Source organism: Neoarius graeffei, chromosome 26, assembly GCF_027579695.1.
Source record: "Neoarius graeffei isolate fNeoGra1 chromosome 26, fNeoGra1.pri, whole genome shotgun sequence".
Classification (NCBI taxonomy): domain Eukaryota; kingdom Metazoa; phylum Chordata; class Actinopteri; order Siluriformes; family Ariidae; genus Neoarius; species Neoarius graeffei.
Genome location: NC_083594.1, coordinates 39,157,220 through 39,229,308, shown reverse-complemented (window position 1 = coordinate 39,229,308; position 72,089 = coordinate 39,157,220). Strand labels below are relative to the sequence as shown.

The window sequence follows — 72,089 nt, the reverse complement described above, 5'->3', positions numbered from 1 at the left end:
CCATGTACAGTATGTCGCCTAATGTTTTTTTGTTTCTGAGTTACATGTTCGTTTGAAGGACTTAATGTACAAAATAACATAGTTGCACCCCGTAGTGTTGAAATTGGTAAACACAGTGCATTCAGTGAGGTTTGCACCGCCCTCCTTTTATTTCTGACTCTTCCTGTCACCGTTGCAACGTCTGAGCGCTCATTCGTATGCCCTTCAAATAATGTGCGCAGTATAGGCTATTGATGTTTTATTATGAGCCATGTACAGTATCCTAATGTTTTTTGTTTCTGAGTTACATGTTCGTTTGAAGGACTTGATGTACTAAATAACATAGTTGCACCCGGTAGTGTTGAAATTGGTAAACACCGCAGTTGCGGACATTTTGTAGCCTAAAATGATGTTATGATAAGCTTTAATAAAGGGCCCGGTCATTTGCCCCGCCCCCGGCCCGGCTCTGACTTGTTCCGCCACTGTCACTGATGTCACTGTTTGCGCTGCTTAACGACATCACGTGACGTCCACCCACTTTCGCTAACTCCACCCAATGTGTCCACCCACTTCCAGCCAGCTCGGTTCAGCGCGGTTGTAGTCGAAATGCAACTCCAACAGCCCCGCTCAGCCCGACTCAGCTCGATTCAGCACGGCACGGCTCAGCCGCGTTTGTAGTGGAAAAGCGGCAATAGACACAGACAACCATTCACACTCACATTCACACCTACAGTCAATTTAGAGTCACCAGTTAACCTAACCTGCATGTCTTTGGACTGTGGGGGAAACCGGAGCACCCGGAGGAAACCCACACGGACACGGGGAGAACATGCAGGAAAGTGCACTTACTGTAACAAAACATTGTAAATAGTTGGCTAACATAACAATAGCAGTTGAATAAATAGATGAGTGGATCTTTAGATCTTGCAATTACTGGTATCTCATCTCATCTCATTATCTCTAGCCGCTTTATCCTTCTACAGGGTCGCAGGCAAGCTGGAGCCTATCCCAGCTGACTACGGGCGAAAGGCGGGGTACACCCTGGACAAGTCGCCAGGTCATCACAGGGCTGACACATAGACACAGACAACCATTCACACTCACATTGACACCTACGGTCAATTTAGAGTCACCAGTTAACCTAACCTGCATGTCTTTGGACTGTGGGGGAAACCGGAGCACCCGGAGGAAACCCACGCGGACACGGGGAGAACATGCAAACTCCACACAGAAGGGCCCTCGCCGGCCCCGGGGCTCGAACCCAGGACCTTCTTGCTGTGAGGCGACAGCGCTAACCACTACACCACCGTGCCGCCCCGCAATTACTGGTATTTACCAAGGATATTACCAAAGTGCTAACTCTCAGAGCAAAGTGTGGCAAATATAAAAATACACATTGAAAACATCAAAAGTGAACGGATTCTGTGACTGTGTGTGAGTCACGAAGTCAACCAAACCCAGAAAAACACCACGGTGACTGGAGCCCTCAGGTTCGTCTTTGCCTTGTAGAGCTAACTCGAACACTCCACAAAATTTCACGCATTGGATGAGCCAGTTTAATATGCGCCTGTTCTTGCTCACCTCATCGTTGTGGAGGTGAACTGCTAGCCTGTAGCCCTTATCCAGCTGTGTAGCGATGTTCACGCTCCCAAAAGCCGAAAATTTCAGGCAGCTGCCCATGTGAATCTTTGATGACTCATGTTTTTTTTATTTTCTCCGACAAATGATGCATGTCCGAAACTCCAGTGACCATCCAAGCAGTGTTGTCCGTGGAGCCACCTCCAGGGTGGAAAAGTAAGCAGGGGTAGCAGAAAACCGCTGAGGCGTCCTTGCAGCCAGCTCGCCAGGATTTGCGCTGGGACCATGTTGAAGTAAAACCTCGAGTATATGATTCCCCCCCCTTTGTCGAAATTTGTTTTATGTTTAGATTTGGTTGAGGGGGTCCAGCTTGTTTTGTTGCCAATTTAGCTCGATTTGATCACTGACTAAATGGAAATTCTTTTAAGGACTGCACGGAATTGCTTTCCGCATCCATCTCACCTCAGAAACTGAGCGGATCAAACACAACTTTGCCGCGCTTCGCAGTGACGTAAGCACGTTAGGGCAAGCCCCCCCGGAACCCATAGAGATTGCATTGAAGTGTTAGGAGAAAAAAAATACATTAACATGGGACTCTATCAGTGAACTCTTGGGCGATTCTCAACGTGACTGAAATCGCCTCAAAAGGGGCGGTACTCTAGAAGCAAGACCACCCTGATTGGACAATGATACCCAGCAACAGATTAAAACGGCCTAGAGCAGCGCTGGTGAAAGTTTGTTTTAAAAAAAGAAAAAAACTTCTTTTTTTTTCGTTTTGGCAGTGCGTCGCCCAATCGCCCTTATGCACCACCCGCCCTTGTTCAATTCAAACATCAGAATGGGAAAAACTGTCATCTCTGTGACTTTCAGTCACTACGTTTACATGCACATAGAGAGAATCGAATTTCTGCCGTTGCTCGACTGAAATCGAAGTTCAAAATGCCATGTATACACCTTAATTCGGCTGAAATTGAACCGAACTTGATTTCTCGGAATCGAGCTGCACGACCTAGTTTATGCGATTTCTGCCGAGCTACTTTGTGCATGTATACCCTATCGAGCTAGTTGTCGAGCTACTTCCGGAAGTGACGAGTGACGAGACCACAAGCGGGAAACACAACAGCCTCGGTCGGCATGACAACGAATCATGACAACGGCATGAATCTTTTCTTTTTGTGGCATTGTTTGCACTGTTAAAATTTAGCTCACTTACTGTATCACCAAATACATCTGTACAGCTGTTGCATAGCTGTGAATTGTGTACATAAACAAGTCATTGTATTTGTGTGTGTATATATATATATATATATATATATATATATATATATAGTGTCCAACATCTGAAGAATGTCAATAAAAACAAAACAATTGAACTTTTTGTGTGTTTATTAAGACATGTTAAATTGTAAGCAAAAAAAAAAAAAATTTTGTAAGCAAAAAATGGACTTTAGAAAAATATTATTGTGCAAAATAAGTTGTCTTACAAAACAGTGGTCTGCGCCGGACAGTTTGTTTAGAGCAAGCCTAACAGCTTGAACACGGAACTAGTGTTGCCAGATTGGGGGGTTTTAAGTGCATTTTAGCGGATTTGAACATGTTTTGGGCTGGAAAACGTCAGCAGTATCTGGCAACACTATAGCTCTTTTTCATGACGACAACCGGAAGTGTACCAACACGATGGGGCGTGTAGCGCCCCGTGTGGTTCGGGTGCACAATGCACCTTGCACAATAGCCCGATTTCACTTGTGCATGTAGGATTGGATTTCTCTGGCACCCCTGCTGGGACCCTTTGCTCGATTACCAACAGCAGCTCGATTTGGACGTGCATGTAAACGTACTGAGTGTGGCATGAGTGTTGGTGCCAGATGGACTGGTTTGAGTATTTCAGAAACTGCTGATCTCCTGGGGTTTTCACACACAACCGTCTCGAGAGTTTACACAGATTGGTACAAAAAAACAAAAAACATTGAGTGAGCGACAGTTCTGTGGGTGGAAAAGCCTTGTTGATAAGAGAGGTCAGAGGAAAATGGCCAGATTGGTTCGAGCTGTCAGGAAGGATATAGCAACTCATAGCAACTCTTTACAACTGTGGTGAGCAGAAAAGCATCTTAGTATGCAACAGCAGAAAACCACATTGGGTTCCACTCCTGCCAGCCAAGAACAGGAATCTTAGAATCAAGAACAAGTTCTTATTAAAGTGGCTGGTGAGTGTATAGTGTAGTGCATGTGTGTTTATTTTTCACATGCAATTTTTACATGATTCATTTATTTTCCCATGTGAACATTTTCACGTGACATGATTAGTATATTTTTTTATGTTTAGTTTTAATGTGGTTTTATTTAGCACATTTGCATGATGTCATATGTTTACTTGAGGTCATGTGCAATTTCAATTTTGGATATTACTCACATAATCACATGTGAAAAACATATCACTGTGTAAAAGGAATGTAATTTTTGGGGGAAGGATCCCCAAGTTTGGGTCTCAGCAGGTTTACACAACAGTAAATGATTTTATATGTGAAATGATGGGAACAATACAATAGACATCACTAATTAATGGTTTCTTGCATACATAAAAAATGGTAATGATATACTCAAAATCCAGAAGTGATTGCCATAACTGCACTTGTAAAAGGATTATAGTGGAAATTAGTGGTGAAATGTTGCAAAAAATACATGCCACAAAAACCAATAATATGGTGTCTATTTAGAACTTGCAATGCACATACAGTACTTTGGTAATTGTACTTTGTTACTGTACTTAAAATAAGATTTATACCATCCATCCATCCATCCATACATACATACATACATACATAACTATATGGCCAAAAGTTTGTGGACACTTGACCATCACACCTACATGTGGTTCTTCCCCAAACTGTTTCCAAAAAGTTGGAAGCAAACAATAGTCTAGAATGGCTTTATATTCCATAGCATTACAATTTCACATCACTTAAATTAACAGGCCCACCCCAGCATGACAATGCTCTGTGCACAAAGCAAGGTCCATGAAGACATGCTTTGGCAAAGTTGGAGTGGAAGAACTTGCATGGTCTGCACAGAGCCCCGACCTCAACACCACTGAACAGCTTTGGCATGAACTGGGACACTGACTACACCCAAAGCCACCTTGCCAAACATCAGTGCCTGACCTCAATAATGCTCTTGTAGCTGAATGTACAAGTTCTGACAGCCAAGTTCCAAAATCTCATGGAAAGCTTTCCCAGATAAATAGTCAGACTGAAAGACAGACAATTTTATGTTTAACTTTATGAATGATATTGTATGTGTACCACAACCACTAGCTTTGTACGTTTTAACTCATTTGTTCTTCATATATTAAAGTTACTCTACTGAAAAATAGACAATTAAGATACACAAACGAAGTAATAAGAGAAGGTACAGACACTAATTCCACCTCAAACCCTAAATTTTATAAACATTCTTCTTCCAGCTGATCCCATTAAGAGTCACCACAGTAGATCATCATGATCTGCATATTTGATTTGGCATAGTTTCCCCCCCCCCCTTTCCTTTTTTACACTGGAGGCCCTTCCTGATGCAATCCTTCCCAGTCTCTTTGGGCTTGGGACTGGCACTAAGTATGCACTGGCTTGTGCAACCCCAGTCGCTGGGTATTTTACCTAATCTACATGTCTTTGAACTGTGGGAAGAAACCCACACAAACACAGGGAGAACATGCAAACTCCACGCAGAAAAGACCCATCAGCCATGAGGTTTGAACCCAGAACCTTCTTGCTGTGAGGCGACAGTGCTAACCACTGCACCACCATACCGCTCCAAAAATAATGTAATAGTTACAATTTTGTTAGTATGAGATCATGCTGCAAAAAAGTCCTCACTTCTAAATCATATACTTTTATTACTTTTACATAATTAAATACATTTGCAGGTGGGTGTCTTCACTTAAGTATGATTTTGACAAAATAATCATACATATATTACATTTTCCTACCTTTTCTACATCAGATTTTCAATTTCAACAATGATGACATTAATTGAAATCCCACAACACAGACACAGTAAAAGTAAGTTGGGTTTTTTGTTTGTTTGTTTTGTTTTTAATAGATTATGTGATTTATCTTAGCATTCTGGGTTTCCACACAACAAAGGGCTACTGACATACTGGGGGGGAGGGAGACAGCTTGCGGCGTCTTAAGTGTTGAATTGAATTAAGAGCTTTGTAAAGATGACCGGATAGAGAACTGTTCCACCTAGATCTCATTATATAAAACTGTACCCAATGACCTTTCCGTTGATTGCTATTGCAATGCCTCAGTGCACAAGCTGTATTACTGGCCAGAGGGTAAAAAACAAATTTACAAATAAATTTAGTTTCTGTAAAAGTGTATAACCTATAATGATAGTTTTCACATTCCAGTGGTTCTTTTATTTATTTTATATTTATTTATTTATTATCCGTATACATACTCTCAAACTTTCAAAGTGACATCATGACTGAGAGTACCAGACAAAAGTCTGGACACACCTTCTAAATCAATGTTTTTTCTTTATTTTTATGAATTAAAAACACTTCATGTCTTAAAGTAATGATGGACTGTCATTTCTCTTTCCTTAGTTGAGCAGTTCTTGACATAAGATGGATTACTACAGTTGTGGAATAGGGTTATTTACTGTATTATTATTATTTTCTATTTACTGTTTGATCTCAAATGCATTAAGAAGGCAATAAATTACACTAACTTTTGACAAGACACACCTGTTAATTGAAAAGCATTTCAATTACTGGCATTATCTTAACCAATAGTGTGCATTCCCTTTGCACACTATTGGTTAAGATAATGCCAATAATGTGCAAAGCGTCATCAAGGTAAACAGAGGCTACTTTAAGAGTCTAAAATACGAAACATATTTTGTTTTTTAATACATAATTCCATACATGTTTCATATGTTAATTGACCATATCCTCATCTCAAGCCACTGGAAGTCGTTCATCACTAACTGCCGAGTCTACAGAGGCGCCCAACTTGGTAGCATAGACCACAGGCTGTTGATGGCCTACATGAGGCTCAAGCTTAAGGTTGACCCATCCATCAAAAGGCAAGTACATCTTGACTCCTCTCAACTCAAGGACCCAGTGATCCAAGAAGCCTACAAATGTGCTATCACCAACCGATACAGCGCCCTAGCTTCGGATGCAACGCTGGACTGGCAGCACTTCAAATCTGAAGCCTACAAAGTGGCTGAGGAAATAATAGGCAGGAGCAGACCCTCCTCCAAACAACCATGGATCTCACAAGAGACCCTTGACATCATCGACCACTGCCGAGCTGCGCGCCTCCGTGGGGACAAGACTGAGTATCACCATCTCAACGGAGTTCACAACACAGCTATCCATCAGGACCGCGAGAAGTACTGGATCGAACAAGTGGCTAAGCTAGAAGCCACAGCAGAGTGGAACAACCAAAAGCAAATCTACAGTCTTCTTCACCAAACCAAGGCTGGCCCTCGACAACGCAGCTTCCTTATCAAAGACAATGTCAGTAACATCATCTCCACAGAAGTTGACTGTATTAACCACTGGAAGGAACACTTTAGCCAGCTGTTAAACCATCCTCCAGTTCCTGAGGATCCCACACTGGCCAAGGCTGCCAATGTGACTGATGCCACAAACCCTGATTGCCCCACTACTCCCGTTACCCCAGATGAGGTGAAGCCCGCTCTGAGGAAATTGAAGAACAGGAAGGCCCCTGGCATCTGCAACATCACAGCTGAGATGCTGAAGGCTGGAGGCAATCATATGACCTAGTGGCTCACTCAGATAATAAACCATGTGTGGATCCTACAAAAGCTCCCTGACAACTGGAGACGGAGTATCATCTTACCGTTCTGGAAAAGGAAGGGAAACCAGCTGGTATGCAGCAATCACAGGGGCATTACTTTACTCTCCATCCCAGGCAAGCTGTTCACCTGTATCCTACTCACAAAAGCCATCCCAGCCATCAGGAGCAGACAGTGCCCACAACAAGCAGGCTTTATGCTGAACCGCTCCACCATCGATCACATTTCTGCACTTCGCCTAGCTATTGAGAAGGCATGCGAGTTCAGAAAGAACCGGCATCTCTATATTGCTTTTATAGATCTCCGAGCTGCATTCGATACAGTGGACCACGTTTCCCTCTGGAAGATCCTGAGACTGCTTGGAGTACCACAGAAGATAATCACCCTCTTTCAGCAGATGTACAACTCTGCGGAGAGCTGCGTCAGAGTGAATGGCAAGGAGTCGGAGTGGTTCACAATCAACAGTGAAGTTCGCCAGGGCTGCGTGGCTGCACCGGATTTTTTTTAATTTTGTCATTGACTACTTAATGACTAAGGTCTGTGAACGCATTCCTGGGGTGTTCTTTGGACAGTACAACCTAGTGGATCTTGAGTATGCCGACGACACCACCTTGCTTGCTGACGATTTGGATCGACTCCGAGAAGCCCTCACAGTGTATGACAAGGAGGCCAAGAAACTCAGCCTCAGCATCAACTGGAGTAAAACTGAACTTATGCACATTGGCGAAGGCCCTGACCCTGAACCTCTTGTCTTCAACCTTTGCACAGTTAACTTCGTTTTTTCATTCAAGTATCTCGGATCAATAATCTCCAAGACTGGTGACCTAAAATCCGAAATCAATCAAAGACGCGCTCAAGCTTCAGCTGTTCTGCAGTTCCTGTGGAAACCACTCTGGTGTCACCGCCACATTACACAACGGACTAAACGACGCATTTACAACTTTTCTATCATATCGGTCCTCCTGTACGGCTCTGAAACCTGGCCGTTAAACAACACTTTAGCAGCCCGACTCGACGGCTTTAATAGTAGAGACCTAAGGAGGATCACTGGTATTCGATGGCACAAACATGTGAGCAACAAGGAACTTCGTGAGTTGACTAAACAACCTCCTGCTTCATGCCTAGCAGCAATGCGATGGGTACGTCGGTATGGACATATCCTATGCCTCCCACCCGAGCACCCCACCCGAGCCATGTTGGATTTTAATCCCAAACAGGCAGGATGGCAGTGGCCAAGGGGGGCCCCTCGCACCTGTTGGATGGATGTTGTGGCACGCGATCTGAGGAACCTTAACATCTCGCTTCCCCAGGCACTGCAGATGGCAGAAGACAGAAGCAGATGGCGAAGCCTAGTGAACTTAGTCGGCTCTACGCACCACATGCAAGAGGATGAGTGAGTGAGTGTTCATATGTTAATTAATAGTTTTGATGTCTTCAGTATTGTTCTACAATATAGAAAATAATCCAAATACAGAAAAATGAATGAGTAGGTGTGTCCAAACTTTTGACAGGTACTGTGTCTCAAGTGTGTAATAGCAACATCAGATGCAAATCCTATATGTAGAGACCTTTTGTTGATTTTTTTTTTTTTACATTGATAATGATTCAGTGACACAAAGCTGACCAATTCTCACCTTCCTATGGTTCCTTGAAGTTGAGGGACTATGTACAGTTGTAAACAAGTTGGATGTATGAGCAGTTCTGTGTGAATGCCTCCTGGCCTTTATCTATTTTTATATTGTGTTTTTGTTAGATCGGTATTGTACTTTGTAGTATCTGTTAAGATATATGCACAAATCTGTATCTCTATGGCAAGCCACTGAGATGGGAAAATATGTAATAACTCTTGAAATATTAGGCTTAGGAGTGTTTATTAAATGATCTGCTAGCTACTACTATAAGGCCTGTCTGGCTGTCACCTACTCTTGCAATTGTCTGAAGAAAGTAAAAGTCATACAGCTTTCACAGAAACTAAATTTAAGCCACATACTTTCTTGAATATTTACAGATTTTTGTAATCACTAAATATTTGACAATGACACATATCCCAGTGAACTGACTTAACAACACAGATGGCAAAGTAAATTGAGGACTTGATCACAGTAAGTCAACAAAAACTTACCCAAAATTGAATTAGGTCCTAATCAATTAACAGTCTGCTGATTAACAGAAGCCTGTTTCTTGTTAATTGATTTAACCCATTACATAAATGTAGTCAAACTGCCTGCTGTCTTGCAGGACCAATTTTCTTTTAATAAAGCTTTAAACTGACTCTATTTCCTGACTCATGGAAATGCAAAAGAGGAGAAAGATTTATAAATCACCGTCAGGACAGATTTTGACACATATTTACAACCTTTCCCTTTTCAAATGCTGGTAATCTGTCCAGCAGAGTGCCTCATACAATGATGTGTTGATAATCAGTAACCTAGAGCATTTCTAGCTCATCTCACATACAACTTAGACAGGGTCTATTTGACACTTAGTTCATATAATGTAAATAACAGAGGGACACAGCAGAATAAAGAACAAGTAAAGTAGGGAAAAATCATATTTGCCTTCTTCAAAATGTGCAATGAATTATTGTAGAGCTATGAGAGACATTCGACTGGAAACAGCATCTGACAGAATCTCTTTTAGGATATGAGTTTGAGAATAAGGATTCATCAACATCAATACAAAATTGAAAAAGTCCAGCATTTGGTGACTAAATACTGTTTGTGGATATTGAGTTACTAGTTGTTTCGGTGTTACTGTAGATGTTGGGTATCGAAGCATCCACACTGGTCCCACATCCTTCACATGTAACCTCTCTCACAACAGTCCAGTATTCTCAGCTCTTGTCCATGAGTGTCTTGCTCTTGTTCCAGTAGCCCATTTCTCATCAGGTTGCCCTAGTTCCTCAACACCTTACACAGACCTTGTTAGACTGGGCAACGTCCGAGCCGGCATGACTCTTGTTTTTCTGTCTTTCATTGATGAGATAGGCAATAATCAAGGCTGTGGCTGTGTTCAGACTCAACCAGTCACATTCAGTCTCATCTTAGATAGTTGTAATTATACATCTGACATCAATTAAAGTGTCTCTGATTGACCTCAGATAAAGTTTGGCTGTTCCTGTAGAATTATTCAGATATCTTCTTGGTTGCATTATACTCCAAAAGCCATGGTCCACAAAGAGCTTTCAAAACATGAATGGGATCGCATCACTGAAAGGTATCAATCAGGGCAGGGGTACAAAAAAAATTCTCCAAAGCATTAAACATCCCATGGCACACAGTGAAGACCATCATCAACAAATGGAGAAAATATGATTCAACAGTGATCTCTACCTAGATCAGGACATCCCTCCAAGATTGATGAGAAGACAAGGAGAAAACTGTTCAGGGAAGCCACCAAGAGGCATAAAGCAACATTAATGGAGTTGCAGGATTTATTGAAAAGCACTGGTTGTTCCTTACATGTAACAACAATAAGTCATATTCTTCATATGTCTGGGTTGTGGGGTAGGGTAGCAAGATGAAAGCCTTTACTTGCAAAGAAAAACATCCAAGTCTGGCTAAACTTTGCAAAAAGTTATAGCCAGTCTCCCACAACCATGTGGAAAAATGTATTATGGTCTGATGAGAACAAGATCGCGGATATAAGCGGCCGAAATGAGTTTCCTTCGCAGGGTGGCTGGGCACTCCCTTAGAGATAGGGTGAGAAGCACAGTCACTTGGGAGGAGCTCGGAGTAGAGCCGCTGCTCCTCCACATCGAGAGGAATCAGCTGAGGTGGCTCGGGTATCTTTTTCGGATGCCTCCTGGATGCCTCCCTGGGGAGGTGTTCCAGGCATGTCTCCTCGGGAGGAGGCCCCGGGGAAGACCCAGGACACGCTGGAGGGACTATGTATCTCGGCTGGCCTGGGAACACCTCAGTGTTCTTCCCGAGGAGCTGGCCGAGGTGTCTGGGGAAAGGGAAGTTTGGGCTTCCATGCTCAGACTGCTGCCTCCGCGACCCGGCCCCGGATAAAGCAGAAGAAGACAAGACGAGACGAGACCAAGGTTGAACTATTTGGCCATATTTCCAAAAGGTATGTTTGGTGCAAAAATAACACAGCACAGCCCTGTGATGACCTGGCGACTTGTCCAGGGTGTACCCCGCCTTTCGCCCATAGTCAGCTGGGATAGGCTCCAGCTTGCCTGCGACCCTGTAGAACAGGATAAAGCAGCTAGAGATAATGAGATGAGAGATGAGAGATAACACAGCACATCATCAAAAGAACACCATACCCACACTGAACCATGGTGGATGCAGCATCATGCTTTGGGGCTGCTTTTATTCAGCTGGAACTGGGGCTTTAGTCAAGGTGAATGGAATCATGAATAGGTCCAAATATCAGTCTATGTTGGCACAAAACCTTCAAGCATCTGTAAGGAATTTTACCTTTCAGCATGACAACAACCCAAAACATACATCTAAATCAACAAAACATTGGCATCACCAAAAGAGGATCAATGTTTTGGAATGGCCCAGCCAGAGCTCTTAATCTAACTGAAACTCTGTGGGGTGACCTGAAGAGAGCTGTGCACAGGAGATGTCCCCGCAATTTGATAGATCTGTTATGTTTTTGCAAGGATGAGTGGGCAAAAATCGCCAAGTCCAGATGTGCCAAACTGATAGACTCTTACCCAAAAAGACTGAGTGCTGTAATAAAATCAAAAGGTGCTTCAACTAATTATTACTTTAGGGGTGTGCACACTGATGCAACCAGGTTTTTGTATGATTTTCTTTGTTTCTTTTTTTCACTAAACAGTTTCTGATTTGTTTTCACCTTCTTTGTATAGGTTGCAATTTTGCAATAAAGGTGGAATAAGTTCTGACACGATTTATCTTGGTTTCATTTTTTTTATTACAAAAAAAACTGACCACAACCTATGGTCATGAGCTTTGGGTAATGACCGAAAGAACAAGATACAAGCGGCCGAAATGAGTTTCCTTCGCAGGGTGGCTGGGCACTCCCTTAGAGATAGGGTGAGAAGCACAGTCACTCGGGAGGAGCTCGGAGTAGAGCCACTGCTCCTCCACATCGAGAGGAATCAGCTGAGGTGGCTCGGGCATCTCTTTCGGATGCCTCCTGGACACCTCCCTGGGGAGGTGTTCCAGGCATGTCCCCCCGGGAGGAGGACCCGGGGTAGACCCAGGACACGGTGGAGGGACCATGTCTCTCGGCTGGCCTGGGAACACCTCAGTGTTCTTCCCGAGGAGCTGGCCGAGGTGTCTGGGGAGAGGGAAGTTTGGGCTTCCATGCTCAGACTGCTGCCTCCGTGACCCGGCCCTGGATAAGCCGAAGAAAATGAGATGAGATGAGATGAAAAAAACCTGACATTTTAGCAGGGGTGTGGAGACTTTTTATATCCACTGTAAAATAACACATTTATTTCCCTAATGTACACTGACTGAGACAAATGTAAATAATTTTGAAAAAATCCTAACCAATGGCAGATGAGACACAATAATAAGTTCTCATAGCTATTACACATTAAAGCTAGTGGCATAGCATCTGCTAGTCTGGAATGTTTTATTTAGGTTCTCTGAGGAAACTGTTAACATGTGTGTTTCACATGGACCTCTGAAAAATGTTCATTTAACTGAAAGATATTAGAGCTTTGGTTGATTTTTAATTGTCTATTATTCAACACTGGCTTCTTTGTCTGAAGGGTTAGCAGCATGTATTTACAGTCTAACCTCTGACCTTGCACATGCTAAAATTGATGTGTGTATGTTTACCACAGCTGGAACTAATCCATACACAGAGTGCAGAGCAAGGATTATTTGGAAGTATGCAATAGGTCTGCTGGAAAAATAGCAGAGTTGTTGTGGTTTAAAAAAAAAAAATCCCAATTGTATCTGTCCATTAGGAACCCATTACAGAGACTGAAAAAGGAGTTTGGTCAATACCGTTTTACAGGCCATCAGCCCTGGCTCATTGCTCCCTGTGTAAAATCATTGTAAGTGCATAACCACTTTGAGCACAGGTAGGTCAGACAGGATTCCAGGAACAGGCAAAGGGAAGAAAAGGAAGACAGAGACACAGCACTGTTAGATGCTGCTGCAGAGGTCATTGTAAAATCAATCAGGGTCATGAGTAATTGAGAGCAAAGGGGAGCTTTACATCTGGAGAAACAAATCAGAATCTATGCATTTTAAAAGACAATCATGCAGCAGCAGTGCAATGCAAAAAAACCTCTGCAAATATAGGTCAAGAAGTTCAGTTAAGCCTTAGAAAACATATTATGATATGGAGTAAAAAGAACAGATAACACATTTTCATTCTCACTCAGTCTTCAGTAATGGTAAAGTAGCAGGTGAAATGTACAACCCCAATTCCAAAAAAGTTGGGATGCTGTGTAAACTTTAAATGAAAATAGAATGTGATAATTTTCAAATCGGGCGGCACGGTGGTGTAGTGGTTAGTGCTGTCGCCTCACAGCAAGAAGGTCCGGGTTCGAGCCCCGTGGCCGGCGAGGGCCTTTCTGTGCGGAGTTTGCATGTTCCCCCCGTGTCCGCGTGGGTTTCCTCCGGGTGCTCTGGTTTCCCCCACAGTCCAAAGACATGCAGGTTAGGTTAACTGGTGACTCTAAATTGACCGTAGGTGTGAATGTGAGCGTGAATGGTTGTCTGTGTCTATGTGTCAGCCCTGTGATGACCTGGCGACTTGTCCAGGGTGTACCCCGCCTTTCGCCCGTAGTCAGCTGGGATAGGCTCCAGCTTGCCTGCGACCCTGTAGAACAGGAAAAAGCGGCTACAGATAATGAGATGAGATGAATTTTCAAATCATGGAAACCCTATATTTCATTGAAAATAGTACAAAGACAAAATATCAAATGTTGAAACTGACAAATTTTCTTGTTGTTGTTTTTAATATATGCTCGTTTTGATGTCAGCAACATGTTTCGAAAAAGTTGGGAGGGGGCATGTTTACCACTGTGTTGCATCACCTCTACTTTTAACAACGCTCTGTAAACATTTGGGAACTGAGGAGGATCAATTGCTGTAGTTTTGAAAGAGAAATGTTGTCCCATTCTTGCCTGATATACAGTTTTAAATGTTTTAAATGGGAAACAGGTATGGAGTGCAGGCAGGCCAGTTTAGCACCCAGACTCTTTTACTGCAGAGCCTTGCAGTTTTAATATGTGCAGAAAGTGGTTTGGCATTGTCTTGCTGAAAGAAGGAAGGCCTTCCCTGAAAAAGATTTTGTCTGGATGGGAGCATATTGCTCTGAAACACGTATGTATCATTCAGCATTAATGATGCTTTCCCAGATGTACAAGCTAGCCATGTCATGTGCACTAATGCGCCCTCATACTATCACAGATGCTGGCTTTTGAACCGTGCACCGATAACAACCCAGATGATCCCTCTCATCTTTAGCCTGGAGGACGTGGTGTCCATGATTTCTAAAAAGATGTTCTAATTTCGATTCGTCAGACCTCGGGACAATTTTCCACTTTGACTCAGTCCATCGTAAAAGAGCTCGGGCCCAGAGAAGGTGGCAGTGTTTCTAGATATTGTTTATATATGGTTTTAACTTACATTTGTGGATGAAGTAATTAACTGTTTTCACAGATGGTTTTCTGAAGTGTTTCTGAACCCATACAGTGATTTCCACTACAGACACATGTCTGCTTGTAATGTAGTGTCACCTGAGGGCCTGAAGATCACAGGCATCCAATGTCAGTTTTCAGCCTTGCCTCTTGCATACAGAGATTTCTCCAGATTCTCTGAATCTTTTAATTATATTATATACCATAGATGATATGATCCCCAAATTCTTTGCAATTTTACATTGAGTAATGTTATTCTAAAATTGCTGCACTGTTTGCCCATGCAGTCTTTCACAGAGTGGTGAACCTCTCCCCATCTTTACTTCTGAGAGACTCCGCCTCTCTGCGGTGCTCTTTTTATACAACCCCGATTCCAAAAAGTTGGGACAAAGTACAAATTGTAAATAAAAACGGAATGCAATAATTTCCAAATCTCAAAATCTGATATTGTATTCACAATAGAACATAGACAACATATCAAATGTCGAAAGTGAGACATTTTGAAATTTCATGCCAAATATTGGCTCATTTGAAATTTCATAACAGCAACACATCTCAAAAAAGTTAGGACAGGGGCAGTAAGAGGCTGGAAAAGTTAAAGGTACAAAAAAGGAACAGCTGGAGGACCAAATTGCAACTCATTAGGTCAATTGGCAATAGGTCATTAACATGACTGGGTATAAAAAGAGCATCTTGGAGTGGCAGCAGCTCTCAGAAGGAAAGATGGGAAGAGGATCACCAATCCCCCTAATTCTGCGCCGACAAATAGTGGAGCAATATCAGAAAGGAGTTCGACAGTGTAAAATCGCAAAGAGTTTGAACATATCATCATCTACAGTGCATAATATCATCAAAAGATTCAGAGAATCTGGAAGAATCTCTGTGCGTAAGGGTCAAGGCCGGAAAACCATACTGGGTGCCCGTGATCTTCGGGCCTTTAGACGGCACTGCATCACATACAGACGTGCTTCTGTATTGGAAATCACAAAATGGGCTCAGGAATATTTCCAGAGAACATTATCTGTGAACACAATTCACCGTGCCATCTGCCGTTGCCAGCTAAAACTCTATAGTTCAAAGAAGAAGCCGTATCTAAACATGATCCAGAAGCGCAGATGTCTTCTCTGGGCCAAGGCTCATTTAAAATGGACTGTGGCAAAATGGAAAACTGTTCTGTGGTCAGACGAATCAAAATTTGAAGTTCTTTATGGAAATCAGGGACGCTGTGTCATTCGGACTAAAGAGGAGAAGGACGACCCAAGTTGTTATCAGCGCTCAGTTCAGAAGCCTGCATCTCTGATGGTATGGGGTTGCATTAGTGCGTGTGGCATGGGCAGCTTACACATCTGGAAAGACACCATCAATGCTGAAAGGTATATCCAGGTTCTAGAGCAACATATGCTCCCATCCAGACGACGTCTCTTTCAGGGAAGACCTTGCATTTTCCAACATGACAATGCCAGACTACATACTGCATCAATTACAGCATCATGGCTGCGTAGAAGAAGGGTCCAGGTACTGAACTGGCCAGCCTGCAGTCCAGATCTTTCACCCATAGAAAACATTTGGCGCATCATAAAATGGAAGATACGACAAAAAAGACCTAAGGCAGTTGAGCAACTAGAATCCTACATTAGACAAGAATGGGTTAACATTCCTATCCCTAAACTTGAGCAACTTGTCTCCTCAGTCCCCAGACGTTTACAGACTGTTGTGAAGAGAAAAGGGGATGTCTCACAGTGGTAAACATGGCCTTGTCCCAACTTTTTTGAGATATGTTGTTGTCATGAAATTTAAAATCACCAAATTTTTCTCTTTAAATGATACATTTTCTCAGTTTAAACATTTGATATGTCATCTATGTTCTATTCTGAATAAAATATGGAATTTTCAAACTTCCACATCATTGCATTCCGTTTTTATTTACAATTTGTACTTTGTCCCAAGTTTTTTGGAATAGGGGTTGTACCCAATCATGTTACTGACCTGTTGCCAATTAACCAAATTAGTTTTTTGTAGTATTATACAACTTTTTCAGTCTTTTGTTGCCCCATCCCAACTTTTCTAAAATGTGTTGCTGACATCAAATTCAAAACGAGCATATATTTTTCAAAAAAACAATAAAAATTTCTGTTTCAACATTTGATATGTTGTTTTTGTACTATATTCAACGGAATGTATGGTTTCCATTATTTGAAAATCTTCACAATCTGTTTTTATTCATGTTTTGCACAGTGTCCCAACTTTTTTCGAATTGGGGTTGTATTCCCCCCGACAGTATTTACTGTTATGGATGCTACAGACCGCGAATGTCCACGAGATATGTAAAACATACAAAACCAGATATGACATATAATTTACAAGGCAGCAAGTCCATATTGTTGTGAAAGGCCCAAGCTGAGTATTAACTATGGTGTTAGCAACATGGCACGAGCAGCCAACAGTTCTTTTATTTCTGTGTCATTCCAATTTGCAGTCATATCTTCCAGTTTTCTTTTATTGTTTTTGTTTTGTTTTGAATTTGCTGCTGGATGCTTTACAGTGAGGCAGTAGGAGTATTCAGATTATGTAGGTGTCAGTAGTCACAATACCAGTGCATCATTATTTGTATCACCACCATCATCATCATAACCAGTTACAACACGTAAATCCAATGGTCCTAATTCCCACTGGAGCTATGACAAAAGGTTATCGTTAATATTACTAGCTCACTAGGAGATAGATTAATGTTTTGACTTCACCGTTTTGCTCCCATTCCAATACAACACCATTACAACATAATAGCAATAAATAAACGGTTTTCAGCGTGAGTGTGAATGGGGTTTTCATATTCATGTCAAACATATGAAAAAAATATCTCGGTGACTTTGACTGTGGCATGGTTGCTGGTAACAGATGGGCTCATTGGATTATTTCAGACTATGGATCTCCTTACAATAGTCTCTATAGTTTACACAGAATGTTCTGAAAAATGCTACAACAACAAAAAAATCCAGTCAGCAGCAAAATAAATGCCTTGATGACAATTGACAGAAGTCAGAGGAGAATGGCCAGACTGGTTTGAGCTGATAAGAAGGCTCAAAGAAGTACTCTTTGCAGCCATGGTGAGCAGAAAAGCATCTCAGAATGCACAACATATTGAACTTTGAGGTGGATTGGCTTCAACTGCTCACCATAGTTATAAACAGTGGTTAGAGGTCATTTCCATTTTTCTTAAATAATCATAATATATTTTATATTTTCCATCTTACAGATGCCTCATTAAAAAGTGAACCTGAGTCAATGGAATAACCACTCAGGCTGAATATGAATTAAATCTATATTTAACATATAGCTGGATTATTATTTAAACATTTGCAGGGGGCTTCTGTGATAAATTGTAAAAATGTTCCTCACTTGGAAAAGAAGACTATGAATTTCATCTATTCACATGTTTTAAAAATGAGCTCTTTGAACTTTTTGTCATTAATTAAACCATTTGAGCTTCTTCGCACCAAAACACATTCTTTATTTAAAGCACCAGAGGGGAAATACTACTAACAACCTTTCATTCCAAAACCATAACAATTTATGGATTCCACGTTGACTGAAGTATTCCCTTTTATTTAATAACCTCAAGCCACATTTCATGAAATATGAATGCTAGTCAATTCCCCAATAAACCATGTATCACTGTACACTTTGTTTCACTGAAAATGACTTGTTGAAGGACATCCATATCAGAATGTATCTAAAATGAGCTTGAAAATTAGAAATTTTGCCTTTTTTTAATGATATGGCTTGGATTACCCAATACGAACAATGAAATGATAATTAAATGGGAGATAATAAAGTTGAGAGAAATACTCCAAATAGAAATAAAGGGTAATGATATTGTAATGTATGATAGGTTTATAACTTTACTGACTGATGTGTGTACATAAGCATAATTTCATCCAGTGATATTAATAGAGTACACATATTTCTCAGAGCTTAATAAAATCAGATAAAAATACAGTGCACAAGATCATCATCATACCATTCTGTATGAGAAGAAGTTTCAACAGGCAAGGACATAAGGCAATGCTCCATTGAAACTTTAAAATATGACTTGAAATCTAGTTAGTATATAGCATATGGCCTATAATAATGTCTCTCTATGGCACTCTTTGTCTGCAAAAAGGGAAAATATAACTAACTACATGAGCCATTGTGCACAAAAAACACTTATGCACCAATGGCATTCTTGATCATTATTCTGCTCCAGAACTAAAGTGGTTGTCAGTAATAATCTCAAATGAGAATCTCTTTTTCATTCTCTCATCTCTCACTTTTGCCTTACAGCTCTGGAGAATCTGGCCTGATCTATATTCAGTTCATAACTTCTAATACATTTCATATAGCTCCAGTCTTTTGCTTCTCTTTTTACACGTTTCAAAACAAAAATTTTCATATTCTACATAATCTCCCCTTGCACAGATGTATTCATACATGCATCAGTGTGGGAAATAAGGAATTTTAAGCAGACTGTCACAGGACAGCCAAGTCTGAAATGTCCATCCAAATTTCAGCCTGTCCGAATGATGGGCCAAAGGCCCGGAACAATGTAGCTGAGGGTCCGGGGCCCACCTTAGGGCCCTGGAAACTAAAGGGCTTTAGATGCCTGGAGATGGCTTCTCAGCTATTTCCAGGCAAATTTTTGTGATCTTCAAATTACACAAGACATTAGTTGCTAACTACTCTATAAATTCAATATAATTTACCAGAAAATGTCAGAAGATTCAAGGACAGCATGCTTAAAGTTCTACCCAAGAAAACAGTAGTACACACAGGTCAGTTCTATGTCTAGAAAAAAAATATGGGGGGGCAAGGATGTTCCAGTTGGTTACAACTTACTGGTACTCATACCGTATAGGTACTATAATAACACTCATGAAACATTATGTCAGCAATGACTATTTTTATACTATGTTTATAATAAGTCAATAAGAAATGTAATAATTAACAATACAACTCTTCTTACATAATAGAGTTAAAATTTTGAGTATGAGATTCCAAGTAGGCGGCACGGTGGTGTAGTGGTTAGCGCTGTCACCTCACAGCAAGAAGGTCCGGGTTCGAGCCCCGTGGCCGGCGAGGGCCTTTCTGTGCGGAGTTTGCATGTTCTCCCCGTGTCCGCGTGGGTTTCCTCCGGGTGCTCCGGTTTCCCCCACAGTCCAAAGACATGCAGGTTAGGTTAACTGGTGACTCTAAATTGACCGTAGGTGTGAATGTGAGTGTGAATGGTTGTCGGTGTCTATGTGTCAGCCCTGTGATGACCTGGCGACTTGTCCAGGGTGTACCCCGCCTTTCGCCCGTAGTCAGCTGGGATAGGCTCCAGCTTGCCTGCGACCCTGTAGAACAGGATAAAGCGGCTAGAGATAATGAGATGAGATGAGAGATTCCAAGTAACTTTGTAACAGAATGACTTTTAAAATTACTGAAAACTAGACGTGGTAATATCATTTGGCATTCAGACTAAAAGCTGCTGGACTAGAACTTAGAAAATAGAAGAAAACACCACGAAAGAGAAACCAATCGAAACTGAAAGAGTGAAACTGATTATCATGCCATTACCATGTGAATAGTCTTTTATGAATGTGTAAGTGGGTGCTCAGCGCTCTGACTCAGGTGTGACTGAGTAAAGTGACAAGTTTTATGTTTCATCTAATTTAGGTAATTTAAAAAATATAACATTATTTGGCAATGGGCACATAGGAAAGTGTAAAGTGCAGCAGAGCCTAATCTAGGAATTTGAAAATAGGGGACAGATCCCTCACTAGTTGTAGAAACAGGGGACAGAAAATATTAACATGGGTAAAAATATCCCTCATTTGTTGCAGTTAGTGGGGACAGAAAAATAAATAATACATTGGTAGATATTTTCAAGAGTACATCTATAAACAGAACAGTTTTATTAATAAAACTAAATACATGTAACAAACATTCATATCAGATGTTAATCTATATAATATCATAATTATGGCACTATACATATCCTTTAATACAGTGATATGAAAACCATATCAGCAAACACTTATCCACAGTTTATAGTATTGCACAAACATTATGATCAGATCTGAACTTTAAAAATGTAAAGATTTAAGATCAAAAACTATATGAAGAATTATATACTGCAAAACCTTACAAATATGACTAGTTTTCTGTTATATGACTAGGTTACTGTTTTACTATAAATCATGTGACTAGCCTATTTTTACCAATCTGACCACCAGTAGTATAATGTTGCATTTCAAATATGACTAGGTTAATATTACATAATTTGATATAGTTAAGTCTAAAATCCATGTAGTCTTGCCACTATTAATTAATAATAAGATGAGAAATCTGACCTTCTGAATAAAATAAAATCACTATCAAATATTTAAAAATGCTATCATATTTGCTTTGTTCAGACCACCTTTCATGAAAGTGAAAAACATTAAACAATGTACCTATGCTTAAATTAGATTTTGACGTAAATGACTGGAGATAATCTCAAAATTCAGACTTCCTAAAAAGTATATAATCTCTATCATTTACAATCTTACAGTACCTACAATTACACAAGAACAGATTAAATATATTTCATAACATTTTTAAATAAAACTTACATAATACCAAACAGGCGGCACAGTGGTGTAGTGGTTAGCGCTGTCGCCTCACAGCAAGAAGGTCCGGGTTCGAGCCCCGGGTCCAGTGAGGGCCTTTCTGTGTGGAGTTTGCATGTTCTCCCCGTGTCCGCGTGGGTTTCCTCCGGGTGCTCCGGTTTCCCCCACAGTCCAAAGACATGCAGGTTAGGTTAACTGGTGACTCTAAATTGACCGTAGGTGTGAATGTGAGTGTGAATGGTTGTCTGTGTCTATGTGTCAGCCCTGTGATGACCTGGCGACTTGTCCAGGGTGTACCCCACCTTTCGCCCATAGTCAGCTGGGATAGGCTCCAGCTTGCCTGCGACCCTGTAGAAGGATAAAGCGGCTAGAGATAATGAGATGAGATGAGATAATACCAAACATTATCTAACTAATTGTATATTGGCATTAGGAAAATAATATCAAATTCAAACTACAAAAACCATTATCAATTAGAATCAAATGACTTAGTATGTCTTCACACTGTCATATAATTACTCTAAGATCATATTTGTACACAAACTTATTGTTATGTTTGGATGAGACAGAACGATATGCCATGTGCTTTTGGGTATTTTTAAAACACTTCACATGATTGGTTGAGATACACTGTCTTCCGGTTCAGCAACCAATGATATAATAGTTCACAAAACTGTTTTACCCGCTAAATAAACCATTCGGAATACTTCGGTCCTTTCCGATATTTTCCGATTGGTGTGTAAACAACGCTATATTTACCGCAGTGCTTGCTAGCTGGTGCTGACAAATTGATACGCACAAGATTCAGTAAAACGCGACTACACGCTCTCTACTTATAAATGTGCGACAAAATGAATAGATACGCGATATCACTCTCGTGCCCAAAAAGTGGATGTGCGACAGACAGATAAAAAAACGCATATTATCGCGTATTACGCGCCCTAGATTAGGCTCTGTGCAGTATAAAGTTTCTGTCAATATGTTTATCATGCTTGTATGAAGATATTTATCTAAATACATGATCTATTCATTCTAAATCTGCTGAGTTTTGCCGGCGAAGCTCTCGACCCCAGAGGGTTAAAATACAATGGAAAAAACACTTTGTCAGGGTCCAAAACCTGTAGCAGTCTGTTTTCTTTTAACATTAGTGGTATACCTACCCAGCTGATAACAGCGTCATGTGGTGTCATGCCAGAATGCACTCCTACTCGCTGATGAGAGGCGACTTGTCATTCATCGAGAGCATCTGCAATCGGCCAATCACAGGCCGTGTTACAACATAATGTATTCGCCCAGTGTAACACTTGGAAGAAAATTAGAAGTAGATTAGACCCATATCTTTACAATTTTTCATGGGCCATCCGGTTTGATGCTTTTGAAATACAGATGGACAAATGCGAAAATTACCAGTCAATGTCCGCTGGTCTGGCCTTATTTCCCACATTGTACATCAAATTTCAAATATAATCCCTAAATTAGTCTTGGCCAGTCAGGTCTCCCCTATTATACAACAGTTACCAACCAAGGAAGGTGCAGAGCTTCCTCTGAGGTGTGTGAAGTCAGCCAACCGCATCTTTTGAAACTGCTATTCATGCTGTGTCACAGGGCAGTATAACATCCTCAGAGGAAAGCTCTGTTCACCCCCTTCTTCATGCATGAGCTCATAGACACCCATGTACAGTACCAGTCAAAAGTGTGTACACCCCTACTCATTCATAAGTTTGTTTGTATTCTGACTATTTTCTACATTGTAGAACAATACTGAAGACATCAAAACTATGAAATAACATCTCATCTCATTATCTCTAGCCGCTTTATCCTTCTACAGGGTCGCAGGCAAGCTGGAGCCTATCCCAGCTGACTACGGGCGAAAGGCGGGGTACACCCTGGACAAGTCGCCAGGTCATCACAGGGCTGACACATAGACACAGACAACCATTCACACTCACATTCACACCTACGGTCAATTTAGAGTCACCAGTTAACCTAACCTGCATGTCTTTGGACTGTGGGGGAAACCGGAGCACCCGGAGGAAACCCACGCGGACACGGGGAGAACATGCAAACTCCGCACAGAAAGGCCCTCGCCGGCCCCGGGGCTCGAACCCAGGACCTTCTTGCTGTGAGGCGACAGCGCTAACCACTACACCACCGTGCCACCCATGAAATAACATATGGAACATATATGGAATTATGTGGGAAACAAAAGTGTTTAAAAAACAAAATATGTTTCATATTTTAGATTATTCAAAGTAGCTATTGTTTACCTTGATGATGCTTTGCACACTACTGGCATTATCTTAACCATATTATGTCAAGAACCACTCAACTAAGTAAAGAGAAACGACATCCATCATTACTTTAAGACATGAAGTGTCTTTTAATGAATAAAAATAAAGAAAAAACATTGTGAAGGTGTGTCCAAACTTTTGACTGGTACTGTAACTAACGTTACTATGATTGACAGAGAATATTCCATCCCAAACCAGAGTATTTGAGTCTGAAGACAGACTTGAGTATTCATCCCAAAACCTCCTACTTCCCAAGAAAGCACAGTCAATTTTGCTATCCTCCAGATTTGGAGCTGTTAACTGGTCTTTTCTCTAGTGCAGAAAGAGTGATTTCAATAGTACAAATACATACTCACTTTGAGGCTGCTTTGTATAGCCATCACCAAAAATCAGGCAAATATATAAAGAAGAAAATTTGTAAATCTAGATATAAACATCAACAAAAATGTTTTTTTGTTGTTGTTGTTGTTGTTATTAGGAACCAATTTATCAACAAACAAAACACACAGTCACATCATCAGGGAACATTTTAAATCCATTTCTTTCTGGTCTAATTAAAATTGTAAATTTACTGGCGATGGTAGCAAGATATATAAGGTGGTGTGGGCTACTTCATACCCACACAAGACACAACATCTGCATTCATCAAAAGTGCTCAATGCACCCTCATGCCTTATTAGCACACAGGTGTGTGCTCATTGGTACACAGCCCAGCCAGTGAGGATGGATTGACAGAGTGCATCATGGAGGCCAAGCTTCTGCCTGTAAAGCTGACACTTTGTAAATGAGCTTTGTGGCACAGCGTGCATTCTGCTGGCTGGAAGGCGTGACGTGTTGATAGCTCAAGATCATACTGTTGCTTCCTCTGTGTGTGTGTGTGTGTGTGTAAAGAAGAACAAATGGTCTCAGAGCCATCAGGTAGCTCTCTGGTGAACTGGAGAAGGGAGACAGGGAGTACATTAGGAGTAATTGGGCATTCAGAAGAAGGATGGATCAGCAAGTCAGGAGGAAGCAAAAAGAGGGAGAGGGTGGTGGATGCAATAATCAGGGCAAGTAAAGAGCCTTTGCCAATCTGCCACTTAGCTGCAGTGCAGTGATGCCTGGGCACCTAAGAGTATGGTCCAATTTAAGGAAGAAAACTCATTTTCATCTACAAATAAACAGATATGTAGAAAGAAAGACAAGGGGAAAAAGATAGATAAAGCTATATCCTGGTCTTTTACCCCAGAGCGTATGTGATGGTTTTTGGTGCCCCTTCAGCATACATTACAATTACTTTGCTAGTTATTGAGCTACAATAGATGTGTGACAATGTGCATCTTGGGTAGCTTTATCGTAAGACCACACAATCGCTATGGCAGTTTAAGGCCCAGATAGTATACTGCAATAATTAACAGAAGCTTTTATTCCTCTTACATTTCCACAACGGTAATTTTGCAGTTGGGATTAGGAATTCAGTCAGACTACACTGTGATATCCCTGAACTAATTTAGAGATAATCTTTCAGGGATGTACAAGCTGAAGATTTGGTAAGGTGTTATGATACTGAAAAAGACATCGAATTTTAGACAGGAGAGAATTGCTTCTGAAACTGCAAATTACATGAAAATTACAATTAATCACCTCTCATTTCATGCACTAAATGTGGACTAGAAAGCTAACAATAACAAAAGAGCACTGCTCATATATACAGTATGATATTACGGATGAATTATGACATGAGTGATCTTTATTTGTATTTATTTTCTCTCTGTCAGGAATACCTCTGAAGAAATCCTGAAAGCTCCAGTGGACAATGATGTAAGAACAAGGGAATGAGAAGAGACCTAAACTCATCTTAGTGTGTCCCAATTGAGAACATCAAAGGAAGTCATTCTTTTATCAATCTAGAAGAGTGGAAAAGATGAAACACAAGAAATTTAATTTTGGAGACAATTTACTTGCAAAAACCAAGTGAAATTTATGCAGTGATAACAGCCAACTAACCAACCTTCCTAATAAAAATGATTGAGATTACAATGGTTTTTGTGCATATTCACCTCCTTTTGGGGGTTGCTAGCTCCTTGGTTATTCACGCAATCCCCTGGAAGGTACCCTGTCCTCATCAGTGTGTATGCCAGATCAAACCCTGGTACTCACCCCAGTCTGCGTATAGAGAGGCTCCAACTGTTGACTGTAATGACCTGCTCCTCACTCATTTGCCCACTTCCCTCCCTCCAGAGACACAAACACTAAGGCTACAGAGTAACCTTATCAGTTCAGTGGACCAAAGTGAACTCCAGGGTCTCTCCAATCTAACTGAGCTGGATCTCTCCCACAACAGTTTCATCAGCACCCGTAACTTGAGAATCACTGACCTGCCAGTTCTTCTAAGCCTCCACATGGAAGAGAATCAGCTGAGGCACCTACCTGAAGCAGCTTTCTCTGGACTGCCTAACCTTCAGGAATTGTATCTCAATCATAATAGGCTCAGAAGTATTTCCCCAGGAGCTTTCAAAGGTTTAGGTAACCTTTTAAGGCTTCATCTCAACTCTAACCACCTAATGATAATTGATAGGCGTTGGTTCCATGCTTTGCCTCAACTAGAAGTACTCATGACAGGAGGAAATCCAGTGGACACTATCCAAGATCTCAACTTCAAACCTCTTGGATCCTTACGCAGCCTGGTCCTGGCAGGTATGGGCTTACGTGAGATATCAACGCGTGCTCTAGAAGGACTTCTGAACCTGGAAAGTATTAGCTTCTATGACAACAACCTGACCAAAGTCCCAAAAGAGGCACTGCAGAAGCTACCAGGCTTGAAATTTCTGGACCTTAACAAAAACCCAATTCAGCTGGTGCAGAAAGGGGACTTCAGAGACATGCTTCACCTGAAGGAGCTTGGCTTGAACAACATGGAGGATCTGGTGTCGATTGAGCACTCAGCAATGGAAAACCTCCCTGAACTGACAAAGCTGGAAATCACAAACAATCCAAGACTGTCATACATTCACCCTCAGGCTTTCCAGAAGCTACCACATATGGAGAGCTTGATGCTCAACAGTAATGCCTTGAGTGCTCTGCATCGTCAGACTGTTCAGTCTCTGCCAAGCTTACAGGAGATCAGTCTGCACACCAATCCCATTCGCTGTGACTGTCTTATTCGCTGGGTGGGAGCAGAGGATGACAAGCCAGTTCGTTTCATTGAACCACAGTCTACATTCTGCTCAGAACCTCCAGAATTGAAAGCAAGACGAGTGAAAGAAGTTTCCTTTAGGGAGATGGCAGATAGCTGCCTCCCTTTGATTGCCCCAAGCATGTTCTCTTCTTACATTCAAGTGAAACACGGGGACAACATAGCCCTGCATTGCCGAGCACTGGCAGAACCAGAACCAAGTATTTACTGGGTCATTCCAAAAGGTTTGAGATTAACTCCCTCCACAAGATTTGGACGTTACCAGGTTTTAACAGAGGGCACTTTGGAAATATTTGGAGTCACCCCTGAGGAGGCTGGTTTTTACACTTGTGTTGCACAAAATCTAGTTGGGGCTGACACAAAGAGTCTAACACTGAAAGTAGAGGGATCTGACAAGACTCAAATAACAAACGATCAAAGAAATGAAGACAGTCTTGAGGTCCATGATGTTAAAGAACGGTATGCTTTACTGTCTTGGCAAACTGGCCATAACATCCCTGCTGCCCAAATCTCTTGGACAGCCAATGGAAGTCTGGAAGACCACCACAAGCATAGCACTAGAATACTAGCTGGTACTAGGGGCTTTAACTTAACCCGCCTCCAACCAGGAACCCATTACAAGATTTGCCTGCATATGGGGCCAAATGACACCTCCTGTGTCCATCTCAGGACTAAAGAGGTGCTTCTACTAGTTCCTTCCTCAAACATCACCCCAGTATTCCTACTGGGTGTATCAGCATTTTTCCTCATCCTTTTGGCAGCCAAAACTTGTCATGGGAGGACAATGTATGACTGGAATGAGTTTGAGAAGCCCCATTTCACCATTTTGACGCAGGAAGCAAAGGCTTTCATGGCTCCAGATTCACTTCAGCAGTACAAAGATAAACTCTCAGAAGGAAGTGGAAAGGTGCTCAATGATGCTAAGCCAGTGCAAGATGTTCTGGGTCCTGCAAAAGAGGCATTTTAAGATACAGGATGTACAACAGCTCAAAGGGAATATGACAGAGAAGCCGTACAAACTTTGTAAAGCTACTCAAATTACAGCTCACAGTCAATACTAACAGTCCACTGAAAAAAAAAAAAAACATTGCTTTTCTTGCAAGATTACAAAGGTCCCAAGTATAAATACAGTGTCATGAGATTTCATTTTTATTTATTTTATAATGGAAAAGATACAGACCATATATGTATAGTGAAAGCATATTACAATATATACTGAGAAAACCAAGCAGACTGTGCCAGTTGCAAGAGAGAGATATCAACTGTTTGTAAAAAGCTGTGAACTGTGAAAAAAGTATGAACTTTACATGAAAGTTTCAAGGTGATATGAAGTACTCATATATTTTTCATACTGCTGAAGACACAGAGCTGACAGTTGAGCAAAGGAATTCCGTGCAAGACATTCCAAGCCTCTCAATTTTGTGGTGAGCGGGGTTTTTTTTTGTTTTTGTTGTTTTGTTGTTGTTGCTGTTGGTGGTGGTGGGTTTGTTTGTTTGTTTGTTTGTTTGTTTGTTTGTAAGAATCATGGTCTACGGGTGTGTGTTGTTAAAGAGTTAACTGTTTCTTTACTATTTTTTTAAAATAATGCTGTCTTTAAAAAAAAAGTCTAAGCATAGATACTGAAAGAATATGTAAAATACAGAATGGTATTTTTAATATGTTGCATAACTGTACATCCAGTACATCAGTATATTATTCAGCACACAACATGAAGTCCAAGTTATCTAGAGATATCTTTGTCTCAGTGTGTGTGTTTGTCTTTTTAATGATGGACACATTCATATATATATATATATATATATATATATATATATATATATATATATATATATATATATATATGACCAAGGACACAAAATTATGTGCTAATGAGGGCTTCGTTTGACTATTTCTCTTTTTCTCACTCAAAACCAAACAAAAATTCTGAAAGCGATCTGCCAAAAGACTGATTATCAAGTGACATTCAGCCCTAAACAGCTTCATGGTGCCAGCTTCATACATTTTATGGATGGGGACAGAAGGAAAATCCCCAGGACTCTGTGTGGGGTATTCATACTTGCTTACATGCGGAGTACAATGAATGAAACACGTCCTATTGTTTAAAAAAGAAAAAAGAAATTCTCTCTCTCTCTCTCTTTTGCAAATGCAATGGAAAGACTGGATATTGCTAACAGGGACACGCTTGAAGGAAGGATTTAAGTGTAAAGAGACCAGTCGAGTACAAAATGTTCTTCTTTCTCAACAGCTTGTTGTCTGACTTTTTAGCCATGGACCCCAGAATGACATAATGACATTTACATCAGAAGAAATCTTACCAGGGCAAAGGATTTCATCATTTGTTAACAGGATCATCAGCGCTAAGGATTGTGAGCTCTGCTCTTCTTACTTCTCCTGTATAGGAAACCCCATTTTCTACACTGTCTTCTGGTAAAATTGTTTGGTTTTTTGTCAGTTTGTAGTTGATGTGTTTCTATGTTTCAGAATTTCTTGCTCTAACTAAACTGTCTCTCTTCCCCTATTATTTCTTTTCCATTTGATATAATTCCTTAGCTCTTACTTTCTATCACCTCAAATCTGTACATACACTAAATCACCCCAAATTTCCTGTCAATGCTCAGCTCCCCTTTCAGAAATTACTTAGAAGGCTGTGTTAAATTCTATTTTGAGGTATTATTAAACCATTTTAGACTGATGTCAGTGTCTTGATTAATTGGTCACAGTTTGAGAATATATTACATCTGAGAGCAAGTGCAAATCAGACCTTTAAATCAAACTTAAGCTTATACAAAGTCAGAGTCGTGGGCTAGAGTTTCTCTTGCCATTGCATGTCACTGAAATTGTTCCTGGAGCAATTTTACTTTCAATTATAATGAGCATAAATATTCATTTGTAGAATAGCTCACAGCTTTTAAAGATCTCACAGAGAAGAGCCTGAGGTAGGTAATGCTTCTTTTCTCACCAACATCCATCTACCATAACATAGTGCTCGTCATATCCAGTTTCTCCAACCATAGCGTAATTAATGTGAACACCAGATTTTGTAGGAATGGTCAAGAATAGGGGAGGATTCAGACACTAATATCTTTTTTTTTGCATTCCAGTTCAATATGTGCTGCACACAAGTTATCCACCATATGGGGTTTACAGCAGCATCTGGTTAACTAGTGCTCCTATCTTTCTAAAGTACATGCAAATATTATGCTGTTTTAAATGAAACCTCAGTACATATAGTGTGTTTATGAAGCATTGAAGTGAGGGAGCATTATCAATGTCTACGTTGCCTGAAATATAATTTAATTGTAATTAAATTTACAGATGAGCTTGAACAAATGTCTTATCTAATGTAGCTAAAAGAATTGATTGACAACACAACATATTTATGAATAACTTGATTCTGCTTACCAACTTTTAACACAAATGTTTTCCTTCCTTGCTATATCAAAACTTATTACTGAATTAATTTAAAGTTGCTTTATCAAATAAAATTAAATATGAATGCTGCATTGGGTCAATGTTTAAATTGAAAGTATGTGAGTAAAAAAAAATTGTATGGGAAATGGGATAACTTCATTAAACAGCATTAAACTAGGCAACAAAATACACCTAAATTTTAACCATGGAAAGTAGTGAGGCATCATGCAGTTACCTCATATTTAATGCTGTCCTGCATACTCAAATAGTCCCGTTCTAACCTATTAAGGGTGGAAATGCCAAAGAATAAAGCTCACTGCATCACTGAACTGCACCTCCTGCAGTTAATGGGGCAAATCATTTCACTGGGAGATGCATTACAACATTATAGCATGACTGTGTAAATGGCAAAGTTGCCAATTTAACGATTTAATGAATGACCAAGTGAGTGCAATTCCCTGATCAATGAGAGATAGCATCTCAAGCTGAGTTTTATTACCTCATGAAATAACTCTTAATTCCAATTTATCACAACTGAAAATATCATTAACGATGGAATGCTACACTATGTGTATGATATGAAATGTAGCATCCAGTTCTCTGTTAAGTCAAACATTTAGGGGGTATATTTTAAAGGCAAATTAAGCACTTAAAATGTCTTTTTTTTTAAAAACCAGGTTATATGTAAGTATGTACTGATACCCTCCAATATAAACACACATACGACTTAATTTATGGATCTTTAGTAAAGGTGTATTTAAATGTTTTCATATGCTAAATCGAGTAAAAATTCACACCAGATTTATACGGAGGGTTTTTTTAAACTCATTCTCTCCTGTTCCAGCCTGCATTTTGTCCTAATTGAATAGCTAATCTTATTTGTTTTATGGATTTCTTTTTATAGATTAGCTATTTAAACTTGACACTAAATCTGTATATAAAACTGCAGTAACACATGCCAATTATATACAACCCCGATTCCAAAAAAGTTGGGACAAAGTACAAATTGTAAATAAAAATGGAATGCAATGATGTGGAAGTTTGAAAATTCCATATTTTATTCAGAATAGAACACAGATGACATATCAAATGTTTAAACTGAGAAAATGTATCATTTAAAGAGAAAAATTAGGTGATTTTAAATTTCATGACAACAACACATCTCAAAAAAGTTGGGACAAGGCCATGTTTACCACTGTGAGACATCCCCTTTTCTCTTTACAACAGTCTGTAAACGTCTGGGGACTGAGGAGACAAGTTGCTCAAGTTTAGGGATAGAAATGTTAACCCATTCTTGTCTAATGTAGGATTCTAGTTGCTCGACTGTCTTAGGTCTTTTTTGTCGTATCTTCCGTTTTATGATGCGCCAAATGTTTTCTATGGGTGAAAGATCTGGACTGCAGGCTGGCCAGTTCAGTACCCGGACCCTTCTTCTATGCAGCCATGATGCTGTAATTGATGCAGTATGTAGTTTGGCATTGTTATGTTGGAAAATGCAAGGTCTTCCCTGAAAGAGACGTCATCTGGATGGGAGCATACCGTATGTTGCTCTAGAACCTGGATATACCTTTCAGCATTGATGGTGTCTTTCCAGATGTGTAAGCTGCCCATGCCACACGCACTAATGCAACCCCATACCATCAGAGATGCAGGCTTCTGAATTGAGCGCTGATAACAACTTGGGTCGTCCTTCTCCTCTTTAGTCCGAATGACACGGCGTCCCTGATTTCCATAAAGAACTTCAAATTTTGATTCGTCTGACCACAGAACAGTTTTCCACTTTGCCACAGTCCATTTTAAACGAGCCTTGGCCCAGAGAAGACGTCTGCGCTTCTGGATCATGTTTAGATACGGCTTCTTCTTTGAACTATAGAGTTTTAGCTGGCAACGGCGGATGGCACGGTGAATTGTGTTCACAGATAATGTTCTCTGGAAATATTCCTGAGCCCATTTTGTGATTTCCAATATAGAAGCACGCCTGTATGTGATGCAGTGCCGTCTAAGGGCCCGAAGATCACGGGCACCCAGTATGGTTTTCCGGCCTTGACCCTTACACACAGAGATTCTTCCAGATTCTCTGAATTTTTTGATGATATTATGCACTGTAGATGATATGTTCAAACTCTTTGCAATTTTACACTGTCGAACTCCTTTCTGATATTGCTCCACTATTTGTCGGCACAGAATTGGGTGGATTGTTGATCCTCTTCCCATCTTTACTTCTGAGAGCCGCTGCCACTCCAAGATGCTCTTTCATGTTAATGACCTATTGCCAACCTAATGAGTTGCAATTTGGTCCTCCAGCTGTTCCTTTTTTGTACCTTTAACTTTTCCAGCCTCTTATTGCCCCTGTCCCAACTTTTTTGAGATGTGTTGCTGTCATGAAATTTCAAACTGTCTCACTTTCGACATTTGATATGTTGTCTATGTTCTATTGTGAATACAATATCAGTTTTTTGAGATTTGTAAATTATTGCATTCTGTTTTTATTTACAATTTGTACTTTGTCACAACTTTTTTGGAATCGGGGTTGTAATTTGCAGCTAATCAAGAGTCTGATTATACATAATACATTTACACAAACTCACAAGCTCTTGTTGGATACACGTTATTCTGAATTGAACATTGATTTTCACATATGCCACATTTCTTGTGTAGATGCTCCTGCAAACAGTTTCTGAAGGAACGTGATTTATTTTCAAAATACCATCGCCATGCCTGTGTTCTGTTAGGGTGAACGGTGCCAGAGTGAACAGCTTTTTGGGTGGAGTCTGAGCTCCCAAGATAAATTCTGTCCCATTTAAAAAAGGCACCATAAGGAAAACTACTTTTTAAAGTTTTTCTCTTTTTATTTTTTAATTTGAAGGCATTGCCACAGGCAACACAGTGGTGCAGTGGTTAGTATTGTTTCCTCATAGCAAGCAACTTCTGTTTGAACCTGCTATTCAACTGGGGTTTTTTTCTGTGTGGAGTTTGCATGTTCTCTATGTTCTTGAGCGGGTTTCCTCCAAGTGTTCTGGTAGTCCAAAGACATAGATTAGGTCAACTGGCTACATTAAATTGCTCATAGATGTGAATGTGAGTGTGAATAGCTGTCAGTCTTTGTTAGCCCATAGATTGGCAACCTATCCAGAGTGTGGCCCACCTCTCTCTCCAAATCAGCAGGGATTGGCTCAAGCTTCCAAGCCTTGCTCTTCGATATCTAATGGAATTACTTCAACCCTACTCTCCCATTTGGAGGCACGGTGGTGTAGTGGTTAGCACAGTCACCTCATAGCAAGAAGGTTCTTGGTTCAAGCCCAGCGGCCAACAGGGGCCTTTCTGTGTGGAGTTTGCATGTTCTCCCCGTGTCTGTGCGGGTTTTCTCCGGGTGTTCCAGTTTCCCCCACAGTTCAAAGACATGCAGTTAGGTTAACATAGGGTGGCCTTGGGGTGAAGTGTCCTTGAGCAAGGCACCTAATCTCTAACTGCTCCCCGGGCACTGTGGTATGGCTGCCCACTGTTCTGGGTGTGTGTGCATGTGTTCACTGCTTCAGATGGGTTAAATGCAGAGGATGAATCTCACTGTGCTTGAGTGTGCATGTGACAAAGGGTTTTTTTTTCCTTTCCAGTTGTAGCCTCAAATCTTCAATGTTCTCCAGTCCCAATTTTAAACTATCCACCATGGGTTCCAGGGTATTGAAGGTTGCAGCCCCCAAACTGTCAGATTCTCTCCCTCAGTGTATTTGGGATTGTACATCTCTTCCCAAATTCAAAATTAATCCCAAATCTTATCTCTTCCCTCTCTGCTATTACTCCTCCTGATATTTCCTCTCCTAATCACTGACTGTTCGCTCTTTTTCAATGCTTTGAGCTAGTCTGTCATCATTATGCTCATTTAAATTGTCAGTTTGTTTTCTGTCGCTCCTGTCATGTTTTCTTTTGGTTGATTTGCTTCTCTTTCTGTGTAGTACCATTACTTTGTAAAGCGTCCTTGGGTCAGTGAAAGGCGCTATATAAAGTAAACATCTTGTTGTTGAGAGAGCCGTGATGGATAAAAAGTATAGAGAATGAATGAATGTCATTGCCACATGTATCCTTCTCCGACAAGGCAATTCTCTTCCTCTAATGAGAGTTTTAAATGATAATTAAAACATTTTTAAAATTCCATTCAGTGACATTAGCAGGTAAGAAACTAGCATGTAGACATGTTTTATTATACAATATTGTCATAACTTAGTAAGCACTTTATTTTGATATATGTATTATTGTTGTCAAATATGTAATATGTGCTAAGGGAGAAGTAGGAATCTAATAATATTGTCTCTCATCTCATCTCATTATCTGTAGCCGCTTTATCCTGTTCTACAGGGTCGCAGGCAAGCTGGAGCCTATCCCAGCTGACTACGGGCGAAAGGCGGGGTACACCCTGGACAAGTCGCCAGGTCATCACAGGGCTGACACATAGACACAGACAACCATTCACACTCACATTCACACCTACGGTCAATTTAGAGTCACCAGTTAACCTAACCTGCATGTCTTTGGACTGTGGGGGAAACCGGAGCACCCGGAGGAAACCCATGCGGACACGGGGAGAACATGCAAACTCCGCACAGAAAGGCCCTCGTCAGCCCCGGGGCTCGAACCCAGGACCTTCTTGCTGTGAGGCGACAGCGTTAACCACTACACCACCGTGCCGCCCTAATAATGTTGTATTCTTGTAATTAGACTGTACGGTATTATGTCATCTGAAAATCTAATTTGATTAGTGTGTCCCCATATATGAGATCTCATCTCATCTCATTATCTCTAGCCGCTTTATCCTTCTACAGGGTCGCAGGCAAGCTGGAGCCTATCCCAGCTGACTATGGGCGAAAGGCGGGGTACACCCTGGACAAGTCGCCAGGTCATCACAGGGCTGACACATAGACACAGACAACCATTCACACTCACATTCACACCTACGGTCAATTTAGAGTCACCAGTTAACCTAACCTGCATGTCTTTGGACTGTGGGGGAAACCGGAGCACCCGGAGGAAACCCACGCGGACACGGGGAGAACATGCAAACTCCACACAGAAAGGCCCTCGCCGGCCCCGGGGCTCGAACCCAGGACCTTCTTGCTGTGAGGCGACAGCGCTAACCACTACACCACCGTGCCGCCCATATATGAGATGTGCATCTATATTAATAACTGCTTAGTCCTGGGAGAAAGAACTCTAACTTTCACTTGAGTCTTGTATGTTTCTATAATAAACATGGCCAAGAATCATCACCTCTGACAGTAAGAAGCCATTTGACTGACAAGCAGCTGAATACATTTAATCTCGACTGTTCTAAATGAAAATCTCTTCAACACAGGATGCTGAGGACTTTTTTCCTTCAATCCCGTGGCTCTGTCTTTCCTCGAAAACTTCGTCATGCTGTTACAAAGTTTGGTTTTTCATTCAAAACAAGATATGGAATTAAGAACATCCAATCAGACTGCAACCTTTAGCATCCTGAAGGTTGTGGCCAGAAAAGTGTGCAGAACATATCTAAGACTTAACTTTTAAAAGCCAGTGTCAAAACTTATTGAGAATGCTGATTATCTAGAAATAATGGCTTTCTGACAAACAAATGATGAATGCTTTATTAATAATTTGTGTATTGACATCTTTGGTATGTTTTCTTTTTTAAGAATACAGCATCACTTTCTATAAAGGCCATGATTAACTATTAACATTCACATTAACTATTCACTATTAACATTGTTAGAATTATCTATGGATGAACATGCACTACACTTTATACCAATGTTGCTATAGCAAATTATGTTTTTCCCCTGATAACACCAGTCACGTTATCAATAAATTATGAGCAAATAAAACAGTGGAAATGGCATTGGTTTAATAAACATTTAAAATGCCTTACTTTACTTACAGCTCACAAGTTGTGAGTTTCTTTGGTACTGATACACACACACACACGTCATGAACACATTATAGTGATGCTTGAAAGTTTGTGAACCCTTTAGAATTTTCTATATTTCTGCATGAATATGACCTAAAACAACATCAGATTTCCACACAAGTCCTAAAAGTAGATAAACAGACCCCAGTTAAGCAAATGAGACAAAAAAATATTATACTTGGTCATTTATTTTTTTGAGGAAAATGATCTAATATTACATATTTGTGAGTGGCAAAAGTATGTGAACCTCTAGGATTAGCAGTTAATTTGAAGGTGAAATTAGAGTCAGGTGTTTTCAATCAATGGGATGACAATCAGGTGTGAGTGGGCACCCTGTTTTATTTAAAGTACAGGGATCTATCAAAGTCTGATCTTACACTTCCATAAACATGTGTTGTGATCATGACACGAACAAAGGAGATTTCTGAGGACCTCAAAAAGCGTTATTGATGCTCATCAAGCTGGAAAAGGTTACAAAACCATCTCTAAAGAGTTTGGACTCCACCAATCCACAGTCAGACAGATTCTGTACAAATGGAGGAAATTCAAGACCATTGTTACCCTTCCCAGGAGTGGTCGACCAACAAAGATCACTCCAAGAGCAAGGCGTGTAATAGTCGACGAGGTCACAAAGGACCTCAGGGTAACTTCTAAGCAACTGAAGGCCTCTCTCACATTGACCAATGTTAATGTTCATGAGTCTACCATCAGAACACTGAACAACAATGGTGTGCATGGCAGGGTTGCAAGGAGAAAGCCACTGCTCTCCAAAAAGAACACTGCTGCTCATCTACAGTTTGCTAAAGATCACGTGGACAAGCCAGAAGGCTATTGGAAAAATGTTTTGTGGACAGATGAGACCAAAATAGAACTTTTTGGTTTAAATGAGAAGCGTTATGTTTGGAGAAAGGAAAACACTGCATTCCAGCACAAGAACCTTATCCCATCTGTGAAACATGGGATAAGGTTGGGATAAGCATTGGATATGCATTTGACTTGGTCATTCCAAAACATTAACTTCATTCTTCTTTAACCATTTGTTGGTAGAATGACTTGTGTGCTTAGGGTCGTTGTCTTGCTGCATGACCCACCTTCTCTTGAGATTCAGTTCATGAACAGATGTCCTGACATTTTCCTTTAGAATTCGCTGGTATAATTCAGAATTCATTGTTCCATCAATGATGGCAAGCCGTCCTGGCCCAGATGCAGCAAAACAAAATGCCAAATGCAAAGTCAAGTCAATGACCAAGGATATGGTTTGGGTCTGTTTTGCTGCATCTGGGCCAGGACGGCTTGCCATCATTGATGGAACAATGAATTCTGAATTATACCAGCGAATTCTAAAGGAAAATGTCAGGACATCTGTTCATGAACTGAATCTCAAGAGAAGTGGATCATGCAGCAAGACAACGACCCTAAGCACACAAGTCATTCTACCAACAAATGGTTAAAGAAGAATGAAGTTAATGTTTTGGAATTACCAAGTCAAAGTCCTGACCTTAATCCAATTGAAATGTTGTGGAAGGACCTGAAGCGAGCAGTTCATGTGAGGAAACCCACCAACATCCCAGAGTTGAAACTGTTTTGTACGGAGGAATGGGCTAAAATTCCTCCAAGCCGGTGTGCAGGACTGATTAACAGTTACCAGAAATGTTTAGTTGTACAAGGGGGTCACACTAGATACTGAAAGCAAAGGTTCACATACTTTTGCTACTCACATATATGTAATATTGGATCATTTTCCTCAATAAATAAATGACCAAGTATAATAATTTTGTCTTATTTGTTCAACTGGGTTCTCTTTACGTACTTTTAGGACTTGTGTGAAAATCTGATGTTTTAGGTCATATTTATGCAGAAATATAGAAAATTCTAAAGGGTTCACAAACTTTCAAGCACCACTGTATATAATGCAGTCTGGTAAACATTGCTATAAAGTGTAATATATTTTCACAATTACCTATAATGGTCAAAAATGCCTTAAAACTAGTTATGGATGTATTCATACGCCATTTTATATATGGCCTTCATAGAATGTGCTACCTTAAACAAACATCAGAGCCTTGTGCATTGAACTGTGAATTTGATTACTGATTTCCCCATAAGGAAAAGGAAGGGTAATGGAATACGGAGATCACAGAAATGGGAAGTGACACCAGTTATTGGAGTAGAAGTTGACTTTAACTGGTGCGTGCCTAAAATGGTGTTGTGTGGCCTTGCTATTATACACAGTAGGATGTTCATGCTAACCTTTCCATGCCCTTTGGATAGATTTATTTGCTGTTTACACCATTCATCACCAGCGACAACAGAAGTGAGGTTAACAATCAAATATTACTTACTAAATCACTTTAGAATGAGCTCAAACTCAAATCTGATACACTGTAAGGCAAGCCCATGCAAATATCAACTTCACCATGAAAATAAAACGATGCTTAAATAAATAATGCTTTTTGTGGTTTTTAAAATTTAGAGTTTGTGGAAAATATGGAATTTGCCATAAAATCTTTTTGATGTCACCTTCATTACCCTGATAAATTGCTGTGAACAAAGGTACTTGAAACCAACAACACTTGTCTACATTCTCTTCCAGAGTGACAGCACATGCAAACTGACTAATCGAAACTAACCTCGTCTCTGCTGTGATACATTTTATTAGCCAGTGTAAGGGCAAATGTTAGTGTCACATCCCTGACACTGACATTGCCTTGTATTATATTTCAATCCCCATAGTATGCTTACTTTCATAGTCCCATATCTACATACGATCTTGCTTGATAGATATGGAGGGATGCTAACAACCTGAAAGGGGGGGGGGAGGCTTCTGATTGACAAAAGGTTTTCATTTGGGATGCAGCTATGTTAAACAAAATCCATTTTATGGTGGTGTGATGCTTTAATTATAGCATGTGCGACAAAATCAAAATTTGGCACCTGCTGCACCACACACATTGGCCAGAGTGTGATGAGGCTGTCAATAGTGGAATGTTTTTAACAAAGCAGATTAATTAGTATGAACAAAAAAAAAAATAACTTGAGCATTTCCTTGCCTGGTAGGCTAGATAGTAAATCTGTCCCTCTCTGGGCAAATTGTAATATATGATAAAACAGTTTTAAAAATTGTGATGATAGAATTATTTATTTATCACACGTACAGTACCAGTCAAAAGTTTGGACAGACCTGTTTTTTCTTTATTTTTATTAACTAGTAGGCACGTCTTAAAGCAATGATGGACGTTGTTTCTCTTTACTTAGTTGAGCGGTTCTTGACATAAAACGGATTACTACAATTGTGGAATAGGACTATTTACTGCATTTTTATTATTTACTTTTTACTGATTGAGGATCTCAAATGCATTAAGGCGGCAAAAAATTGCACTAATTAACTTTTGATAAGGCACAGCTGTTAACTGAAACACATTCCAGGTGACTACCTCATGAAACTGGTTAAGATAGTGTGGTAAAAAATAGTGTGCCAAGCGTCATCAAGGTAAACGGTGACTACTTTTGAAGAAGCTAAAATATGAAACATATTTAGGGGTTTTTTTAACACTTGTTTACCACAATTCCAGATATGTTCCATGTTATTTCAATGCATTCTGTATTGTTCTACAATGTAGAAAATAGTCAAAATACAGGAAAAAAAAAGTACGAGTAGGTGTCCAGACTTTTAGCTGGTACAGCACAGTGAAATTCTTTCCTTCACATATTCCAGCTTGTTACAAAGCAGGGTTAGAGCACAGGGCCAGCCCTAATACAGCCCCTCTGGAGCAAAGATGTTTAAGGGCTTTGCTCAATGGCCCAAAAGTGGCAGCATGGGGCTTGAACCCAGAACCTTAACCGTTGAACCACCACTGTCCACTTAAATCGCAGTACATGTCTAGGCAGAAGTCCATAACTCCATATTCCTGGACCATACACGCAGTAACCCATAGCCATGTTTGAGCTTTCCCTCTCTCAAACAAATGCCAGATTAACTGCACTGGCAGAATTCATACTAATGACACAAATAAGACTGCAGAGAGCATAGCAGCATGATATAGCAAAGAGCAGGCAGGTCATGGACTGAAATGGTCCTGTGGGGTTCTTCGTCAGCCATCACTGAACATATTAATTATCTGAATTTCAATAGCAGTAATGCAGCTCACAGATGGTCGCAGTGCTCAAGTTGAGGCATGTGTGTATAAGCTCCTGTTATCCTACAGAATAACTCGGGGGTTTATAATTAATGAAACTGCTGATCATCCAATGAATTCTGCTATTTTAGGTTCTCTGAGAGTATTTATCACAAGGCTGTGAAGCCATTAGATAAAGATTTTCATTTCCTTCATCATGGTATGAAAGCAACAATAAAACATTGATACAGTAATATTTTTAAACCAGTAGTGTCAATGCCAGCCTGTATGATATTGAATAGGAGGGTGAAAATTTTCTAATACCTATTAATAACCCAAATCATTCGGGTTGAACCTTATAGCATGGGGTCTCATCACAAACAATTACATGCACACACAACCACTGAAAAACAGACAGGCAGCAGCATTCTTGCTTGCTAAGGTTATATACTTATTAAAAAAAAAAAACGGTCCTTGCAGTCATTCAAACCACACAAATCTTAATGAACTTCTGGTTATCCTTTTGAGTTATTAGTCCTTCGTTTGCTTAGTCTATTTACTTGGAAAGACTATTAGTCGCACCAAGGGAATTTTGAACAAGTACAATACCTTTGCCACCAACAAGTCTAGTACTTTCAGGCCATGATCATCATATACTAAGATCTCAAAAATATTTTTTGTAAACTGAAAAATTTACATGAAGTAAACAAAATTATTTTTTTTCCTAAGCAAAGTCATCGTTTAAAGATGGTGGACAGTATACAAATTCAAGCCGACAGGTGTCACACTCCCAAAATTTTGAGTAGCTATAGCCGGCAATCATAAGATGGCGATATTGGGAGCCAGGGTCTACTTCCATTAGCTTGTGAAAGTAATTACGATCAAGTGAAGAAGTCCACTGTGTCAGGAAGGAAACACGAGTCTTACATGGGAAGATTTCAAATACAGTTGTGAAAGTGGTACAAGCAAATGTATGGTAAATTCAGGCAACAGCAGCTGTGGTGTGAAAACCCATATCATATTGTTTGCCTGAAGCAAATCAATCATGCTCTTACATGTTTTAATAGGCTTTCAGTCTGAAACAAATCTACTACGTGTTAGTTTAGTCTTGAAATGTTATCTCCAGTGATGAGCAAATTTTCATCCTTAAGTAAAATTACTAAAACAAAATAGAAATGAGTCTACAACCCCGATTCCAAAAAAGTTGGGACAAAGTTCAAATTGTAAATAAAAACGGAATGCAATAATTTACAAATCTCAAAAACTGATATTGTATTCACAATAGAACACAGACAACATATCAAATGTCGAAAGTGAGACATTTTGAAATTTCACGACAGCAACACATCTCAAAAAAAGTTGGGACAGGGGCAATAAGAGGCTGGAAAAGTTAAAGGTACAAAAAAGGAACAGCTGGAGGACCAAACTGCAACTCATTAGGTCAATTAGCAATAGGTCATTAACATGACTGGGTATAAAAAGAGCATCTTGGAGTGGCAGCAGCTCTCAGAAGGAAAGATGGGAAGAGAATCAACAATCCACCCAATTCTGCGCCGACAAATAGCGGAGCAATATCAGAAAGGAGTTTGACGCTGTAAAATTGCAAAGAGTTTGAACATATCATCTACAGTGCATAATATCATCAAAAGATTCAGAGAATCTGGAAGAATCTCTGTGTGTAAGGGTCAAGGCCGGAAAACCATACTGGGTGCCCGTGATCTTTGGGCCCTTAGACGGCACTGCATCACATACAGGCATGCTTCTGTATTGGAAATCACAAAATGGGCTCAGGAATATTTCCAGAGAACATTATCTATGAACACAATTCACCGTGCCATCCGCCGTTGCCAGCTAAAACTCTATAGTTCAAAGAAGCCGTATCTAAACATGATCCAGAAGCGCAGATGTCTTCTCTGGGCCAAGGCTCGTTTAAAATGGACTGTGGCAAAGTGGAAAACTGTTCTGTGGTCAGACGAATCAAAATTTGAAGTTCTTTATGGAAATCAGGGACGCCGTGTCATTCAGACTAAAGAGGAGAAGGATGACCCAAGTTGTTATCAGCGCTCAGTTCAGAAGCCTGCATCTCTGATGGTATGGGGTTACATTAGTGTGTGGGGCATGGGCAGCTTACACATCTGGAAAGACACCATCAATGCTGAAAGGTATATCCAGGTTCTAGAGCAACATATGCTCCCATCCAGACGACGTCTCTTTCAGGGAAGACCTTGCATTTTCCAACATGATAATGCCAAACCACACACTGCATCAATTACAGCATCATGGTTGCGTAGAAGAAGGATCCGGGTACTGAACTGGCCAGCCTGCAGTCCAGATCTTTCACCCATAGAAAACATTTGGCGCATCATAAAACGGAAGATACGACAAAAAAGATCTAAGATAGTTGAGCAACTAGAATCCTACATTAGACAAGAATGGGTTAACATTCCTATCCCTAAACTTGAGCAACTTGTCTCCTCAGTCCCCAGACGTTTACAGACTGTTGTAAAGAGAAAAGGGGATGTCTCACAGTGGTAAACATGGCCTTGTCCCAACTTTGAGATGTGTTGTTGTCATGAAATTTAAAAAAGATCACCTAATTTTTCTCTTTAAATGATACATTTTCTCAGTTTAAACATTTGATATGTCATCTATGTTCTATTCTGAATAAAATATGGAATTTTGAAACTTCCACATCATTACATTCCATTTTTATTTACAATTTGTACTTTGTCCCAACTTTTTTGGAATCAGGGTTGTATGAAATACAAACTAAACTGAAACTACTGGTGAAACTAAGCAAAACTAAATAGAAATTCAGACTGAATACAAAATACATAAAAATAATTTGAAAATGGAAAACTATTAACCTTGTTGAATGTCAAATTTGACGTTGACTCCGCTTGGATCAATTCTAAAATCTAGTCCGCTCATCTGCTGGTTAAAAAAAAAATAAATTCCTTCTAAATCCTACATACATTCAACCACTTGTTCTTGAGATATCGCACTGAGAAAAATCTCAGCTGGATGGACAGAACCTGAAAATATTTTTTTTAAAAACCAGTAATCAGTAAAGTAATTCACATTGGTCATCATGTTCTTTACACCCACTGTGCAGTGATGGGCTACATGAATGTATAGACTCTGCTAAAGAAGTCAGCCCCAGCCTCTACTTCATATACATTCTGCTCATTTTAACTTGCCTGTTGGTGGGACTCCCCCCCGCCATTCCAGACAAAATCAAAATCACTTAAGACATTTGTTACCTGCAAATAAGACAACCCAGATGCCAAAAATGTAGGTTTGCTTTAATGGATTTTTCCTTAAACGAAAGGGCTCATTAAGGAGCAACAGGGCCTGAAGATTGCAGAGTCATCATGAACAAAGCCAAATTACATTAGCCATCACCACACACACAAAAAGACACCTATCCATCCATCATCTGTACTGCTTATCAGTCAGGGTCACAGGGGAGCTGGAGCCAATCCCAGCTGACTTCAGAGAAGAGACAGGGTACATTCTGGGCAGGTCGCCAATCTGTCACAGGACACATGCAACCATTCACACTCGCACCTTTGGGCAAATTAGAGTAGCCAAGTTACTCTGCATGTCTTTGGACTATGGAAGGAAACCCAGGCAGGCATGAGAGAAGACCCAAACTCCACACAGAAAGACCCCAGTCGGCTGCGAGGTTCAAACCCAGAACCTTCCTGCTGTGATACGACACCGCTGCACCACTGTGCCACCTCAGTATAAAGACGTACTTGATTAAATGGTAAAGGCTTGTGCTTTAGTTTTGCTTTGGCAGCACCACCAAAAAGTCAAAATTAACACTTCAGTCTGATGCCAGCATAAAAATATACCACCGGAATAAAGGTGCTAAAGGAAAGGTATGTGGCATGCACCATGAAAAAAAGATGCAGAAAAACAGGTACTGAGTACTGAATAATCAGCATGCACAAAATTGAAGGAACACTATTCAACTCCTGATTTTCCAGATTAGCTCGTCAGTTTAGTTGACAGAACATTACAGACAGTGCGTTAATGCCATCACATGCAATTAAAGCAATGACCTTAAACAGCAAAATGAAGCACTGCAAATTAGCTGCGTAAATGCAATTATACAGTGCAAGACTACATACCTACATTGCTGATATCCCATGAAACAAACAAACATGTTTTTGATTGGTTTTAACAAATGAAATGCTAGTGTTTAAATTGGCCTCTGTTTAAGGAAACATTTTCTCTTTGTTACTTTTACTACTGTGCAGTTTATCAATTGCATCTGTACATTTACACAAAAACTAACCATTACATAAGTGCATACATAATACCAGTCTTCAGCACTACCTTAGCTCGTCTTCTGCAATAGCTTCATAGACCCTGACTGCCCTCTAGTGGTTTCCCTAAGCAGCTGAAAGAGAATTAAGAATGCATAGGATGTTTGAGAATGTCCTTGGGAAGCAAACTGCATGAATCGTTTTAAAAATTAAATTCAGAAATACTTTTGAGCAATTCCAGCGTTATGGACGTGACACTTGAACTCAAAATGGCAACAAATGACCCAGTGCATGTTTTATTGTCTCCCAGTATTTAAACAGGTGTTGCATATTTTAAGGCTGTACCATACTGGAGAAGTGATAGAACAAGAACAATTCCCATAGTACATCTAGGGCATGCCAGAAAATGCCAATAAAAGATGCGTTATGGATGTGACAGAAAAAGTATCACTTTTCTTGGGTGACTGTACATTTTTATCAAACTCTGAAATTGTAAACCTAATGTCGAAATGGAGATCTCCATTTGATAGAGGGGTCCAAGGTGAATATTAAAAAAACCTTTGTTTAAAATATTTTGTATTTCATGCAGAGTTTCGGAAGGAAAAGTCAGCGTTATGGATGTGACGAAATTCCGTTACGGATGTGACGTGTCTGAAATAGACATGGCGTATGTTTAGAAAATCAGCAATTTAAGCACCATAACCCTTTGAAAAACTCTCTAAATATCAGCTAAAACTATCAAAGTTCTTAAATAATATTTAGGATGGCTATTGTTTTGCTGTTTTGTGGATTTTTGCATACATTTCTGTGGCTTGTGGCAATAATATAGAATTGTACATGACCAAAGTTGATTTTAGCTTGGGTTTTACATTATAAGAAAAAGACTGACAGTGACATATTAGGTTGGTTACAAATTGGTTCAACTCATTCACATCTGTAAAATACAGGCCTAGGTGATATCTCTGGGAGTGGTTTTGATGTATTACATGTTGCTTTATTTTTGCATGGTGAGGTTGACATTTACATGGAATTGCCCTTTTAGAAAATATAGTTCACAAAATAAGTTCATGCAAGCGCACAAAAAATAGCCCAATTAAATGAAGAGAAACCTTGTTTATTCTATTTATTCAAATTAAAACAAAAGCTGCTCATCAACAGGAATTATGTTCAGAACTCATGTTGAGACAATGTACAAACAAACTTCAATAATTATGGCAGTGACTTCAGCTGAAATACGTTTTACCTTGAATACCATGTGGCATAATGAGTCAAATACAGCACTTATGTGCAAGGATTCTTAATGGAAGTGTGTTGTTCAGCTACAGGAAATGAGATTTGTGCATTCTGGTTAAGGTTACGAGTTAATCTATCGCCCCCTTGTGGCAAGATAAAATAAAGACAGCAAAGATTCTCTGGTAGTTGAAGCCTTGTGTGAAGCTTTCAACGGGCAGAGCACACGAATTAGCCTTTTTCCCCCCATATAATTCAAACAGAGAGCAAAATCAAATGGAGGGAAGGATAAGCAAGCAACAGCACAAATCATTTAGGAACTGCTCATCTGTGAAAAGGAAAGGTAGCGGCAATTCAATGAAAAAAAAAGTGCTAAAACATTCCTCTTTAAGAAAACAGCAAAAACAAGGAATTTCAAATGTGAGGAGCAAAACTGTAAAACAATTTTCTACAGATAACATTTGGCAAAAATCTGTAACAAGTGTGTCATTTAGCTTCCTCTACATCTGCGTTTTTCTTTACACACACAGGCTACAAACGATTGAGGACATGAAAGAAGGCATAAAGGCACAGTGTAATAGGAAAAGGATGACCTTAAATGGCACTCAAGAGATCCTGTTCCTCGACGTTCACACTCCAGTGATGCTCGGACTCGGCCAAGACTCCAACTTGAGATGAGGGTGATGACAAAAAGGAATTGATTTTTCACCAAGCACTGGAGCAGAACCGAAGCCTCTTAGCCTGTGTGATCTAAAAATCTAAACTTTGAGGAAACCTCAAGCTTTGCAGGCTAGTCATCTTAGGACAATGACATATAGGCCGTTATAGACTTGCAAACACGTAATACCTGTATTTTAAGCTAACAGCAATTCAATATATTTATAGAAATTTGTACAAAGTGCTACTCTCTGTGATCCAAAAAGGAGTCAAGACTTTCTCTCCAAAATACCCACCAATAAATGAAAAATAAGTAAAATGAATAACTGTGGTTCAATCACAATTCACATGCAGAGCTTTGTCTAACTGGAGAGCAAACAAGACAACCCCATGCAATACCGAGTTTACGTCCATAAATAAATAACTTATACAATTGTCAGCTTAAAACCCAATGCCTAGTGAATTATATTACACCATGGTGGCAAGTGCCAAGCTTCTGTGCAAATGTATTTAGGTATGAAGTATTACCTGTAGAAGTATTTTTAATGAAGGAATTGGTTTTCTTGGTGCATTGTGGTACGTTCAAAATCCTACATACGTGGTGAAGTACGAAACCTTCCGCTTCCTTCACCTGAAGAGAAATATGTATATCTCCTTCCATAATGAATGGAAGATACCAGCTTCACAAAAATATTCATGACATGCATGACAAATGCTACCTTGTTCAGTACATTATATACACACACTGCAGTTTGGAAGGAACATAACCTATTTACAAATTTTGCACCATTTATATCCAGTATTGTACACCTCCAGAAGAGATGCTCTGTACAACTTAAATATATTTTACATGCAAACCATTATTTGTTAGACATGAACCATAACATACGCTTGTGTTTGTATATTTTACATGCAACCTGCTATTTGGTCATTTGGATATGGAGCCCTCTGTATGTACTTTATACATGTGTATTTTACATACAAACCCTTTCTGCATGTCATGCTACAAACATCTTGATGACTTTCTGGATGATCTGGCCACACCCCGGGCATGGTGCATGACACTTGTGTAGCTTCCGTGCGCAGGGGAAGCAGGTGAGCATGTGTGCCGTGCGCCCATGAATGATGTTGCCATCGCGTGGACGCACACGGCACAACCTGCAGGGTTCCAGCATGACTTCACGTGCTTCTTGGCTCTCCTGGGAACTCTGAACCATCCGGCGTGGGGCTTTGCCCTTAGCAGATGCAGGTGAGGCAGGTAACTCACGAGATACCCAGTGTGAGGGCAGGATGACTGGGTCTGAAACGGTTCTTGGGCAGTCAGGCACATCAATGCCATCGTCCTCATCCTCGTTTTCATCTTTGGAGTCTGGGAGATCGGGGACTGAGACAGAGTGTGCTAGGCGCGTACAGTCCTTGTACCAGTCCTTGCGTAGAGCCCAGCAACGCATGCAGTAGCGCTGTGTGGCAGAGTTAAACTTGCGGCATTCTGAGCACTGCCAGGCATCCTGTGGCCAACAGAGGAAGATTAAAAGTGGGCCATAAAATTTTGAAGTTAAAAAAAAAATTAATTAGATTTCAAAATACCAGTCAAAAGTTTGGACATACTTATTCATAGGGGCTTTTTTTTCCCCCTGTATTTTGACTATTTTCTACATTGTAGAACAATACTGAAGACATCAAAACTATGAAACAATATATGGAACATATGGTAAATTAAAAAAAAAAGTTAAACAAAATGGTTCATCGGCATTATCTTAGGTGGTGTTTACATTATACTGTATCCGTATCGTTTTCGTTGTAGATGCACTGTCCATGCACATTAAAACGCCGGAAAATGACTCCACAGGCGGAACAGTTTGAATCCGCCAGGGCCCACGTATTCAACCCAGTTCGTATCTGATCCGGTGCTGTGTAAACATTGAGGAACGAGGATACGCAGTGCTGAGCTCTAGCTGACGTCGTCATTGGACAACGTCACTGTGACATCCACCTTCCTGATTCGCTGGCGTTGGTCATGCCACGTTGGTCATGTGAATGAGCAATACAGGAAGTGTGTTGAGGAAGTCATTAAGTGTGTTGGTTACCGTAGCACTAAATAGTCTTGTTGTAATTGCAAAAAACGGCCGTTCTGCGAGGTGAAGAGTGTACCGAACACTGTTAGATCCTTCTAGCATAAACATGAAGGCCATACACGGTGTAAAAAAGGCGTCATTGTAGTACCAGTACCGCCGATAACAGACTGGCATACTTCATTTTTTACAACGACATCCTTCCACTTGCAAGTGGTGAGTGACTCGCGCATGCCCGATATGTACTGGGATCATGTGACGTGCCGTCTAATTAGTCATGTGATTAGCGTATCCGTGTATTGGCGTTGCTGTGTGCACGGGGAACGGTTTTGTTGCGGGCACAGAAATTGTGCGCGCGCGCGAATCGTTTTAAAAACATTAATCTGATGATCCACTGATTCGAAATAATGTAAACAGGGCCTTAACCAGCTTCATGAGGTAGTCACCTGGAACGCCTTTCAATTAACAGGTATGCCTCGTCAAAAGTTAAAGTTTGTAAAAGTGGAATTTCTTGCTTTCTTAATGAGCTTGAAATGACAGTAAATAATAAAAACACAGTAAATAGCCTTCTGTAGTAATCCATGTCAAGAACCGCTCAACTAAGTAAAGAGAAACGACAGCCATCATTACTTTAAGACATGAAGTGTCTTGATAAAAATAAAGCTCAATTAGATGTTCAAACTTTTGACTGGTACTGTACATGTGTTCCTATTAAAGTGACCAGTGAGTATTTCCAATCTTGAAATCCACAACTCTAAAAAGTCTCACGTGCTATTTATAATTATCAGAATTTCCACAGTAACGTAGAATCTAATTTTTAGTAGGATACTTTTTGGGTATGGTAAACATTTTCACAACATTGTATGCATTTTAAAGTTTAGAGGCATCCATAAAAAGGTACCTGCGTGGAGATCTCTGTGTCTGTATCATCACTGAGGCACTGCGAGTCATCATCCAGCCCCTCCTGCATCTAACAATGATATAAATATAATGATAAAGTCGTCATCTCAGTTTTATACCAACACACCAATGATGGAGGTGGTGCAGTAGCAGCCTTTACCTCCTTGTCCTGTTTGCTGTCCCTCCCTTGCTCCTCTTCCTCCTGAGGGGACTCCGAGTCACTGCCCTGTTCAAGGGCTGCCTCCTTCATTTCCACACTAACCTGCTCACTCTCTGCCTCATTCAGAAACCACAGGTCATCCGTGGTGTCGGACACAACAGCAGTGTCCTCCTCCTGTCCACAAGATGACTGCTTCTCAATCAAGTTCTTGAACACAGTGTTCTATAGGACAGTCCTATTACTAGGTTCACATGCAATAAGGATGAAAATGTAATGAAGGAATAACATTTTGCTGCATAAATGGTTTGTATATTAATAATGAACGTTTCTACAAATGTCTGTCATAATTAATCAGGTTTTCTAATATTTTCCCAATTCACATAGAGCATGAGTACAAAAATGTTTAAGTTAGTTGTCTTACTTGATTTGTGTGGATGTCTGTGGAGCCATTGCTCCTTCGTGTATAATTACTGCGCAAGTTACCCAGAAACCACCAGGGCAAGCCAGACAGGTCCCATTCATCAAGACTAACATCCAGCTTTGGCCGCTTACAGGCTGATCTGGCCATCCCATCTAATGAGTCTGTAAACAATTTCAAGAGACCCAAAAAAACCCACCCCACTTCATTTGTGATTTCTAAAAAGATTAACTGACACATACTTCCTTTTGCAAAAGTATAAATATATATATTTTTTATTTTAGAAACTCATCTTGAGTTCTGTTCACCCTCCATAAGCACCACCTGCACAAAAATATTCAGGTCTAGTTCATTTTGTTAAGTTAGTCTACTAAAAGTGCCTTAATTGTGTTAAGTGTGACTTTCATATGTGGGTCTACCCCAGACTTCATTGGCCCTTTAGTGCAAATGAAGTGAAATCTTAATGCTAAAGCACAAGATTTATTGCCACAAAGATGGAAGCACACAGTTCTCTACAACGGAGTGCTTCCACTTTTGCGGCAACAAATCTTATGCTGTAGCATTAAGATTCCATGTCACTGGAACTAAGGTGCCCAAACCTGTTCCAGCATGACAATGTCCCTGTGCACAATGCAAGATCCATGAAGACATGGCTTGCCAAGGCTGGCAAAGAAGAACTTAAGAGGCCTGCACAGAGTCCTGCCCTGAACACAACTTGACACCTTTGGGATGAATTAAAGTACCAACTGCACCCCAGGCCTCCTCACCCAACCTCACTAATGCTCTTGTGGCTAAAATCCTAAAATTTGATGGAAAGCCTTCCCAGAAGAGTAGAGTTCCTTATAACAGTGCGTGGGGGGGTAGGGATAGTGTTGACATATGGAATAGGATGTTCAAAATGCACACAAGGGTGTGAAGGTCAGGTGTCCACAAACTTTTGGCCATATAGTGTACATGACATTTAGTGTTATCAGAATATAGTTAACAAGAATGCTCATGCCACAGTACCTGCTGTTCTCAAACAGACAAAGCTGAGGAACTAAAACCTTTTGACTTTCCACAAGCTTTTGTGACATGTTTTCCCTCTTACAAGATCAACAATAACCTACTGGAATGATGCAGGCCTTGCTTGGCAAATACTGCCAAGTAGCTACACTCATTAAAAAGATTCAAACATGGCTTAAATCAGCAATACAGGTAGTCGTCGACTTACGACCTATGCGACTTACGACCGATCGACTTTATGACTGGCAAGTGTTTCCCAGCTGAGCTAATGACAGTTTCCGCCCCAGCTCCTGGCAGCGCCTCTCGCCGCGTACAACAGTTTCCGTCCCAGCTCCAGGCACATGCGCAGTCTCTCTCGCGCTCCCTCACGCACTCCGTCATACAGTTTCCGCCCCAGCTCCTGGTTTATGAAATGAGCAAATGCTCCCGCGAGCCCGAGCGCTGCAACAGCTGATGACGTAGACGACCCACAGCCAAGCACCAGTGATGCCAGCGGTCACTAAATTTTGTATTTTGCTGTGTTTTACATTTGTATTTTGGTATGTTTCAAACTAAAATGTTTTCTATTTTTCACACCTGCATTTCATATTCTTTGTTTTGCACATATTAAACGAATTGTACTGTACGCAGTGTAGCATACAGTGTTTGACTTAAACCAAATAATGAGCCAAGGTAATGAAATAAGAAAATGTTGATAAAATAAGACTAAGATGATTACAATATCATTGCACATCACAATATACTTACGTTCATTTAACATAGGCCGACTTACGACCAGATCGGTTTACGACCGGTCAGTTGTAACCAAACGCAGTCGTAAGTCGACGACTACCTGTATGTGCTATTTTAAAAAAAAAAAAAAGGCAAGCCAGTTTCACCCCTTTTGCCCTTCATGATAGTACAGCTAAATTTACAGTTGACGATGTACCACTTCATGGACAGACTGATGGAGCTTGTGTACTTCAGTTAACTTCAGGGATGTCACCAAGAGATTAATGCTCCCAGTAGGGGTCACCCTTGAACAGATTTGAGGGGAGAGGCCAGACAAAGAGCAAAGCTAATAATCCCCATGAAAAGGTTTTTATAAATAAATATAAAAAATAAAATAAATAAAATAACGGGGGAACGACACCCACATGAATTAGAATTACTACAACCAAAATAATTTGGATAGCCCTAAAGGTGTTCTGCTAACCTCTGCTAAGTGTGGAGGAGTGTTGACCTTCACTGGGGATCTTGTTGAGCAATGGTAGGAGCACTCTGAAGAATTCATTAACGTAGCAGACATGTCCATTCATGGAGACCATGCCAGAAATCCCTGGTATATTTGAGTCCATTTCTGCAGCTGAGGATACTATGGCCATTCGAAACTTTCATAGTGGCAAAACTGTAGGGATAAATGAGATTTGGCTGCAGATGCTGAAAGCAGCGTACAAGGTAGTGGTGGATTGGCAAATTGGGACAGTGGTCCCAATTTCTGAAAAAGGAGGACAGGGGAGGTGTTGCAATTAAAGGGTAATCACATTCCTCAGCCTCCTAGGAGGCTTGCACAGCTTTGTGAGGGGTCTTGCAAGTATGCAGGCTAGGTACAGTTGTGGTCAGAAGTTTACATACAGTGACATGAATGTCTTCTTGATTATGAATGTCATGGCAATATTTGGGCTTTCAGTAATTTCTTTGAACTGTTCTTTTTCTGTGGAAAAATGATTGTACAGCATACACCTTTAATTAAAAAAAACTAACATTTGGTGCACAAGTTTTAATTTTCTTTGGGTTTTCTGAAATCAACAAGGTCAAAATCATACATACAGGGTCAGAAATTTACATACACTCAGGTTATTAATTCAGAGGTGCTGAAACTTCCAAAATGTCTTATCTTGCCAAGGCCTCTTAAGTTCCTGTTAGTGAGCATGACCAACTACAGCTGGTAGCTTCTCTGTGCCTTCATTAAAAGGGTTTGTTTACAGCACTCATTGGATTGACCAACACACAATACAATGGGGAAAGTCCAAGGAGCTCAGTGCAGATCTGAGAAAGAGGATCACAGGTGTACACAACTCCAGAAATGTCTCTTGAAGCCATTTCTAAACTGCAAAGTCCAAGATCAATTCAAACAATTGTGTCCAAGTTATTGTGAGGTGTAGTCACTTTGCCAAACCACTTTGCTTCAAGAAAACCCAAACGATCACCCTCAGCTGAAAGGAAATTGGTTTGGATGGTCAGGAACAACCTGGGAACCACTATGGCACAGCCCTGCCATGAACTGGAAGCTGATGGATCACTGTCTACAGTTCAGATCATCATGAACTAAAGAGGCTGCTATCCAAGAAATAACCCCCTGTTCCAAAATTGACACCTTCACAGCCTTAACTAAAGTTTGAAGCTGGCCACATGGACAAAGAAAACAAGACTTCTGGAAGATACAGTTGTGCTCACAAGTTTACATACCCTGGCAGAATCTATGATTCTTTGACCATTTTTCAGAGAATATGAATGATAACACAAAAACATTATTTCCACTCATGCTTAGTGGTTGGGTGAAACCATTTATTGTCAAACCACTGTGTTTTCTCTTTTTAAATCATAATGACAACAGAAACTACCCAAATGACCCTGATCAAAAGTTCACAAACCCTGGTGATTTTGGCCTGATAACATGCACAGAAGTTGACACAAATGGGTTTGAATGGCTACTAAAGGTAGCATCCTCACCTGTGATCTGTTTGCTTCTAATCAGTGTGTGTGCATAAAAGCTGAGTGAGTTTCTGGGATCCAGACAGACTCTTGCATCTTTCATCCAGCCACTGACGTTTCTGGATTCGGAGTCATGGGGAAAGCAAAAGAATTGTCAACGGATCTACGAGAAAAGGTAGTTGAACTGTATAAAACAGGAAAGGGATACAAAAAGATATCCATGGAATTGATAATGCCAATCAGCAGTGTTCAAACTGTGATTAACAAATGGAAAATCAGGGGCTCTGTTAAAACCAAGCAAATGCCACAAAGTATCTCGCCTACAATACGCCAAACAGCACAGAGACAAGCCTCAAAACTTCTGGAACAAGGTAATTTGGAGTGATGAGACCAAAATTGAACTTTTTGGCCACAACCATAAACGTTACATTTGGAGAGGTGTCAACAAGGCCTATGATGAAAGGAACACCATTCCTACTGTAAAGTACGGAGGTGGATCGCTGATGTTTTGGGGATGTGTGAGCTACAAAGGCACAGGAAACTTGGTCAAAGTTGAAGGAAAGATGAATGCAGCATGTTATCAGCAAATACTGGAGGCAAATTTGCACTCATCAGCCCGGAAGCTGCGCATGGGACGTACTTGGACGTTCCAACATGACAACGATCCAAAACACAAGGCCAAGTCGACCCGTCATTGGCTACAGCAGAACAAAGTGAAGGTTCTGGAGTGGCCATCTCAGTCTCCTGACCTCAATATCATTGAGCCACTCTGGGGAGATCTCAAGCACGCAGTTCATGCAAGACAGCCCAGGAATTTACAGGAACTGGAGGCTTTTTGCCAAGAAGAATGGGCAGCTTTACCATCTGAGAAAATAAAGAGCCTCATCCACAACTACCACAAAAGACTTCAGGCTGTCATTGATGTTAGAGGGGGCAATACACGGTATTAAGAACTGGGGTATGTAAACTTTTGATCAGGGTCATTTGGATGTTTTTTGTTGTCATTATGATTTAAAAATAGAGAAAACAGTTGTTTATCAATAAATGGCTTCACCCAACCACTAACCATGAGTGGGGAAAAAAAGTTTGTGTTATCATTCATATTCTCTGAAAAAAGGCCAAGAAAGCGAAAATTCTGCCAGGGTATGTAAACTTATGAGCACAACTGTAGCTGTATGGTCAGATAAGACAAAGATTGAGTTGTTTGGCCACAATGGCCACCACGTACAGAGGGACACTGTACATGGTGGTAGGATAATCATGCTCTGGGGCTGTTTTGCTGCCAGTGGAACTAGTTCATTGCACAAAATGGATGGAATAATGGAGGACTACCTCAGAACATCAGAAACTTGAACATGACTTGGGAGTTACAACAGGACGATGAACCCAAACACGCATCAGAGCTGGTTGTGGAGGATAAAGCAGGCTAACATTAAGCTGAAAACAAGTCCTGACTTCAACCCTACTGAAAATATATGGACTGTGCTTATAAGTCGAGTCCATGCCAAGAAAAAAAAAAATAAATCTTATTGAACTCCAATTCTACCATGAAGAGTCATGAAATATCCAACCAGAATTCTGCCAGAAGCTTGTTCATGGTGAACAAAAATGTTTGGTCAAGTTGAATCTTGCAAAGAGACATTTTGCCCAAATATTAGGTGTGCTGTATGTATATATTTGACCCTCTATGTACAATTTTGACCCTGTGTTGATTTCAGAAAACCCAAAGAAAATTAAAACTTGTGCACCAAATTCTAGTGTTTTTTTGTAATTAAAAGGATGTCGGCTGTACATTCTGCCACAGAAAAAGAACAGTTCAAAGAAATTACTGAAAAGGCCAAATATTGCCATGACATTCATGTCACTGTATGTAAACTTCTGACCACAACTGTATGTTTTGTGGCATTCAAGTATCTTGGGTTCTTATTCTTGTGATATTAAAAAAAAAAAAAAAAAACACAAGACTGGCTTAGGTCAGCGGACACAGTATTGCAGTCCCCATATCAGTCTACAGAGGTGACATAAGAGCTTGGTTTGAGGAGGAAGCTCCATGTTTACTGGTCAACCTACATCTCAGTCCTCACCTATGGTCATGAGCTCTGCTCCTCGTAAATACGAGGAGCCAGAAGAGGCAGATAATCTTCCCTGGTAGACTCCTGGTAAAGCTCCATCCATGCATACCCTACTGGATGGAAACCCCAGGGCGTACCCAGAATTAGGTGAAAAGATTGTTTCTAAGTCAGCTGTGAGATAACAGGGGATCTGTCAAAAGGAGCTGAAGTCTGTGGCTGAAGAAAAAGTCTGAATTACACCTTATTGACCTGTTTCCCTCCCCTACAACCCTCACCAGGAAAAGTAGGACAATGAATGCAAGAATGAGATATGCAGCTATAACAGAAAGAGGGAAAAATGCTGCAAAAGGTGATGATTAAGGTAAGAGATGCAAGAAAGCCCAGTATATGGATTTTTGTAGGGGGCCAGAATTTCTTACCACCATCCCAAGTGTAATAAGTTTTAAAAATAAACCAATAATTGTTTAATTTATTTGTCATTAACTCTTGATTGTTACTTGTTTATGTATTGTACTATGCCTTGTTTGACTCCTGTAACAAAGCAAATTAAATTTACAAGAAACATACAGTGCATGTCTCTTTAAAGGCTCGGTCCCACAACACTGATAGATATAACTATACCTAATACCTATGACTATACCTATGCTTGAATTTAGTTCCAGTCTGAAGCAGTCATACCACAATTATAGTCCCAGCTATATCAATCATTAGTTGGTCCTGGCACTCAAATGATAGCACGTGCATAGAAATCACGTGTAAACAATTACCTGATTGGTCAGATGTTTTATCGGCTCTCCAGAAGCACTCTCATCGGTATGGATAAACCCAGGCCTGCTATAGGCATCATTATTGGTCTGGTGTGACCACCAACCACAAACTGCAGGGGGCCGATTTATTTATAGTTATAGGTATTGTGGGACCGGGCCATAAATAAATAAATAAATAAATAAATAAATACCATCATCATCATCTCGCGGTCTTCGCTGAGAGGAACTCTGCATGACACAGGCACTGGCATCACTGAAGGATGTTCCAGAACTACACATCTTGCTGGATACCTACATGGTGAAGGAGAAGCAGCATTATTGCCAGATACTACGAGGTGACAACAGGCAGAATAGCAGCTCCTCCACAGCAGGGACCTTGTTTATGTGGCTGCAGAGAGCCACGCGCACACAGGGACAGAGGGAAAGGAAAAGGATCTATGCTTGTGGGTTTCAAAAACGGCATTAAAAACCCCCTCAGAAAATCAATACATGGTTTTACTCTTAACACACTGATGCTTGTCGGGGGAGAAAGTAGTTAAAAGCAAATAAGGAGAATAAAATGATTGTCGAGCTAATCTTAAAATGTTAAATATTGTTAATCCTGAATCAAGAGCAGACTATAAATAAATGCAATATGCAATTCAAAGGTGGCCATACCTTTCAATACCAAAGGTTACTTAAGAAATTGCTACTTTAACATGTATTACCCATTCCCACCCAAAAGGTGTAGCCACTGCAAGCAAGTGATAAAAAGAAACTGCCAGGCTCTTCACACCAAACTCATCACCCAAATCAGATTCTTCTGTGCGTCAACCCATAACAAATTGCATATGTATTAATACTTGTAAGGGTGTAGGACAGAGGGGTGGAGGGTGGAGAAGGCCAGTGTGTGGAACAAACAGAGCTGCTATTATGCCAGAATAAGCGGCGGAGCAGAGAAGAAAACTCTGAGTGACAAACAGAGACGGGGACTCTGTTTCCCCATTAGCCATGCCCACACTGGTGGCTTTTCCCCCATAAACTAAAACCACCAGGCGAAGCTGGCCTTGGGGATGTACAGAGACGGTGCCACTCTGTACACACAAAACTGTTGGAGGCAGCTGCTCTTCCACCCCTCTCATGGCAAACTACGTTTCATCTTACCAGCTAACTCCAAAAACTCCGCAAAACTGTCTTTGGACAAACACTAAAGATTTAGACATCTATGAAAATCTGCAACACCTCAAAATTTAGCAAGAGACTTATGTAAATGACCAATCTTATTATTGACCTTAATAGGGATTAGTATAAGTAGCAGAAAAGTAGCTATTGAAACAATTGTTAAAAGCCCTATGTAACTGGATTAGTTTTACCTGGGGAGGTAATATCAAATGATAATAGCAAACTAGGATTTTAATCCAGTGCAAATAGGCAATGTCTAGTTTCTAAAAGACTGAAAAGTCATAATTCCCAAGCAAATACCTGTAATTCGCCAAACACAGAGCTTCCTCAGTAATAGTAACATGTTTGAACGGACCTCACTGTAATATAACTAAACCAGACATGTACGTTCAGGCTGTGGCTCCTTAATTTGACCAAATCACACAGACATGTTCCTGGACTGGCCAAATCGCTTAAAAACTAAATAACTCAACCTCCTTTGATAAAACTAATCCATCATCAATAATGCTATAGCCTGTAGCTTTGGATACATCTGAACAGTCTATGCTCACTGCTGCCAAAGGCACATGCATTTTCCAAGCTCTTTCTAAAGAACCTATTGATGTTTCAGTCAACAGATGCTTAAACAGAATGAAACGCTATCATCATGAATAGAATTTATGAAATCTGTCCACATGAAAGTTGTTGCCATGAAAGGGGCAGATGAGCAACATTTCTCCTGTGCACCATGCTGTCGCTTTACCTGACCGGGATCTTCACATGAAGACTGATTAGAATCCTTGCCGACTGAAACATTCTTTGCCGCGTCTGCATTTCAAATGAGACATAGTAACATACAAAAAAAACAAAAAAACAAAACAAAAAAAAAGCCCTGCCTTTATTAACCAAGCACACACACCATTCATTCTTAGGACTTAGAGAAACATTGTGTTATTAGTCAGACTGTGTGGGCACAGGGGGAAGGAGAGGGAGAGACGGGGGGGGGGGATAATAAAAATAAATAAATGGCACAAAAAGTGGGCCAATAAACCCATCTGACATTTTGTAATTAAAAGACTTTAAAAAAAAAATGCTTAAAACTACAACTTGCCCCACATGCATGCATTCTCTCTCAAAAAATAAAATTTAAAGGGGGAAAAAAAAAATCCCATCTCAAACTGCACAGCAAGGTATAAAATAAAATGAGCTGCAAGTTCACAGGACAAGGCAAAACACAGAAATATACAGTTTCATTTTTAAAATGTGTTTCAATAAATATCTTCAAATAAACAGAACACGCTAACCGGTATAGGCAACATACCCGAGCTGTTCAAAATGAGTAAGTTCCTCTTCAGCATCTCATAGACAGGGCTGTGAAAAAGACAACCCATTAAATGAAGAAACCAATGCACTATTTATAGGATATTGTATTATTTTATACCAAAGCACTGATAGAATAAATGCTCGAGTCTGATTAGCCAGAAGGGGGCGATTAGTTTTCTTTATAAAGGTAGAACTGACAGAAGTGCCAGCTACAAGGTTCATGTACAGCGCTTGTTTTAACACTATCAATTCTACAGCTATGACTTCAGCACCTCTATGGTGGAACCTCCAAATAATGGATTTGTTTAAAAAAAAAAAAAAAAGGAGTTACATTCAACAAAACAACTATAAATGATACATTGGTAAGTATGACATGATGCTGGAAAACCGTGGTGGTGTAGAGGAATAAAACACTCCACAATGTACCAATATTGGAAAAATAATCAATTGTCTTATTTTCCTAAAATGCCATGTCATGTTTTTCTTAATTATTGACTTGCTTTGGCATTATGCTGGTCTTCATTACTTTACAGAAGGCATAAACTCACCTGGGGCTTTTGACAGAAAAGCTTTCCACTTCCAGCAGCTCCCCAAGTGGATCATCTTGACAGTGGACTATATGCTGCCTCTGTTTGTCATACAATTCCTTCACAATGATGTACTGGCCAAGGTAGTGCATTACCTGAAATCAGAAAATTAGTGGGGAACATCTATGAAGATTCAGTGTCTCTGATGATCAGCTAAACATGAAGATTATAGTGGAGCTCCCCATGCACTTCGCGCACAGAGCCCTATACTTAAGAGAATGCGTCAACCTTATGGTTTGACCGCACGACGTCTTTATGTATCCACATCACCAGAGGGTACCCAATCCTACGTGCAAGGCACCGTCTCTCAAACACGATCACCAGATAAAGTTTGTATCTTTATTTACATGAGACGGGTTTTTAATCCAGTGCTCATTTTTAATTTGATTTTTTTTTTTAAATAACATGGGATTTATTTACTAGCACATTTTATGGGAAGAAAACAAAGCCCACACAACAGTTTCATAATATATAAAACAAGCTAAAACAGTTTTATTAATCCAATAGCTTGGACGATTGACAGTTTGTCATGTAAGGGCAGAAACAGTTATTGAAAGCATGCTAGCAAACAGATCCAAAATGTATATAAAGGCAGAGTCCCAATAAATAAATAAATAAAATAGCCCTGCAGTGGTCGAGGGAGGCACAGACAGGATCAAAAGTAATACTACACTCACAGTCCAAACACACAAACAGGGTCAAAACCAGAAGTGCGATACACAAAACATGGCTCGGTAACATTAGACACAGGGTACAGAGCATGTACTTCGCAAAGTGTTACTGAGAGTCCTTACACATATGCACTGTGATTTCGCTCTAATCAGGAACAGGTGCATGGTAATTAGTCCCAATGGCACTGCACACTCCTATTATTTTATTCAGGTTGATTTTGTGCCTTTGCAAATATTTTGATCACTCATCATCAGGAGCTCCACTTTCAGGCAGCGCTTCAATATCTATTAGATCAATCTGCTCCTTTCACTTAATCGGGGCAGGAATAAAATAAAGAGCTAGGATTAATACGAACTATGGAAGTACCATGGTAATATTGAGCATTAAATCCACAGGAGAGGCAATTTTCTGCAGACATCATGTTCTTCCTGTCCTTATGATGTCTCTGCTAATGAAACATTGTGTTGCACCTTCGACAAAAAGGCAACAAGTCTCTGGCTGACAGTTATGTCTCAAACTATAGATCACTAAAACATATGGACACCTGACCATCATACCCATATGTAGGCCTTCCCCAAATTGTCACCAGAAGCTGGAAGCATACAACTGTATAGCATTCCCAACATGGTGCCCTGGCAAGGACCCATGGCCTGGCAAGATTGCCCAGACCTCAAACTTGAACATCTTTAGGATGAATTCAAACACTGACCAGGCCTTTCACTTGACATTAGTGAAATACTTTTGTGGCTGAATGAGAAAATTCATTTTTAAGCAGTCACGTTCTTTTTAATGTCGTGGAAAGCCTTTCCAAAAAGATCAAAGGCTGTTATCACAGCAAAATAAGGAACAGACACCATGTTTTTGGACCAACCCAGGGTTTTGGAATGGGCACATGTAGGTGCGATGGTCAAGTTTCTACATAGTTTTGGCCATACAGTCTACATAACATTAGTGGAATCTGCACCCTGTACTACATTTTGCTCAGGTGTTACTATTTCCACATCCTTTCCAAATGCCGAATATCTGTGCATGCTAATGAACTTGTCTAGTTTACATAAAAAATAAATAAATAAAAAGTTTAACACAACCAGGAAACAAACCAGGGAGCAGGTTACATAAACATTACATATAAAAGGTTTTGTTTTATGAAAATCAATAGGGAGTAGGTTTAGTTGTTGGAAAAATGCAGAAAAGAAAAACACTGGTACCCAGCCAACTAAACCTGTTCACTACATAACTATTTAAAAAAAAAAAAACCCTGACAGTCCAGAACTGTATTCTGTTGGTCCTGCACAGCCAGATTATATATTTTCCATCTATTGGGGATTTGTGCATATCCTCCATTGCCATTTTGTGCAAATCAATTAACAAAAAAAAAAAAAAAAAAAATTGTACGTTCTGTAATTAAAGCTGAGTTTTCTCCTCTCATGATTGTCATTCCAATTAAACATGAAACGCCATGTTTTTGAATGACTATTCATCCAAAAATGTGTTTCCTTTTCAATTTTTAAAAATAGTGCTTTGTCAACTCATCTGAAAAACCACCTCATGTGAACATGTAAACTTTATTGGCAATACCTGAGGGTTTTCTCCCCCCTTCAAAATCCACACATTTCCATTATTCATCTTTTAGTTCAGCAGCAGGGCTCGACATTAACGGTAGTCCAACTATCCTGGACAACCAAATGCTTGGTCTGGACAAGTCAAAGACCATGCATGGTTTTATGTTGGCTTCTGGCCCATCCATACAGTTTTACATACAATACCTACAATTAAACACAGTTTGTTTTTACTGCATTTATTTAATTCCTGGGCTCCCATCTGTTCAAAAGTATTGGCACTCTATTTTCTTCATACAAAAACTTTGTTATAGATTTCTACATTACCGAGTAATGAACCTACAGTCTGAGAGTTCTACACAAACACACTGAACTTTACAACAGCTGCATGTATGTGAAACGGAAATAAAAATCGATTACGGCCGGAAAAGCTATTTTGGATAAAATTGTTATTGTTCATTACAAGTAACCAATAACCAAACTTCAACTCAATGCGTGATCATTTTATGTTGCAATTCACAACTATTCTATGGTTTTCCTAAAAAAATAAAAATAAAAAAATAAAAAAAGTAGTACTCACAAAATAGGGGGCAAGTGGAAATTAACAGGCAAGTGGGTTTAAAAGTTAATTTCAAGCCCTGCCGTGTAGAATGCATTTGATTAGGGACATTTTTTTCCACGTATTTGCCTTACGCTGTAGCATCACTGACGCACGCGATTTTTTTCTTCCTTTCTCCTTTAGCATGGTCGCCTCACAACAAGAAGGTTCTGGGTTCGAACCCAGCGGCTGGCGAGGGCATTTCTGTGTGGAGTTTGCATGTTCTCCCCGTGTCTGCATGGGTTTCCTCCGGGTGCTCCGGTTTCCCCCACAATCCAAAGACATGCAGGTTAGGTTAATATGGGACGGCCTTGGGCTGAGATGCCCTTGAGCGAGGCACCTAACTCCCAACTGCTCCCCGGGCGCTGTTAGCATGGCTACCCACTGCTCTGGGTATGTGTGCGTGTTCACTGCTTCAGATGGGTTAAACGCAGAGAGGAAATTTCACAAGTGTGTGATGAATAAAGTTGTGCTTTCTTTTTCCACCAGGAATACACAAGCAATCATTTTCCCCTTTCAAAATATGGCAATCCATTCAAATATGGACGACTAATGCCGCTTTTCCACTACCAACGCGGCTGAGTTGGGCTGAGCCGTGCCGTGCTGAGTTGGGCTGAGTCGAGCTGAGTGGGGCTGTTGGAGTTGCATTTCGACTACAACCACGCTGAACCGTGCTGGCTGGAAGTGGGTGGACACATTGGGTGGAGTTAGCGAAAGTGGGTGGACGTCACGTGATGTCGTTAGGCGGCGCAAACAGTGACATCAGTGACCTTTTAAGCGGTAGTCTCATGACCCGGATAGTAAACAATAAACATGGAGGACATGGAGTCGTTAGTGTTACTGGTCTTGGTGCTGTGGCTTGTTGTCACCGACAACGCCAACAGATACTGGCAAGAGCGTATAGATGAGGCGAGGCGCATAAGGCTTCAGAAATTCTCGTAATTCTTCTTCTTCCGGATTTACGGTGTTTACAGATCCCAGCGTGCTCGCGGGGCGTGTGTGGGCATGTGAGGACACTCCTCCTCACCAATCAGTGCACAGGGGAGTGTCTCCTCACGCCCCTAGCCCCACTCGGCTCGGTTTGGCTCGCTTCAGCCCTACTCCAAAACCGTGCGAGTTTTGGGTGCTAAGCAGGGCTGAAGCGAGCCGAGTCGTGCTGTTCTGAGGTAGTCGAAACGCGAGCCGTGTCGGGCTGAAGTGAGCTGAAGCGAGCTGAAAAAGGGTAGTGGAAAAGGGCCATATCACCTTTAGATAACCTTTCACACGTGTGTATTTTCACAATGTTACACTGACAGCCTGCAGTACCAACCTCCTTCAGAGTGAAAACCTCCTCCTGAGCTCCAGCTACCCGAAGAATCTGCAGGAGAGGAGCCTTGGGCTGGACCTGCATTATCAAGAATTATTGAGCATTCTACACTATTATTATGTGTATAAACTACAAAAACACAACGAGTGTGTAATCTATCAAGGTTACCTGACTTCCCTCCCCGGGTAGAGCTCTGCATGCTGGGCTTGAAGCAGAGTGCAGGGCTGATGACATGGAGTTCATAATTAGCAAACTGTAAAGGAATAACAACACATTATTTTAAATCCTAACAATGCTTCTTTATTCCTTGGAAAAGCACAAAAATAACCATAGGCATCATATTACATTGAAAATGTGGTAGTCAGTAGCTCGAATACAACTTGCTGGTCTGTATACGTTACAGTAAATGAGCTCAGTACTTACAGGAGCTGATTATTCACCTGTCACCAAAGCTAGTTATTAGCTCTATTCAATGCGAGTCGCTTCCTAAAATTAACATTTTCCCCAGATATAGCCGCTTAATTAATTTAAAAAAAAATTCCTGTTATACCCAGAAGACTAAATTAACCCCTTAAAAACAATACTTCAACATAGCTAATGAACACGCTAACTAAGCTATCGCTAGCAACCCTTCAGGAACAATGCTAGCTTAGCAACAAACCATGCTAGTTACGGCGCTAGCTATACATTTATCTCTCAATATCTCCAGCTTTAAGCGCATACAAGCATCAAATACACCGGCGAAATAGAAAATGTTACCTTAAAATGGCTAAAGAATTACATTGTTGTTGGTTTTTTTTTTCCCCCAAAGCGTTTCTAACCAGAAGCACTAAATGTTTCTGTACAATGCTCCTGGCTAACAAGCGAAGGAGGATTAGCCACCTTCAACTGACGTGGTGAGAGTCGAGTCTAGAAAAATCGTTCTGTTTCTCGAGTTCAAAAAAAGTTTTCAATTCTCGTCTTTTCAAAATAAAGGTCTCTAAAGAGACCAGGCTTGTCCAGAAAATGGGTCACAGAAGCATTCTTCATTATGGGTTCTCTCTCTTAGCATTTTTCCCATCTGAGTTTCATGTTAAATACTCTGCCCTATCATCAGCTTTTCGATGATGGCTTATTAGGGCCATTGGAGGTTACAATCCATCAAACAAATAAAACAAAACAAACAGAGCTGAGGGAGAGTGTAATATTCTGAGGGGGGAAAAAAACTCAGCATTTCCAAGATTAAAGCTGTAAATTTACGAGGGGAAAAAAAAAAACTTGGATCATCTCAGAGATTCTATCTATCTGGCATCTCACTACAGTGACAAGGCCACTCTGACAACTTCAGCCATCGACGTCTCTAGAGAAGAATTACAGTAGTGGCAGGGGTGAAAGTAAGCCGGTCCTGACCGGTCCGGCGTACCACTAAGGTGGTGTTTACATTAGACCGTATCAGCGGATCATCAGATTAACGTTTTTAAAACGATTCGCGTGCACACAGCAACGCCAATACACGGATACGCTCGGCTCCGCAGGCATCCTGCACTCCAAATCACTCCGCCCTGAACAGCGAGTGCCCTCTGGAGGGTGCGCACTCCGGCCCTGCGCAGCTCACAGAGCGCGAGAGTGAAGCGCACTAGCAGTGATTCGGGACAAATAGCAGGAAGTGAAAGTCCGCGCCGTTTTTTAGCAGTCGCGTCACATGACCAACGTGGCATGACCAACGCCAGCGAATCAGGAAGGTGGATGTCACAGTGACGTTGTCCAATGACGACGTCAGCTAGAGCTCAGCACAGTGTATCCTCGTTCCTCAATGTTTACACAGCACCGGATCAGATACGTAACGGATTGAATACGTGGGCCCTGGCGGATTCAAGTTGTTCCGCCTGTGGAGTCGTTTCCCGGCGTTTTAATGTGAATAGACAGTGCATCCGCGACGAAAACGAGACGGATACGGTCTAATGTAAACACCACCTAAAAGATTTGGCCGTACTGGAAAGAAAAATATACTGTCTCTGAAAAAAAAATCCACTTTCAGCATAACAACACACCTGCTAACGTCAATTTACCAAAAGCAACACGTTTTCCTCAATATACATTGCATATAACTCGTTCTGACCTGTCTCTGAATTATGTCTGAAGTGAATTCCTTCCATGTTTCACTCGACAGACAACGTGCGAGATAGTGCGCGTAGCCCGCTGCTTAACCATCTTGCGCCAACGTGCGCAGCTGGTATCCAAAGTGTTTTAGTAGACAGACGTTTGTTGCAAAGTCTCCCAAATAAAAACATGTACAGAAACATATGTTGATGTTTCAATATTCTATTATGTGTGCAGTGTTTCGCTGGACAAACAACGAGCGAGCTACAGCGCGCGTACGGGTTAACCAGATCTTGTGCTATAACGTGCGCAGCTGGTAATCAAAGTGTTTTAGCAGACAGACGTTAGTTGCAAAGTCTCCCAAATAAAAAGGCATATAAAGAAACATGTTAATGTTTCATGATAGGCTATTTAAAAATTACTTTGATCAGAATTCGTAAATCGAGTGGAAGTTGGGGCAAAGATTCTAGATTACTGTCTGGTTGGAGCGAGCAGAGTAACTAGGCTACCAATGCATGGCACGTGCACTGAGAACACACACACTTACTGTAGAACGCACGCACTTTCTCAAACGTTCATGCCTCTTTGGAATTTATTTTAAGTGTTTTACCTAAAAACTTTCACTTTTCTGTTCTGTTACACTGTTCTGTGTCCAATGTCCAAAATGAAAAGTTAGTTTTCAACTGTTCAGCTAAAAAAAATGTTATTAAAACGATTGTGTTGTTGAAATGATGTGTTTGCAATTTATTTATAATCAAAAACTGATACAGGTGGATGAAAGAGTGATAGTGTGATAAAAAAGTACTATACTAGTACTACTGAGTGATAAGAAGTCCTAGTGAATGCTTGATAAGTAGACAATAATAAATAATTAGGTGTATTTTTCGGCGAGCGCTGTGTGCGCGCACTATGACTCAAAATAATAGTACCGGCAAGAAATAAAAGTTACTTTCACCCCTGAGTAGTGGGTTCCCATTGCCTTCTACTGGATTATTATAGAGGTTTTCTCCTCTCAATCATTCACACACACACACACATACCTATGGACAAGTTAGAGTAACCAGTTAACCTAACCGTATGTCTTTGGACTGTGGGGAAACCCACACAGACACAGGGAGAACATACAAACACCACAGAGAATGGGCCGTCAGCCACTGGGCTCAAACCCAGAACCTTCTTGCTGTGAGGCAACAGTGCTAACCAACTGCACCAACAAGCTGTCTCTCAGAGATTATAAAGTCATAAATTTGAAAAAAAGAAAGAAAGAAAGAAATCTCAGAAGAATCATGTGCTTTTGTCAAGGAACTGGGTCACTTTACGTTGCAAGGTTAATCAGACTACAGACACCAGAGTTTTGCTAAAAGTTACAGGAAATTAAGTCTTTCCTCCTCGATCACATAATATAAATGAATAAAGCGCTAACTTTCCCAGAATGCACTGCAGCCAGGAAGCATGTGATTGTTGTCCCCAAGAATTTCTGAGGTTTTTTTCTCGCAAATTTATGACTTTATAATCTGAAATTTTACTTGTAAATGTACAACTTTAATCTAGAAAATTCTGAGATGTTTTTTTTTTTTCTTGGAGTATTACCAAGTCCAATTACCAAACTGAGGGGGCCCTCAGCTCCATAATGCTCTAAACAAACAAACAAACAAAAATTGTAAATTTGTGTCTTTTTAATCTCAGAATTTCTGAGGGTTTTTTTTCCTCACAAATTTATAACTATCATTTCAGAGAATATCTGAGTTGTTTTCTCATTACTTTTGAGTTTAATCTCAGAAATTCTGAGGGTTTTTTCTTGGAATATTGTCCCCTCCCTCAGCTCTGTTTTTTTTTTTAAACCTACAACCACCCCAGTACACTGTCATGCAAGTGTAATAGTAGCAGTCACATTCTGCGATTTAAAAAAAAAAAAAAATCTGACAATGCCAGAACTTTTGCCAGAAGTGGGTTTGGGGTTCCTGAAGCAGGAACCCCAGTGTGTGGAAAAAGCTGTCTATTGATCAGTAAATATCTTCCCCATCTTTATACCTATAATCAAGCTGTGGGTAGTGAAACTAAACAATAATGTCTTGAGTACAGACAACAGAAATGAGGTTGCGCCAGAGGGTTATGCCAGGATCAGACAACAAAATATTTTTGTCTTTCATGATGGTCGCCATATCAGATTAGGCAATCATAGTGCCATAAATTCTTGCTGTGTCTTGGTCGGGAGACTGGCAACACTACAAGTTTGACCCTGACCAATAACCGTTCATGTCCTTGCATGTCATCAGGGAGGAAGGTCAAGAAAATGTCAATCATGCCCATCAAGGAACATGTAAGAGTTGTCGAACTAGGTGAGAAAATACAAAAAAATCTGAAATGCTAGTGTAGAACCAGAGCAGGTGGGTGGAGCACAGAAGCACAGCAGGCCAGAACTGAGTTCTCAGAAACTTTTATTTTTTCGCTGTATATGTGGCTTTTCAGCTCATTCACTCTCTCACATGCACACACATATGCATTCTGGTCGGGAGAGAGCTCCCTTTCTCTGCTCTCTCTCTCTCCTTTTATAGGGCACGGTCACTGGGGAAGACACACAAACACAGGTTAATTCCCATCAGGTGCAGTGATTCTGCCAGTTACCTTCCCTGACTCCGGCCTCCATTCACAGACCGTCCAGCCTGCAGATGACCCCCCCCCCGGATGGGAGAGGAAATCCGCCAGGACCATCTGTGCCACCGGCCTGTGGACCACCTCGAACTTAAACGGCTGGAGTGCCAGATACCAACGGGTGATCCACGCGTTGGCATCCTTCATGAGGTGGAGCCACTGCAGGGGTGCGTGGTCCGAACAGAGAGTGAAAGGGCGCCCCAGCAGGTAGTAGCGGAGGGCGAGGACCGCCCACTTGATGGTGAGGCATTCCTTTTCTATGGTGCTGTAACAGCCCTCGTGCACCGACAGCTTCCGGCTGATGTACAGCACTGGACGGTCCTCCCCCTCCACCTCCTGGGACAGAACAGCCCCCAGCCCTCTGTCCGACGTGTCCATCTGCAAAACAAAGGGGAGAGAAAAGTCAGGGGAATGTAACAGTGGCCCCCCACACAATGCAGCCTTTACCTCAGAGAAAGCCCGCTGGCATTGCTCCGTCCACTGGACCGGATCTGGTGCCCCCTTTTTAGTGAGATCAGTCAGCGGACTGGTGACATCCAAATAATTAGGTATAAACCTACGATAGTAGCCAGCCAGCCCCAGGAACTGTTTCACCCCCTTTTTGGTCTTGGGCCTCGGGCAGGCCACAATCGCTGCTGTCTTATTGATTTGGGGATGCACCTGCCCATTGCCCAAGTGGAAGCCCAGATACCGTACTTCCACCTGCTCAATTGCACACTTCTTCGGATTGGCTGTGAGACCCGCTCACCTCAGTGACCTAAGGATGGCCCTTAGGTGTTCTAGATGCCGCAGCCAGTCATTACTATAAATAATGATGTAGTCCAAGTATGCGGCCACGTAGGTGGCGTGGGGGCGGAGGACCCTATCCATAAGCCACTGGAACTTAGCGGGCGCCCCAAACAGCCCCAAAGGAAGTGTGACGAACTGGTGTAAGCCAAACGGTGTGGAAAAGGCCGTTTTCTCTCGGGATAGCGGAGTCAAGGGGATCTGCCAATATCCCTTTGTCAAATCCAGTGTTGAATAAAAACAAGCCATGCCTAGTTGATCGAGCAACTCGTCAATACAAGGCATTGGGTACGCATCAAATTTAGACACTGCGTTGACTTTTCTATAGTCCACACAGAACCGGACCGACCCGTCGGCCTTGGGAACCAAGACCACCAGGCTGCTCCGGTCACTGTGGGACTCCTCGATGATGCCCATTTTGAGCATGGCCTCGAGTTCTTCCCGAACCACCTTTTTTTTTGTGTTCAGGCAGTCTGTAAGGGTGGCTGCGCACGGCAGGCCAGAACTGAGTTCTCAGGAACTTTTATTTTTTCGCTGTACGGTATGTGTGGCTTTTCAGCTCATTGACTCTCTCTCACACACACACACACACACACACACACACACACATTCTGGTCAGGAGAGAGCTTCCTTTCTCTGCTCTCCTTTTATCGGGCGTGGTCACTGGGGAAGACACACAAACACAGGTTAATTTACGTCAGGTGCAGTGATTCTGCCACTTGCCTTCCCTGACTCCACCCTCCATTCACAGACCGACGCTTGACCACGCCCCCACTGCCACAGCTAGATTTGTTTCAGGGTGTCATGGAGCATTCCAAATGCCACATCGCTGTTCTTTAATTATATCACATTACAAGGCCCAGTCATCATTCCTGACATTCATATTCATACCTGACACTGGAAATTTCAGTCATGACAAAAAGAAGCCACTACTCCTCCGAAGTGAAAGAAGCCAGTTGAGGTGGTTTACAAGCATGCCTCTGGTTAGCCCCTGTTCAATCCTGTGCTCAGATCATTACCTTTTTGGAGTTTCTGAGCACGTTCTCCTCCAGGTTCTCTGGGGGTTTTTTTGCACCAGGAGATAAAGTGCTCATTTTACTGCCCAGATCAAGCTCAAAATTACTCGCCAAGTGACAAAGATCCTTTGAGGTTACACAGCAAATCGGGGACGTCAACTATGAGGTCAGGCACCCAGAGAGGAGGGATGCATGAAAAATTTACCACCTCAATCTCCTAAAACCGTGGAGAAAGGACACTCCTGTGGCTCTGGCAACAGTAGTTCCAGAGAGGGCGGAGCTGGGACTGGAGATAAGGCCAAACAGTGTGGCCCAATTCACCCCGGTCCTCTATGGAGACCACCTCTCACCGTCCCAGACAGCACAGGTTATCAGGTTGCAGGAAGAGTTCTGCAATGTGTTCTTGCCCCCCACTGGTCACACTGATGTCATAGAGCACCACATCGAGACTTCCCCGGGGTGGTGGCGCAAAGCTGCCCGTATCGGTTTCCCAAGCACAAGAAAAATGTGGTTTGGGATGAGCTCAAGGCTATGATTGATATGAGGATAATTGAGGGGTCACACAGTGACTTGAGCAACCCAGTGGTCTTGGTCCAGTTCTGTGTGGACTATTGAAAAGTCAGCCCGGTGTCTAAATTTGACGCATATCCGATGCCTCGCATTGACGATCTGGTCGATCAGTTAGGTGCGGCTCACACCAAACCAACACTGGATTTGACAAAGGGATATAGAACCCTTGCACATGACGACATACTGTACATCACGACATAATTTCACCTGGGGGCAAACAGACACCGTCTTTCATGTACGGTAAGCAAAGCTTAATCTGTCTTAAATATCGTTCATTTTTGCACTGTGTTGGTTGTTCAAATAGGGAAATAGATTAAAGGTATTACCATCTCCCCGCTATCAAGAAAAATGTTAACAAAGAAGCAAATCCTTCAAGAACAATGAAGAAATGAGTGGTTAAAGAGAATACGACGAGAAGAGCTAAGCCTGAAAACTCCATAGAAATTCACGAATATCCGCGTTTATAGTGATCATTATATTTCAGGTAAGAACTTGTATAGAAAGTCGGAAGTGAGTATGGAAGAGCTTGCTTAAGAATCTCGTTTATTTCTGCTCACAGTTGAGTTAGCTTCTTCATGAACGTGTTTGAGTTTCTTACAGGTGAAGCAGCTTCCTTATTCGACACAGAAAACCCAGATTGGGCACCAAACAAACAACTTGGACATACGTAACTCAGTAAAAAATCCAACAAGGAGCGACATGTGTGATATATCCTGAAAAAACGGAAAATATTAAGAGTAGAGAGTGCTGAAGTTTTGTTTCTGTTATCAAAGGAACCCAGTCCTGTGCAAAATATCACCAGGGAGCCAGAGTGTAGTAAATGACCCTACAGTTCGAGAGAGTTCTCCACAAATAGACTTAATTTTACAACAGCTGCATGCATGTGAAATGGAAATAAATCAACTAAGGCAGGAAAAACTCATCTCATTATCTCTAGCCGCTTTATCCTGTTCTACAGGGTCGCAGGCAAGCTGGAGCCTATCCCAGCTGACTATGGGCGAAAGGCGGGGTACACCCTG

General features: G+C 40.9%; 2 protein-coding genes across 3 annotated transcripts; one reads left to right on the top strand and one right to left on the bottom strand.

Annotated features, from left to right (window-relative positions):
• The first annotated feature begins 25,897 nt into the window (after window positions 1-25,897).
• Window positions 25,898-28,214, top strand: lrrn2 (leucine rich repeat neuronal 2). The gene has a single exon (XM_060910891.1). It carries the CDS (start codon window positions 25,898-25,900, stop codon window positions 28,034-28,036), a length of 2,139 nt encoding a protein of 712 aa, XP_060766874.1. The 3' UTR covers window positions 28,037-28,214.
• An 18,345-nt stretch (window positions 28,215-46,559) lies between these two features.
• On the bottom strand, window positions 46,560-64,885 carry mdm4 (MDM4 regulator of p53). Of its 2 annotated transcripts, none has more exons than XM_060910542.1 (11): window positions 64,727-64,885; window positions 64,136-64,220; window positions 63,971-64,045; window positions 59,794-59,927; window positions 59,244-59,293; window positions 58,686-58,750; window positions 56,974-57,073; window positions 50,248-50,408; window positions 49,827-50,048; window positions 49,668-49,736; window positions 46,560-48,202 (listed from the first exon to the last, which is right to left on the bottom strand). In XM_060910542.1, the coding sequence occupies exons 2-11, from the start codon at window positions 64,208-64,210 to the stop codon at window positions 47,693-47,695; spliced, it is 1,461 nt and encodes a 486-aa protein (XP_060766525.1). In that variant the 5' UTR covers window positions 64,211-64,220; window positions 64,727-64,885; the 3' UTR covers window positions 46,560-47,692. The 2 variants fall into 2 exon arrangements, with proteins under 2 accessions (XP_060766525.1, XP_060766526.1); XM_060910543.1 differs by having other exon boundaries at window positions 49,827-50,000; window positions 64,727-64,884.
• Between the last annotated feature and the right edge of the window lie 7,204 nt (window positions 64,886-72,089).

Coding starts and splice junctions, on each gene's coding strand:
- lrrn2 (XM_060910891.1), top strand. CDS start 25,898: ATGATTGAGATTACAATGGTTTTTGTGCATATTCACCTCCTTTTGGGG.
- mdm4 (XM_060910542.1), bottom strand. CDS start 64,210: ATGAACTCCATGTCATCAGCCCTGCACTCTGCTTCAAGCCCAGCATGC. Junction 59,928..63,970: donor AGGTTTTCACTCTGAAGGAG/GTTGGTACTGCA, acceptor TTCTGATTTCAG/GTAATGCACTACCTTGGCCA. Junction 57,074..58,685: donor CATGTGAAGATCCCGGTCAG/GTAAAGCGACAG, acceptor TTCACCATGTAG/GTATCCAGCAAGATGTGTAG.